General features: G+C 40.2%; 1 pseudogene; it reads right to left on the reverse strand.

Annotated features, from left to right (window-relative positions):
* Positions 1–11,424: 11,424 nt before the first annotated feature.
* LOC132405696 (uncharacterized) lies at positions 11,425–43,776 on the reverse strand (annotated as a pseudogene).
* Positions 43,777–72,089: the final 28,313 nt, after the last annotated feature.

Here is a 72,089-nt window from a genome sequence, read left to right on the forward strand (position 1 = left end):
AGATGGCCTGGAAAATCATCAGGGACACAAGTCGCCCCAACCATAAACTGTTTCATCTGCTTCCGTCTGGCAAACAGTACCGCAGCATTAAAGCCAGGACCAACAGGCTATGGGATAGCTTTTTTCTACAAGCCATTAGACTTTTAAATTCACATGTCTGTACATTGCGATGGAGTCAAAACACAAAGATTTTTACTCCTTCACATTGTGGAACGGATTTAAGATTTAAATAAATTCAATTCAATTAAGAGTCACTGCCAATTCTTGCTTTATACCTGTATCTCTATTAATAGCAAAGTGGAAGAAGAGTGGAGTGTGTTACAAACCCCGTAACTGGGTTACTTACCAGCAAAGATAGAGACGTCCGTTGGATTCTGGTGATACTATTTTTAACAGTATTTATTAGTAAAAATACACAAAAATAATATCAATGCAAATATACAGATAATATACGTCGTCAATACTAAACCTAAAAGTGCGGGTATAATAATAATCAATAAGAAATAAACTCTATCGTTGTCTAGGGGGTAATTAATTGTCCAATGGAAATATAAAGTTTGCTGCAGTTCACACAGGCTACCGCCGTTTGTTTGTCGCTGTTCTGCAATTGTTGGAGAGAGAGAGAGATAGGAGAATGGGAACAGTTACCGCTACGGGTTTTGCCAACCTTTCTTTATGATTTCGATCCATCGGTGTCTCGTTGGTGTGGCTGTTCAAGTGTGACCTCTCCTTTAGCTAAACCGTTCTTCCGTGATGAGCCTGCCACCCAGGCAAGGGAGGACGCACCGGCTTTCGCTATAAACGCTGTCACTGGATTTCTAGCGCTTCTCCTGGTGCGTCTAAAGGGGTGTTCCCCAGACCCCTCTTTTATCCTCACTCATGGGGTCTCAGATGTCAATCAGGTTGGGATGATGCAATCCCTCAACCAGACCATTCTGGTTGTCCCCTGAGGGGTTTCAATGAATAGTACGGTACTCAATACAAAATTCCTTCTACAAGAGACAATGGCAGTAATCAGTGGTTCCATTCCGCTTATGTCAAGAGACATTCCACCTGGTTGTGTATTCTGTGTGTCTCTCTCTCTCATTTCCTGGGTCTCAGACCCAAAATAATAGCGATCTTGGAGGGGGCGACTTTGCACCCTTCGGCCCCTCAGAGTTGCTCCACATTCGTAACAACCCAATCCTTCTAAGGATTTTTGCCACAGGTAAAAATTAACTAATACAGAGTCTTACAGAATTTCAGAATCTAACACAATACAAAAAGAGGTTTTTTCAATACAGAGTAATACAGTTACACAGTCAATTCAGCATCTAAAGAGTCAGCGATTACATTGTCACTTCCTTTAGTATCTTAATATCTTGTACCTTAATAAATTCCTGTAACATCAGACTCCAATTTAATAACCACCTATTTTTATTTCTTTTCTTCAGCAAAACAAAACTAAAGAGTTGTGATCATAGCTTATGTGTATATTACAAAAGTTTATGCAAATACTAATCTTTATTTTACTTTCAAAATTAACAGTCAATCTTCCATGGTGTTGTTTTTATTATTTACCTGATTTGTCGAAATCCCTTAAAACCGGGTCCTGTTAATTAAAATGGCATCCCGTCAACCCTCGTTCCTTTTCCAGTTAACTCCCATGTGGTTAGCTTGCGTACCAGTGTGAAATAAGCTTTTGCATGCTCCTTTCATAGGAGTTATTTTATCAACAATGTTTTCCAAACGTAGCCCATTTTCTGAACGTACACACAATTCTTTATTTTTAAGCAAGTCGTTAGTTTTATCTTCAGGACCCTTCATTCTATTAGTTTTCAGTTTAATATCTGCAAGCGATCCCTCTTTGTCCGAACAACATTTCAAATTCTGCCTCTTCACAGCACACCCTTGAATAACATTAGCGTGTGGGGCACCTTTACATTCCAAAGCAAACTGTAATTGATTCGCAGGCACCGTGTTAACGAGCCATTGTCCCTTCAGCCTGGTTACTGCTTCTGACACCATTCCAGACTTTAAATTTTCTTCATTCAATTTAGGAACTGCACTTTTCCCTTTCCCTTCAATAATAATATCCACATCACCACCTTTTATCTCCTCACTAACTTTTAACACACCTTTGAACACAAACAACTGGGAATTCTCACTTCCCACTAGTACCAAGGTTAACCCTGTCTTCACTGAACCAAGTCCATCTGACCCACAAGGACTACATTCCTTTTTAACTGAATCAGATACCTCAGACTTTTTCTGAGCTCCATTACTAGGTCCAGTATCACGTGCATCCACATCTTGAACACACTCAAACGGGACATCTGCCTCTTCCAGGCTTTCAATACCCATCCCCTTTTCAAATTATAAGTTCCCCTGATCCTCCCAGTTACTCTCTGGGCAACTCCCTTCCAGAGTAAACTCAACCCTGCCGACTGAAACAACCTCATCTGCCAACCCAGTAGACTCCCTCAAGGTAATGGCATCCTTTTCATCTAGGACTGCCCTCATTTCATTATCGTGAACACCTTTAAAATTTTCAACTTCTTCAAACAGTTCTGTCAAGCCAGACAGATCATCCATGTCCAACCCTGGACCTTCTAACAGCCTTATTTGTTTCTCATTTTTACTCCGTGCCTCTATAAATTCCCTCCTGGTTAAGGGTAGGTCTACCTCCTCTCCCTTACTCTCTTTCACCTCCCTATTCTCTGTTTTACCACCCCCTAACCCTTCTTGGTACAGGGTTGGTAAAAACGTCTCAGCCAAATCGATACTGGCCTGAATTAAACTGGTCTCTTTCTCAGCTGCCTTTCTCGACATGCTGCGAGTGGTCGCGCATGCGGGATAGATCTTGGAACTTAGGGGCGGATCCTCAACACTTACAGGCTTGCTCGTCAGCTTCACTGCTCCACACACGTCACCACCTGCTAAGTCGTTATCAAGGAGGACGTCCACGCCTTCTCCCGGTAATTCTGACCGTACCCCTATTTCAACTGGTCCAGATACCAGATCACAATTTATAATAATCCTATGCAAAGGCAGAGCTTCTGTCCCTCTCCAGTCTTGGGACCAAAATCTAGTACCTTACTGAGAATCAATGACTGCTCAGCTCCAGTATCTCTCCAGATCCGCACTGGAACTGGTGTTTCTCCCTCTTTCACAGACACGGTCCCTTCCGAAATAAATTTCTCACGCCCCTCTTGTATTCTATCTATCTGGGGCTTTCTCGTCGATTTGCTGATCGGCTGAATACAGCCTTTAGGGACTGCTGCTTTCCCTTTTCCTGTCTCCTTCCTCGGAGCAAAGCACTTAGATGCAATATAACCCACCTTTCCACAATTAAAACAGGTCAAGCCAGGACCCCTCTTGCCATCTTCCTTTCTTCCTCCTTATTTTTACCACTAGCTCCCAGCTGAATCTCTGCCTCAGCCGGCGGGCTTTCTCTACCGTTCCCACGGTCTCTCTGGTAACTTTTATTCAAGGAAAACTTTGTCTTGTGGGTTAGGGCATATTCATCTGCGAACCTAGCAAATTCAGATATGGACTTATTTGGCTTCTTGTTCAAATACATCTGGATATCATCCGAAACACAACCTTTAAATTCCTCAATCAGAATTAACTCCCTTAAACGTCGAAAATCCTTTTCCACCATTTCTGCTGCACACCAATGATCCAAGAGCACACCCTTCTCAGACAAACTCTGCATACGTCTGATTCCACCCTTTCTTTAAACTTCCGAACTTTTGTCTATAGGCCTCAGGTACCAATTCGTAGGCCCAAGGAATGGCCCCTTCTACTTCCTCATAATTCTCAGACTCCTCCTCCCCCACAGACAAGGCCGCATATGCCCGTTGTGCCTTCCCTTTTAACACACTTTGTAACAATGCCACCCACTGATCTCTGGGCCACTTCTGACTCACTGCCACCTTTTCAAAATGCAAGAAATAACTATCAACATCTGTCTCCTCGAACGGAGGTACTAACCTAAACTCCCTACTAACATTAAATCTCTCCTCTTGGTCTGCTCCTTGAGCTCTTTGCTCTTTCCTTAACTTCTCCAGGTCCAGCTCATGTTGCCTCTGTTTCTCCTTCTCCTCATACTCCCTCTCCTTTTCGGCTCTTTCCTTCTCCTTTTCAGCTGCTTCCAGTTGTTTTAACTTAATTTCATGCTCCCTCTTCACCTCTAAATCCTTTAGCTGGAGCTCAAGCTCCCTCTGCTTTTCGGCTCTTTCCTTTTCCTTTTCAGCTGCTTCCAGCTGTTTTAACCTAATTTCATATTCCAACCTTAATTTTTTGAACTCTAACTGAGCCGTCCCACTAGCTGGTACCTTTTCAGGGATATTTTCCAATACCTCAGCTGAAAACACATTCTTCACAATATAATACTGAGTTATGGCCCTCCGCACCTCCTGCTTTTTCATTGACAACACCTCTGCGAGATTTAGTCCTTTCGCAATATTTATCAAGTCCGAATTTGTGGCAGCCTCTAGCGCCTCCGGAGTCGGGTGTTTTATAAATTCACCTATGTCCATCTTTGCTGGTTTCCCACCTGGTTACCTGTGCAACCAGCTCAAAGTCTGGACTTAAAAGCCCGATTCACTGGCCCTCCAATTTGGTATCAAATTCCGGACGAGCCCCCAAGTTGTTACGAACCCCGTAACTGGGTACCTTACCAGCAAAGGTAGGAGTATCTGTTGGAGTCTGATGATACTATTTTTAACAGTATTTATTAGTAAAAATACACAAAAATATTATCAATGCAAATATACAGATAATATACGTCATCACTACTAAACCTAAAAGTGTGGGTATAATAATAATCAATAAGAAATAAGCTCTACCGTTGTCTAGGGGATAATGAATTGTCCGATGGAAATACAAAGTTTGCTGCAGTTCACATAGGCTGCCGCCGTTTGTTTGTCGCTGTTCTGCAATTGTTGGAGAGAGAGAGAGATAGGAGAATGGGAACAGTTACCGCTACGGGTTTTGTCAACCTTCCTTTATGATTTCGATCCATCGGTGTCTCGTTGTCGTGGCCGTTCAAGTGTGACCTCTCCTTTAGCTAAATTGTTCTTCCATGATGAGCCTGCCACCCAGGCAAGGGAGGACGCACACGAACTCTCACCGGCTTTCGCTATAAAACGCTGTCACTGGATTTCTAGCGTTTCTCCTGGTGCGTCTAAAGGGATGTTCCCCAGACCCGTCTTTTATCCTCACTCACGGGGTCTCAGCTGTCAGTCAGGTTGGGATGATGTAATCCCTCAACCAGACCACTCTGGTTGTCCCCTGAGGGGTTTCAATGAATAGTACAGTACTCAATACACAATTCCTTCTCCAAGAAACAATGGCAGTAATCAGTGGTTCCGTTCCGCTTATGTCAGGAGACATTCCACCTTGTTGTGTATTCTGTGTGTCTCTCTCTCATTTCCTGGGTCTCAGACCTGAAATAATAGTGAGCTTGCGATTCTCAAAAAGGAGGGGGCGACTTTGCACTCAGAGTTGCTTCACATTTGTAACAAGTGAAAAGACACTGAGGAAGGAATTGAGGTTTTAAAAAGAACTAAGCAAACCCAGTAGTGCTTTGAGAAAAGATATCAGAAGGTGGATGTCCTTAATCAAACCACCAACCTGATCTTAATGTTATTGAACTGCCAATGCTAATCAGAAAATTCAATGAACTACAGATCAGCGACAAATCTGAGCCAGAAGCGAAAACAACTGCTGATTATTATACAGGATGGAAACAGGCCTTTCGGCCTATCTGATCAATACCAACCGAGATTCCCGTTTAGGCCAGCCCCATTGTACAAATTTGGCCCATATCCCTCTTAAACCTTTCCTATCAGGATATTTGTAGCACAGTAGTAACTTTTAAGTGTTGTTGACGTATGTGTCTCAAAACACTTCCTCTGGCAGCCTATTATCCTGGGTGAAAAAGTTATCCCTCTAGTTCTTATTCTTCCGTCTCTCCTTAAACCTCTGCCCTCTAGTTCTCGATTACCCAACCCTTTGGCATTGAACCATTCTATGCCTCTCATGATCTTACGTACCTCTGTAAGTACACCGCTCATTCTCCTAAGGTCCAATGAAAACTATCCCAACTTGCTCAACCACCCTCCATAACTCAGTCTTTCAAGTCCCAGCAAAATCCACATAAATTTCCTCTGCAATTTTTCCAGTTTAATGACATCTTTCCTATAGCTGGGTAAACAAAACAGAACACAATATTCCAAATGTGGTTTCACCAACATCTTGTACAACTGCAACATAACATTCCAACTTCTATACTGACCGATGAAGCCCAAATGCAGCCTTCATCACACGGTTTACCTGTGACGCCACTTGTAGGGAACTATGTGCTTGTACACCCAGATTCCTCTTTTCTATGATACTCACCAGGCCCTTCTCCTGTCTGTGAGAATCAAGACCTGATTTGTCTTCTCAAAATGAAACACATCATACTCAGAATATGTGTGGCACTTCTATGAAGAAGTGAATTGCTGGGCAGGGACAAACTATCCTTCGACTATACACTTTTTTAATGAGAAAAGGAACTTACATTTATGCAGTTCCCCACACTTCCTACTCCCTATTATCATCCCAATTGGCCCTTCCTTTCTGTCTGACCTTGTGATCACAAGATCCTCAACCCCTGATTTCCATTTGACTTTTGGTACCCCACACATCAACAATTCTCTCCTGTCACTCCATCCTGATTCCAAATGGCACTACCACATTCCTCATCTTCACTCATACTTACCCTAACATTGTACACCCAGATTCCTCTTTTCTATGATACTCACCAGGCCCTGTTCATACCTGTGATCAATCCTTCTGATACAAAATTACACCCTCTGAAAATTTTTACATCCCAAGGAGGCATCAAAGATTAATGACTGTAATTTCTTACATCTAGGAAACAGAGAAGAAAGCAATACTTATTTTCCACTTTTATGAGTGTTCTGCATGAGAAATAATTGAACAAAGACATAAAAAGACTTGAATTACATCATCTTTAGGTTTTGAAGCATAATTTTAGTGTATGATGTAAAAGGTGTGGGCAGAGGGATTAATTAGCAATGACAGAGTTCACAGCTAATACAGCAGTCTTCAAATTATTCAAAACCGCTTAGTCAATAAGTTTTACTTCGGGGAAGTATGTATAGAGAAAAAAGCTGCAATATACGCAAATCTTTTCAAAGGAGTTAGGAACAGATTCATAATTTTTTCACAAGCGTCTTTGATACAAAGAGAAAGATGGTGTACAAGGTAAATGGATTAACATAGATTTATATAGTGCTCAAGAAACAGATGCAGAAATAAAAAAAACAATTCACATGTCATAGTACCAGATATAAATAAAACCAATCATCATTTCCAAATCAATTAGTAACCATTATGAAATTGGCCTGGCCACGCACTTACACAGTTCTCATTAACATTTGCATGGCATCAGTCAGCCAGCTGTTGCATAGTGTGTATTTCCTCCACTGTTGGCAGAAATTGAAGATTTTGGAGAAAACCCATGTTCTTTGCTGTGCATTCTCAAAGCAACCAAGTCCATAACGTGCAGAGCTTAGAAATGAATTATCAATTAAAGTGTCTGAGCACGCAGATTTCCTGAACTTATTATTTTCTACCCTTGCTCTTCGATGGTCTGTCTCTCATTATATAATTCACTGATCACAATTCTCTATTGCATGCAGCAATCACTACGACCTCATCAACCCACAATGGCTTGGGAACTTAAGAAGCATGGAGGAAGAGAAGGAAGAAGCATTTTCATAGTGCATGGCTGCCTCTCAATTCCCCAGCTCATTGCCCTGTTAGGGGAGCTGGGGGATTGAGAGGCAACCAGACACTATGAAAATGCTTCTTCCTTCTCTTCCTCCATGTTTTTCCTCCCTTCCATTACAGCCTCTTCTGCTGCTGTACTGTGGCTGCAATGGGTAGCGTTCTTTAAGCATGAACTCATTTCCCAGCAGTCAGCACAATGATGTTGGATCTGCATGCTTTACACAGTTCAGGTGCCTTGCTGTTCTCCCCATCCATATCGGTCCCTGACCCTCTGAATTGTATTTGTTGCCTCCCCTGTTTCTAACCATGATGTTAATCCATCTATCATTCTCATTCTCAGTCTGCCTCTGCTTCTTTTTCCTTCCAGCTTTCCAGTTTTAACTAAATGTTCCAATGTCCCTCTTCACATGATGTGCCCAAAGAATTTTGATTGCTGTTTTCTGATTTTTTTTAAAGTAATGCACGTTTTGTTTTTGTTCTCTGAAAGACTTTTGGTTATCCTGTCCGTTATCCTGTGTTGGTTATACTTTATACAGAGGTACTAAAGCAATGGTCTGCAATTTTTTCTTCCAAGGCATTCTACATAGACTTTCCATCCACAAATTGTCTTTATTATCCTGATCTGTTCTATGTTTCCAATGTGTTCTCCTTGAGTTAAAACTTCAAGAACTCTCCAATTTGCCGACCTACCCAAAGTAAAAGGTCTGGTTTCTGCCTAGTCCAGTGATAATCTTCACTGAAACTATCCTCTGCAATCAGTTAATCCTACTTTTCAGTCACAATTATTTCCTCATGAGAAGATCTGCTGATGCTGAAAATCCATGCAACACACACAAAATTGCTGAAAAACTCAACAGGCCGGGCAGAATCTGTGGAAATGAGTAAACAGTTGATGTTGTGGGCTGGACCAGTCCTGATGAAGGGTCTCAGACCAAAACGTTGATTATTTACCCTTTTTCACAGATGCTGCTTGGCCTGCTGAATTCCTGCTGCATTTTGTGTGTGTTTCTTAACAATTGTTTCTTGATTATTTTCTGGGGTTCTTTTCTCATTAGCCCATCTTAGTGTCCTTGGTAATCTTTAGTAGTGTCTGAACCTGGTCATTCCCAAATTTTGAAGTTAAAATTTGCATTGGATGATTGAATGTGCCTTCAGACTGGCTGCACCTTGATTTGTATTATTCCTTCATTATCTGATTGAATCACTGGATATAATCTAATTACTAAAATAATCGTTATTCATAGAGTTACACAGTGTGGAAATAGTTAAGACAAGTCAAGTTACTTCTTATTGTCATTTCGACCATAACTGCTGGTACAGTACATAGTAAAAATGAGACAATGTTTTTCAGGACCATGGTGTTACATGACTCAGTACAAAAACTAGACTGAACTACATAAAAAACAACACAAAAAAAACTACTCTAGATGACAGACCTACCCAGGACAGCATAAAGTGCACAAAACAGTGCAGGCATTACAATAAATAATAAACAAGACAATAGAGCAGTAAGGTGTCAGTCCAGTCTCTGGGTATTTAGGAGTCAGATAGCTTGGGGGAAGAAACTGTTACATAGTCTGGTCGTGAGAGTCCGAATGCATTGGTGCCTTTTCCCAGATGGCAGGAGGGTGTTTGTATGAGGTGTGTGTGGGGTCCTTCATAATGCTGTTTGCTTTGCGGATGCAGCATGTAGTGTAAATGTCTGTAATGGCGGGAAGAGAGATCCCGATGATCTTCTCAGCTCACCTCACTATTCTTGGCCCAAGTCATCCATGCCTCCCTAGATGCCTATCAACACTAAACCTATTTGGTTGGATTTGACCCATATCCCTCTAACCCTTTCTTATTCCTGTACCTGTCTGAATGTTTTTAAGCATTGTCATTATACCTGCCTTGACCATCTCCTGTGGCAGCTCATTCCATATACCCACCACCCTTTGTGTGGAAAAACTTGTTTCTCAGATCACCTTGAAATTATTCAACTCTCATCTTAAACCTATGTTCTCTAGTTTTAAACTCTCATACCCCATGAAAAAGACTGAAAGTTATTATCCTACCCATGTCCAGTATAAAGTTATAAACTTTGAAATGGCCACTCCTCGGCATCCTTCACTCCAGAGGAAACAGTCCAGCCTCGTCAATTTCTGCTCTTAATTCAAGCCTTGTCGTCCAGACAACAGTCCTGGGAATCTTTTCTGGACCCTCCTTAATTTAATTACATTCTTATTTGATGCTTTATATATCAGTTAATTTGATTCTTCCAACACAGAAAACAAATGTTTCAACAGATTATTATCAGAAACATTAAAGAACAAAGCAGCTACCTACTGCCACAATTTCAAGCACGTTTAAGAGAAATGGACTTGCATGTGATTAAATTTGATCTGTAAAGAGCTGAGTACAGTGTTGATAGATGAGCTCTCAATTAGACAAGTGCTTCTGGATGAATTAAAATATGTTCTACATATTGGATGTTTAGAAGGCTTCAGTACCCATAAATACATGGCATGGGAATGCAATACATAGTTACTAGATTTGACTCTTTCATGAAAGATGTTGCTGTTAATGCTTATTATTTCCACTTACAGATTCAGTTTGTACATAAGTGAAGCAATTAATGATGGTGTTTGGCTACTAAAGTGTTAAAATCAGTTAGAGCAGATTGGTCTCAGTTGCCAGTAAGAACACAGAGCTCTGTCACCTTCCACACAACCATATCAAAATGAATTATAACAGTCATTTGAACTGCCTTTCTTCATTTATGGAACCTATACCACAAAATGGGATGAGTTGAAGTATAATCAATCCTGACAAAAATGATATTCCAGAACAGAACTGAGTTGTGGTCAGCATAAGGTAACAAACAACAAAGGGTTGAATTGCCCACTAAATATCAAGTGGGCTCTGAAGAGATAATTTAAAGCATAAAATTATTAGGCTATATGCAAAGCAACTTCAGTTATTAAAGATTATCCTTTTCGTCAAGGTTCAATAAAAATTGTTCAGTCTGTGCAGTATTTCTCTTGTAGTGATGGTATGCTCTTTATTAATTTTATTAATTTAGTAATTGTTCTCAATTCTTAAAAGTCTCTTGTACTAATCTCAGTATGTGGTTTCCCCATTACAAAGGAAACAAAACTATACCTACTATTTATATAAAAACAGAGTATGGTGTTGTTGGTTAGGCAGTATCTGTGGAAAGAAAAGCACTGTTAGTGCTTAAAGATTTGTCATCAGTATTGGATATGAAAAGAAGCTACAGTAAATATAAGTTGAGAGAAGATGGAGGTGGTAATGGTTTGGACAAAAGGAATATCTCTGATAGGGTGAGGCCATGGTTTCCCAGCTCATTACAATGTTTATGGAGCTGCCTCATTACTAAGAAAGACAGTTGGAGAGACAGAAAAGTAAAGCAAATGAACTTAGTGAAGCCATCAATTGCAGGTCAGACTTGATGGTGAATCTGAAACCAAAAAGAGGGTGGTTGAAATGCACAGCAGATCAGGCAGTGTCTGTGGAGAAAGGAAGGGTGAATTCATATTAGTTATTATAGAATACACCTTCTGGTGCTACTTGGACATGTCTTCAGTGATGAACATGTCTTAGGAGTCTTAGGATGTTTCGGGTCTTTAATCATCAGACAATCTCGCCTAGGTGACCCAGCTGGGGGTGATCAGCCCCCGACTTGTGTCCAAGTGGTGCTCTAATTCACGGATCCCCCCTCCGGGTCCACAGCCACTGCAAGGCCTTTTCAGCAGCCTCCAGAATGTTCTTCATGGCTCTTCTACACCAAGGAGATTAAGAGTCCGCTGCAATGAATGGCCAGCAAAGCTCCGGCAACCAGCTTCGACTGGCTCACAGCGAGCTCTCCAGCCATTGCTCCAGCATTCTGCAACAAGATCTGTGTATTTAGCCCTCTTGCACTCGTTAGCCTCTTCAATTCGGTCTTCCCAGGGGACAGTAAGCTCCAGCAGGACCACTTGCTTTGTAGACTCTGATATTAACACCGTGTCCAGGTGGAGCAGAGTGGCTGCGATGATCTCTGAGACTTTGAGCTGCCTCCCTTGGTCGACTTCGAGTTGCCAGTCTCGTGCAGTGGCAAGAAGCCCTCCCAAGGAGCTAGGCCGATGCTGAGCCTTCTCCCTCACTCTAATAAAGGTGATGGACTGTTTGGGTGTGTACTGATTTTTGCTGTCTTGATCGCTGTGCTGATTGTGTCCGCCATAGACCTTTGGTCTTGGTCATAGCGTCTGCGGTATCACCCTTCCCCCAACACCTGCGGGCAACAACTGTGGATATACTCCAAAGTGCCCCTCTTCAGGCACAGTTGGCATGCCGGAGTGTTTGCCATGACCCACTTGCGCAGGTTGTCCGGGCTTGGGAGAACATCACAGACTGATTGGATGAGAAACTGGATGCTCAATGGTTCAGCTCTCCAGAGCTCTGTCCAGGTGAGCTTGCAAGGTTCCGCATGCTCCCATCTAGTCCAGGTGCCCTGGTTGTACATGCCGACCATCTTGCTATATCGTTCTTCCTCTACTTCTGCTCGTATCTCGTCCTCAAGCAGTTGACGCTTCTCCTTTCTGCGGGTTTTGTTGTAGTGTGGTTTGGGAAAACAGCCCAGTCCTGCCCACCCCACTGTCACAGAGCCTACTAAAATGTTGTGCACAGCCATGCCTCCACTCTGTCGACAGCTTCCCGTGCCTGCCACTTCCTTCCGGTCTTTACGCTGATTCCTGCCAAAGCGACTTTAACATCAGAGGAGTCTCAGTACATCATAACCTCCCACTCGAGTGTCTTTGAGTTCCTCTGATAGGCCACTGATGGGGAGCTGCAGCTTGGTGGAATGTCCATACAGGGCAATGCTGCTTAAGGTCCAGGGGAGCCGCAACCACCTCCGGAGAAACTGTCTGATGGTCTTCTCTAGAGCCTCCACTGTCGACATTGGCACCTCCTAGACTAGAATGTGCCAGAGTAGCCTTGGCAAGACCCTGTGTTCATAGATCCAGGCTTTGAATTTTCCTGTAAGGCCCGATTTGTCAATCGTGGTAAGCCAGGTTATCAAGTCCCTCCTGGCTTGTTGAAGTGTGGCTGTGTCCTTCAGGGAATTGTAAAAGATCTTGCCTGGGCTCTTGACTGGTTTTTCTGTCACTGTTGGAATCTGGATCCCTCCCAGGGTAAAGTGGAACCGGTTGGCCACTCTTCCCTTCTTCAGGACCAGACACCTGGACTTGGCTGGTTTAAAGCTCATCCTTGCCCATGAGATGAGCCATTTCAGGCCTTGAAGGAGCCATTTGCACCCAGGGACGGATGTTGCCATCACCGTCAGGTCATCCATGAATGCTCATATGGGGGGCTGCTGAGTGCCAGATCTAGACATGGGGCCTCTACATTCCACCTCTGCTGACTTGACAATCATGTCCATGGCCAGTGAGAAGAGTGACAACGAGATTGTGCGGCCAGTGATTATGCCCTTCTCCAGCTGATGCCAGGCAGATGTTGATGACTCTGAGGAGACTGTTAACCTGAAGTTGCTGTGACAGTCCAGAATGAGGTTTCGGATCACCTCTGGAACATGGTGTATTATCAGTGCTGTTTCAATGAGCTTGTGTGGGATGGATCCATAGGTGTTCATTAGTTCTACCCAGAGTGCTGCAAGGTCTCCTCTTCTCCGTTGCCTCCTGGATCAGGTGGGTCACCACTCCTGTGTGCCCTAGGCATCCAGGTACTCCTGGGACTTCCCCCTTCTGTACTGAGGTGTCGTTGTATCCATTCTTCAAGAGGAACTCAGGTAAACTTTGGGCCACAATCTTGAAGAAGATCAACTGGCCATTTGTGAGATAAGCAGCAAAAGAGAGTGACCTGTTTTTTGAATCTGATACTGAGTCCCAAAGGTTACAACATGCCCAGCAAAGGGTGGGGTGTTGTTCCTCAAACTTGTATTTGATCAAACAGATTTAACAGGAGTGGGACGGAGAACTGAAGCAATAGATTTACACATGTATATTAGATGTACTATTTATACGTATAATGGTGTATTGTTATCCATGAAGTGTCCACTCCAGGGTGCTTTTTGGTCTAATGGATTTGAATTCTCCTGTGGGTTAGCCACTTGGCTTCAGATTGCTTGTGCCTCCAAAACATGACCTGTCCCGTGATGGCACAAATGCTTCTATACTGCTTAAATATTTGTCCTCCACGTCACATCCTCAAGTGCTATTTTTTATGCACCAACAGATCCAGTAGATCCTTGTAATTTCTGATGCGCATCTTATCCAATAGTTCCTAACTTCCAGTAGTTCTAGAATCACTTTAGGTTCGTTTATTAGTCCGAGAAGTCAAAGTATGCTCACCATGTCCCCATTTTAAATTGTTTCTGCTGATCTTATGACCAGTTCTAATTTCTGCCACTTCCAAGGTAGACTGTGGTAAGGACAGCCATGTCCCAAATGTAAACCCATCAGAACCTCAGGAGGGTTTAATGAGGTTTGTCTTGCACCATCAGCAGAAATAATAACCACTTCGACCTCTTGTCCAATACCTCCATATTGGAAACAGACTATTGCACCCCTCCATTAGACATTTGATGATGTGGGGATTTTAAGCTTTCATTAGAGCACTGGAATTGATCCTTACAATGGGATGAGTTACAATGTAAAAGGCAGACAAAATCAAAAAGGGTGATGAATACAGGCCTGAAGGTGTTAAGTTTGAATGCACACAGTACACGGAATAAGGTAGACGAACTTGTAGCACATTTACAGGTTGGAGTGCGTGACATTGTGGGCATCACTGAATCATGGCTGAAAGAAGGTTATAGCTGGGAGTTTAATATCCAAGGATATGCATTGTATTGAGAGGATAGGCAGGTAGGCAGAGAGGGTGGGGTGGCTCTATTAGTAAAAAGTGAAATCGAATCATTAGAAATCTACAAATTGCCACAGGAGATAGAAAATGCATGTCAAAAAAGCAATGTCACAATAATCATGGGGATTTCAATATGCAGGTAGATTTGGAAAATCAGGTTGGTGCTGGATCCCAAGTGGGGGACTTTGTAGAATGCCTTTGAGATGGCTTTTTAGAGCTCACCAAGATCCCATTTAACTTGCAAAGCTCTTCCTCTGCCTGATGTTCAAAAGTGTAGGAACCAGTTTTATCCAACAATAAATGGGGCAGGCTCCTGGTGAGTATGTGAGTTCGTACCTAACAAAGCTGCTCTGTGAGTAAAACCTAAAACATGCTTAAAGGTTCTGCAGATAGATAGATGTTATCTATTGCAACCCAGTTAAAATGCAGAGACTGAGGGCAGTTCAAACAGTATCAGACATGCTATGCAATTGACTATGATTACAGGCAAATTTCTTTACAGATTTTTGTAGCAGGTTGTCAGTGTTATTTAATGAGAAACTACAAGACCTCCATAGAGTAAAACAATCTTTAAAGGCATGCCAACCTTAAAACAAGTGTTGATGATCACAATCAATATTAACATTTCCTACAGTAGATATCAAAATAACTGGAGCAAGCTGTATGGGATACTGACACATCTGGGCAGTACAATAGACCAGCTAGTAGAGTTACTGCTGGGTTCAACGCTGTCGGTGTGAAGTTTGTACAGTCTTCCTGTGAACATGTCTACTTCACCCTGGTGCTCATATTTCCTCCCACGTCCCAAAAGATGTGCAGATTGGTAGGTTAATTAACCACTGTAAATTACCCTTAATGTGTGGGTGAGAGATGAAATCTGGGGGGAAATTGATGGGTTGTGGAGAAAATAAAATGGGATTCATGTAAGAATGGGCACTTGATGGTTGAGGTGGACTTAATGAGCTGTAGGACTTGTTTATATTCTGTATGACTCAGTGACTTTATTACTCTGTGACTTCCTCATTTACACATGCACCATTGATAACATTGTTCAAAGAGCCTATATGATATGTGATCTATGCCTACAGAATACATTATTATTTCTCACTGCTCCTACACTGTTAATCTTTGTCCCACATTAACTTTGGGAATATCTTTGTTCAAACTATTTGGAGGGAAGAATTGTAAAAATACAGATGAGACTTGATGAACAATATGTGTTTGATATTTTGCATATGGATTTTCAAAGGCATTTTATGAAGTGTCGTGTATTATACCTGTTAACAAGATTGAAATGCATTAAATTAAATAACAGTCACTGCGCATATACAAAATGTATGCTGTCGAGTAAAGCTGCGTACATTCTGAGCTAGATATATGAGCTATGAGCTGTATTGTATCCCACACTTGCTCATTCAGTCCAAGTGACTTGATAATTTTCTATTCATATTTTCCAAAACTGTTTTTTAAAAAATAGGTTGTTAAACTAAACATTTTTAAAAATAGAAATCATTTATCTAAACATGTTTACTAGAAGCTACAATTCTGCAGGCAGGCATGATGGCCAAACAGTTAAATTCAAAACTTCCATTTTGCCATTCGTTGTTGGTGCTTTATTGAAGCATGCTCAACAAAACCTTCATTATTGTATGTTTCTATTTGCAGAAGCACTGTTGATGACTCATCTGAACTGAAAGTGTAAATATGGCAAGCACTGTGAACCAGTCTTTCACATATTATTGTTGATGGAATAGTCAATTGAAAAAGTGGCAAGCAGTTTGTAAAACAAAATAAAAACACTCTGTATAAATTTGGAACAATTCAATGCTTTAAGATATTTTCCATTACTAAAAAGCTGACATGGGTAGCTAGAAAATTTGGCTATAATTCTCTATTTTTCTTTTCACAGAAGCTGCCTGATCTGCTGAGTATATCCTACATTTACTGTTCTTATTTTTGAAAACTTTATTCCTGCCCATTTCTCTAAGAATACAGTGGTGAGAAGGATACTTCGTAGGTTTTAAACTGACCTAAAATTGTTTAGCTGTTGAAGAGTGCTTGCCTTGCTTAAGCACTAAAATGGAACTCCACCTTGGACAGTCCTAAGCCTGGCTGTGAAAGGAGGAAGACTGGACATAGGCAAGCAATCCTATTTCATAAAAACCCAGAGCTACAGGGATGCCAGCAGAAGCTCCAAAGACCTTATCCTTGGGAAAAGAAGGATCTTTGAAAATTGGGCTACACCTGGGGACAACTTGAAAGACTAAGTGAGTTGCTGGTGGTGGCTGATGCTACAGTAGGAGTGATGAGCACAGTAGGAAACTATAAACCTGACTTAAATGATGATCAATGTGATTTTTCATTTACTTTTGACAGAGATTTGTCTAGAATTCTTGGCCTCAATGGCTCTTACTTTGACAGCACCAGATTTTGGCAATGATTAGGTGTTTTTAACCTGGGGTCCACAGACTCCTTGCTGAATAGTATTGGTCGAATGATAAAAACATTTGTGAGCCCCTGACACAGAGTATTAATGAACCACGACATTCTAGTAATATAAAAGCCTGACTTGGCTTTGGTTTGGTGGAGGTATTCTACACTATGCCATGTCTCAATTAAGCAGCAGCTACTAATGGGTTTCATATTGGTTGTCTACCCTCTGCCTAATTAAGTTGAGCTCAAGGCAAGTTGACATCAACTATTATAGTGCAAGTTGCTTGAGAAAATTAGTTATCTATTGCAGGAATATGTTAGCAATGGCTATATACAGTAATCATGTGAATGGATAAGCAGCATAAATTTCTGTGCTGTCTGGTCCTGAAGCAATGACATGCGTCTATTCCGCATTTGTGATTTCTGAAACTACTTATGGAGTTAGCAAAATCAAGAGCGGCTACATTGCATCAACATTATCTGCAGTCTCAAAGCATTGTGTTCAATTGCATCAAATCTAAAACTGAAGCATTTCTAAATTTTAAGCAAATGCCACAAACTCCAAAAAGAATAAAATTTGAAAAATAATCTTAGTATATATTTATTGTGAGCCGAGGGAAGAACAAGGCATCAAAATGGTGCCTTGAAACAGCTGGTAAGTTGAATTAAAATAGCAATGCAGGTTGGTTACGAAGAAGCAGATGTACAGTATATCATAGATAACATGCATTGAAAGACGACGGGAAGCATGACAGAAAAATCAGCAGGCATCAAAGGGAGCCTGTGTAATGTCAATACGTTTGAATCAGCCTCCTCTGCAGGTCCTGGAACAACTGACTTGGCAATGAACGTGGAAGTGACTTCACGGTGTCTGGGTCAGCAGGAAGTCAGCTGCAGATCATTACCATCTGCTGCAAAGAGCTGCAGTGCATTATGCCCATTGGGAAAAGGCTTCCCATGGAAATCAAGGTCATCCTTCCTTCACCTAGGTTGTGTTGCAGTGATTATAACACAGGGTCACTGGCCCATGGGATTTGTGAATAGCTTACACAATCTCTCCAACATAAGGCCCAATCATTTTGGAACAAAGGGTGTGCTCTTGTCGACTTTCTCTGTGAACTCAAATCAATGGTTTGGCTGCCTTTAGGGGGAAATTTTCATTAGCTTTGTGCCTGAAGTTGGAATTCTCAGATGTCTTTGTTGTGGTGCAACAGCAGTTATGAATGTTTAGAAACCTTGGTTCTGCTGACTGCATAAATGGACATATTGAAATGCTCTTTCGGGTACTTCAACATGCAGACTGTATCATTTCCTTGGAAAAGTACATTACTGACATTCTTCACTTTTGCTATACATTTTTCTTGAATTGACAATATCAGAATTCTATAGCTCAGGGGATAATGAGGCATGCTTTTTTCAATAAAACAATTAACAGTAGACTTCAGTGAACCTGAGAAGCATTAACATTTCAGATTGAGTTTTGATGAATGGTCTTCATTTTGAAAGGTTCCCCCTTTTTAGGGAGTTTTCAGCATTTTATATTTTCATTTCAGATATCCTGCAGATAATTTTTTAAATTTTCAAACATTAATATGCCATCTGTAATGAAAAATTAAATTTGAACAGAAGCTAAAAAAACATTCCTTACCACAAAATGACCTTGCTCACACTTGTGAAGTCAATGAATTTTTTGTGAAACTTGCTTCAGTTCTGAATCTGAAGGTTATCAACTCACAGAAACTGCCATAATATTTGGAAAGCATGACATGAGCTTGGCTTTCATGGTTAATTGACAGCATTCACCAGACACCTCAATTAAAAAGTGGAACTTTAGTGACACCCTTCATAGTTGATGTATTGTCCAAACATATTATTCATGTCATATGGAGACATTAGCACTAGATCAACCACACAATTACAAAAATAATTTTGCTGTAAATTCCAGCAATTAATCAAAGCAGTTTAGGCTTTTAATACTTTAGGAACATTCAAAGAATTCTAACATTAACAAGCTTTTAAAATAATGTTTGAAATGTTTATTAAAATATCCTTTTAATAGAATTGGCTTAGGGAACTTTTTTTAACTCCATCATTTGTGTCTCTTGCTGCATTTTCAACTGGCAAAATCCAGGAGAAAGCATAACTTAATTTCCTCATACTTAGCGCAGAATATATGAGCAAGTTCCTCTGTAAGTACTGGACAATGAACCAAACTTGTTCTCCTTTGTGTTCTCAGTGCAGTGTTATACCTCTAACAGCAACTTGTAGATTTATGTCTTAGAATATAAATATATGGAATTCTCACCAGTGCTGTCAGTTTTGCCTTCATTCCCATTGGAAAATCCACTTTAGGGTAAGAATCCAACATATACTTCAGGTAATGACATTAACTTATCTCCATACACTTTTCAATTTTGATTGGCTAAAATAGCTTGGGTTATATTACTCTTAAAGCTATTAATTAGTGAACATAAAGGTTTGAAAGTATTATGATCAAGCTTTATTACACTGTGTGTTTTATCAGGTTTTATCAGCAGAATTTCTGTGAAGGATTGTAAAAAAAATCTTTTAGTTGTAAATCACATAACAACTCATTGAAAATTCATCCAAGAGTTTCATGTGCAATCAACAAAAAGTTAACGATTATATGCATCTATTGTGAATCCTTAAATTCCTGTCTAATAAAACATATGTTTAATATTGCATTTTAGGATAAGGCTGAGCTCCACTTCTTGGTGTCATTATCTTCCTACTTGCAAAGCTTCTCTTAGAGCAGGGTTATGTGCAACTTTGAAAATAAATCCATATTTCGCTTTCAACTGTGCAAGAAGAAGATTAAAAATGAGGAGCGAAACTTCCTTTTCAAAAATGAATTAGAAGCTTTTCAAAAATGAATTGAATGAGAAACTTAGGGTTGTCAATTACTTTATAATTGCTGGCCAGGATTTGCAGCTGTAATCATGGTGAAATGAATAGCATTGGGCTTCACTGTATTAGCATACTGATGAGAACTATTGGTGTGCACATGTGCTCTTAAATGCAAAAGTATTGAGAGAAAGGCAGTAATGAAGGGATTTTACTTTAAAGAACCCTAAAAATGTTGAATACCTGGCTGTGGGCTCTTGCTCCTAGATTGTTGTTATAAGGTTAAGGAATAGCCCATTATTTTCTCACTGCACAACTTGATCCTTCCAGTAACTGAATTCAATAGTTTCAGTTAACTCATTTTCCATCTTCCTCATTAACCTCTTGTTAACCAGAAGATTTCATCAAAGGCTTATAATCCCCATGGCTTCACCCTATCAGAGATATTTCCTTTGTCCTATCTAAGCCTTCCCTACTGCTTTACAACATAAAACCAACTTGTTTACTCTCTCTTTCCCAATTTTGAAGGTTCTTTAACCTGAAATGTTAATCCATTTTCTCTTAAAACAGATGCTGCCTGACCTGCTGTGCATTTCCAGAGCTTTCTGTTTCTGTTAAAAATATATTACCCTTTGGTGCATAAAATATAAGTGAGTTTTGAATAGTGTACAAAGCTATAATTGATGCTTACTAATATTTTGGTTTTAAAAACAATTTCCTTTCTGTAGTTTTTCATCCTTTTTATAATTTCTTCAAGACTCAATGTCCTTTGTTTTGATGCCCACCTTCTGTTTATTCAGATCTATAATTTGTCTCTTCAAGGAGTAGTAGAAGTAAACAAGCAAGTTGGAATGGGCTACATGAAGGATTATAAATACTTGTGTATAATGATTGGTCAATGCTATGACTTTACTATTACAAAATCATATCCTTTGCTTTATTTCTAGAACTTTCACACATGCATCAAAGACACCTATGAGGTGGATTTCTCAAAAGGCATTTAAAAAGTGCTGCTGATTCTGAAAAAAAATGTAACACACATAAGCAAGCTTCATCAGACTTAGTATCTAGATAAAAATTAGATGACATCTTAAATGAACAAAGTCTAACTAAGATGAAAAACTTGAACATGTTGATATTCATAGTAACTATAACTTCATATGTGGTTACAAGAAAGATCACATTCTAAAATCCCACCAAATCCATACTAGAGAATAAAATTGGAGCTAAGGAAGTTATAATATGAACATTTTCTTTTAATATTGTAAAGCTGTCAATTACACAATTAAACCTTCACTTTCCAGTAATAATTAAATTATCAACTTTGATGATTTGGTTCCCACATATGCATTAGAGATGGACTGTTGTCAGGAATAAAGTATTAATACTTTGAATCTTTGGTTCACTTATTCTTCAGGATTAAATTTCTCCTCATAGTTTGAGGTTAAAATCAGAATGTATGTAGGTAATAACAGAAAAAATGTGCTTGGATGAGTAATTAATCTTTATTAATGACATATTAAAGACAGGTGATTAACGATAGAGATGGTGGACAGGGGGCAGGGGACAGGAGAATGGGAATGTGAAAAGATGTAGGAATGTATATGTCATAAATCGGAACCTAGAAAAAGTAGAGTAGGAGCCATTACTTCTCTATTTCCAACGTGGGTGTGATTGAAAGTGAAACAATATTTTGAGTCCAAGAAGCCAGCCTGAGACAAGAAAGGATATTGAGGGAATGTAAAACAGGGGAGGCCCTTAAGCAGTATTGAGAGTTTAGTAGGTAATTAAAAAAGAAATTAGAAGGGCAAGGAGGTGTCACAGACAAGGTTAAGGAAACTCTTAAATCATGTTATATTAAGGAAAAAGTATTACCTATTTTGAATCAAGTTGGCAATCTGCATGTGTGGGCTCAGGGGTTTAGGTGAAGGCTTTAAAAAAAAAAACAAATCTCATCTGTATTCACCAAGGAGATAGACTATAGTTAGAAAATTCATCAAGGGTGACAGTGAAATTTTAGAGCACGTTTGCATTAAAAATTTTCAGATGAAGCCAAGATTAGGATCATAGTGGACAGCAAAGGCTATCAAATCTTGTAGCATGATCTTGACCAGCTGGGAAAATGGGCTGAAAAATGGCAAATGGAATTTAATGAAGAATTATGTGAGGTGTGGCACTTTGGGAAAATAAACCCAGGTATGTTAGGGAATTGATGTATTCAGTAGAACAAAGGAGCCTGGGTATGCAGGTTCATAATTCCTTGTAAGTGGCATCATAGGTAGAGCAATTAAGAGAGCTTTTGGCACACTAGAGTTCTTAAACCAGGGTACTGAGTACAGAATTTGGAATATTATATTGAAGTCATATAAGACATTGGTGGGCACCTGATTTGGAATATTGTGCACAGCTTTGGTCATCTATCTACAGGGAAGATATCAATAAGATTGGAAGCGAACAGAGAAATTATACAAGGATGTTTCTGGGCCTTGAGGACCTGAGTTAGAGGAAAAGGTTGAATAGGTTAGGACTTTATTCACTGAAGTATAGGAAGATTAGGGGAGATATTACAGAAGTATATAAAATAATGAGGAGTATAGATAGGTTGAATGAATGGAGTTTGGTAGGATTAGTTTAGTACATACAAGTTAGTACTGAAGCTTAGAGCCCTTGAGGATCCAGGGCAACTAGGCAAATCCGATCCAAAGTTTCTTGGTAAAAGGAAACAGGGAGTAATAGTAAGGGTTAATATTGTTGTTGATAGTATGTGACCAGTGTTGCACCAGAGAGTGCTGCCTATTATCTTTGTACACATTAACAATTCAGATATGAAGATCAGAGGTGACTAGGTGACATGAACATTAGTGATGTTGTTGAAAGTGAGAACGAATGTCATTACCAAGACGATCAATTAGACCAGTAGGCAAGATGGGCAGACTTACAACAAATGGAATTTAATCTTGATAATTAAAAGCTGATTACACCATGGAAAGACTAATTTAGGGTAGGACAAATAATGGTGGAGCCCTAGGGAGTATGAGGAACAGAGAGAGCTTGATATCAGTTCAAACATTTCATAAAGTAGCAGCACAGATGGCTAAATAGGATGAAGGCATATGGGAAACTTGCTTTCAGTAGTGCCGCACAATATGTAAGAACAGGAGGTTATGGAACAAATTTATAAAATATATGTTAGGCCACAACTGGAGTAAGCCTTACACAGTAAACAGTAGGGCACTGAGAGATCCAGGAATACAGATCTATAATTCCTTGGAAGTGGCATCACAGTTTTCTGGCACATTGGTCTTTATAAGTCAAAGTATTGAGTACAGGATTTGGAATGTTATGTTAAAGTTGTATAAGACATTGGTGGGGCCTAATTTGGAGTGTTGTGTGCAGTTCTGGTCACCTTTCCTCAGGGAAGATATCAATGAAATTGTAAGAGTACAGAAAAAATTTACAAGGATGTTGCTGGGACTGAAGAATCTGAGTTATAACGGAAGGTTGATCTGGTTAGGAATTTTCTTCTTGGAGTGTAGGAGAATGAGGGGAGATTTGACAGAGGTATACAAAGTTATGACGGGTAGAGAAAGGATAAATGTAATCAGGCTTTTTCTACTGAGGATGGGCAAGACTCGAACAAGAGGTCAGATGTAAGGGTGAAAGATGAAATGTTTAAGGGGAATGTGAGTGGGAGCTACTTCACTCAGAAAGTGGTGATAGTGTGGAATGAACTGCCAGTGGAGATGGTGGAGGCAAACAAGAGAAAATCTGCAGATGCTGGAAATCCAAGCAACACACAAAATGCTGGAGGAACTCAGAAAATCAGGCAGCATCTATGGGCCAAAACCCTTCGGCAGGACTGGAGAAAAAAAATCAGAGGCATACGTTTGAAAGGTGGGGGGAGGGAGGGGAGGGAGAAATGCCCGATGATAAGTGAAATTTGGAGGGTGAGGGATGAACTCACCAATCAACTTCTCAGCTCTTTGCTTCATCCCTCTCCCTCCAAAAATGGAATAAAACATGAGAAGAGGTTAATTGGAGAATGACAATACAAAGAAATGCAAAATGGTGTGAAATGTAGGGATGTAGTGTGCTAATGGAGAAATTAAACAGAGGCAATGTTATAGATTGATGACAGCAGAATTGGTCCTTTCTGACACCAACAGAGAAAGTAAGTTACTTGAAGGTGTACTTGAAGGAGGCCATTCAGCACTGTCCCTGAATGTAAAAGAGCATAATCAAGCTGATGACATGCAAGAATGGTCTTTCCCTCCTACTCTGTGATATTCAACCACATTGAGGAGAAGTGACCATGAAAAATATAGAAAATTTGCTTTAGTGAAAAAGGCTACAGTCAGCATTTCAGGATTTTTAACCAGTGTGTTCAATGAATGTTCTTGATATCATTCTTTCAGCAAGCTTTTATTTTCTAGTGTCTTTGGGACTTATAAAATTGCACTGATTACTAGCTTGCAAAACTGTAACTCAACTATTATTTCCAACTTAAATTGGTAAAACAATTTCCCAATTTAAGATTTTTCAGTCTTGACATTCTCACTTTTGTAGTCCTTGGCTGTGTGTTTTAATGCTACTATAAATACAGTGAATTCTCTAAGAACAGCAATCAATCCTTCACTAGTTGTCCATATTTGGAGAAATAGTCGAACAACATTTTAGTAGAATTTAACAAAGAGCTGAATGAGTTTAACCTTTGTATCTTTTATGAAATCATTGTGAGACATAAAATGATTAAATTTATTTCTTTGCTGCATCGTGACTTCTAAGGTGCTAGGAGGCCTTGTGATAATTCATGTCTCTTTTATGAGAACAAGTTCTGCCACAAAGCTATGAAAACTATTAAATACATCACGTTCTGTTATTAATTTTGTGAACTGTTTGAAAAGTGTGAAACTAAACTTGCATCCAGCTTGATTTCCATTTTGATGACCTTCGAGAATACTTACAAAAATGTAAGAAAGCCTTCAACGAGATCTAGAATTATAGCTCCTCTTTTATCATTGCTTAAATAATTCAATGGGTTATCTCTATTTTATCTGGTAATCCTTTTATTGGTTGTTGTACAATGGAAAACATGTATTTATGTTTTTCTGTTCCACTGTGAAATCTCTTCAAGTGATGCTGACCCTGAAGAAGCTTAAATCATCTCTTTCAAGGGAGATCGGTGAGACCCTCTCTCACTACTCCCCCTCTGTGATCACTGCTGCCCTCCAACTCTTCAACCATGTACTCACTCTGACCTGATGTTCCTACCCACCTCACTTCACGTATCAGCTTCTAGCTCCTTCGCCTCCATCCACCTTTTCTATTCTGGCATCTTCCCCCTTCATATCAGAACCAGGTTTATTACTACTGGCATGTGTCATGAAATTTGTTAACTTAGCAGCAGCAGTTCAATGCAATACATAATATAGAAGAAAAAAAGTAAACATATTAAATCAGTTACAGTATACGTATATTGAATAGATTAAAAATCATACAAAAACAGAAATAATATATATTTAAAAAGTGAGCTAGTGCCCAAGGGTTCAATGTCCATTTAGAAATGGAATGGCAGAGGGGAAGAAGCTGTTCATGAATTGCTGAGTATGTGCCTTCAGGCTTCTGTACCTCCTACCTGATGGTAACAGTGAGAAAAGGGCATGCCCTGGATGCTGGGGGTCCTTAATAATGGACACTGCCTTTCTGAGATACTGCTGCTTGAAGATGTCCTGGGTACTTTGTAGACTAGTACCCAAGATGGAGCCGAGTAAATTTTTAACTCTCTGCAGCTTCTTTCAGTCCTGTGCAGTAGACCTCACCCCAACCCCCCATACCAGACAGTGATGAAGCCTCTCAGAGTGCTCTCCATTGTACTGAAGTCCTGCAGAAAGCCCTTTGCCAGTAACATTGACTATTTGTTCATTTCCATGGATGCTACCTAAGTTCCTCCAGCATTTTGTGCATGTTACTAGAGGGTATAGCTTTAAGGTGAGATGGAAAATATTTAAAAGGGACCTGAAGGGCATCTTCTTCATACAGGGTGGTTTGAATATGGAATGCATTGCCGGAGGCAGTGGTTAAGGTATGCACAATAACAACATTTAAAGTATAACTGCAGATAGAGCTAACTGCCTAGTGGATGTTGATTCTGAAAATCAGCTATCAAAACCATAAGCTGAAAGTTTTGCTCAAACCTTGGCTGAAGGTATAGGGATTTCATGTTGCAGAACCAGTGGAAAAGAAAACAGTATGGATTTGTTGTCATACAAGTGTATGTGCAAGGAAGAGTTGCACACTGTTACAATATCAGTTTTCTGCTTTATATATCAGTCACATAAATAACATGCTTGTTCGCCACTCTCATTTATTCTTGGACTCTTAGTGGCAGCTTCCTTCTGGGGCTATATCAGCTCTATGGCAAAATACAGAAGCCCTTTCATATATAATTTCATTAGTACTTTAACCATCACACATGTAGTTGCTGACATCTTGCATCCCCTGCGAGAACAGGCATAATGTTGTGCAACTGTTGTTTACTGTCTCCAAACATTTACTACTTACTTCTCCAAAGGTGCTGCCTGACTCTCTGGATATTTCCTACATTCTCTGTTCTTATTTCAGATTTTCTGCAGCAACCATGCTTGGCTTTTCATTTTCATTATGACTGTCTTCTTTGTAAGTAAGTTGCTGGCCCCTTGGAAGTGAACTGTAGTCTCGCTAGTGTATCTTGCACTGCCAATGCAACATATGTACATCTTTTTACACAAAGATTGGTATGTCTATGGAAAGAGTTACCAGATGAAGTGGTTGAGGTAGGAACAACAACAATATTTTAAAGGCAGTTGGGGAGGTACATGGAGAGAAAGGTTTAGAAGGCTATGGTTGAAACATGGCAAATGGGACTAGCTTTGATGGACATCTTTGTCAGCATGGACCACTTGGACTGCTTGGGTCGATTACTGTGCTGTATGAGCCTGTGATCCTCTCTGTCAATAATACATGGAAGTATCCTGAAATGAAGAATTTGAAGAAGAATGTGACTTGACAGTTGTTGGGAAGGCACATGCACCAGGCACTGACATCAGCCAGTGCAATTACAGAAGGCTGAAAATATTAATCTCTACTTGTTGTGAGATCTTAAGCTCCTAAAGTATTGGGGTTCTGATAACTTGAGCAAGCTTAATGGTTGTCCATAGGTTTTTCGATGGTGGGTATAGCATTTGTCTGCTTACCTCTCTGATGATCTTCTCTAGCTGCAGCTCTGAGCATCAGGTTTTGATTGTGCAGGTCCTGACACCCAATGTGACAGAACAAGTTCTAATATGGTAGTTTAGAGCTACCAAAGGCAAATCTGGTCTCCGAGATATAGAGGATGCTTGCAGGGCGCACAAAGTAATCTTTAGCACAAACATTGAATTTCAACTCTGTTTTACTTTCAGGAGCAGTGAACCCCTATATACAGTATATTATTACATTTTCTTGATCAGGATACAGCCCCTTCCATGGCTCATTTATTCTAGCCTCACTTTCACTGGACACTCCAGAATGTCTGAGAAGTCCATGAAAAAAGACATCAAGACGCACATTGCATCACTTTAATTAACCATTAATATGCAGAAATTGACCATCAGGCCTCTTTTGTTAAGTAAATTGCATGCAGCCTTACAAGCTGCAATTAAGCATGACATTCCATGGATGACTTTCCTAAGCTCTCATATTGTGATGAGATTTCTTCCTCTACTGCTGCACATCTACTTTAAAATTCTCCCATGGCTTCTTATATCCCAGTACGGAAATAGCAACTTGCTTTTCGTACTGTTGCATTCAGTGAAAAAATATGTGAAAAGCCAGAGAAGGAGTTGGATCAAGCAATGACTGAAATGTTACAGCATGAGGAAAGCACTACTGTGCAGATGAGTTAAAACTGGCTGTGGTTGTAGAGTTAGATAGCAACAAGAGATAGAAGAGCTTTAAAGGGAACAAGATTTTAGACTGCGTAAGTAGCGGTAGGAGCAATCTGTGATCTGCTGATTTGAAAAGCTTCTGAACCCTGTTCAGTTCTTCTTTCTAGAAAAGTGATAAAACACTCTCCCTAGCCAAATATAACATCAGGTTGTTATTCAGTAGAAATTGAAACTGCAGATTGGATCTTTTTTTGTGATTTGTGAATATCCTTTGGCAGAGAGGTTGAATATGTTTGTCATCTTTGCAGCAATGAGCAGACCTGCCTAATCTTTAATGAAGCCAGCAGCAGATGGCATAGGTCAATAGCAGGCAGTGTGAACATTACTGCATTTGCAGTGAACCTGAGATGTCGGGAACAAGTCATGTCTGATATCAAAGTGACATGATCTGTACCAAAGGGTGAAGTGCTTTTGAACTTGCACATATTTTTCTAGTAAGTGTAAGTGTTAATGTCAGGACATTATAAAGTCATGATATTTTATGTGAGGTCTGAGACTTCTGTTCTGCGATTTATCATGTATTTCAAAAGCACTTAGAGGAACACTTGATTGTGTCTCAACTTTGGAATATGTGTTGATAAGTGGGATGAGATATAATAGATCTGTTTTGGTCAGCATTAATGTGATGGATTTTATGCCATGAAAGTTCTGTGATCATCACTTTGTGTACAAAGATCAATAAACTAGGATACAAAGATCAATAAACTAGGATAAAACGTGTCTCACAGATCAGGTGCAAAGCTCTTCCATAGGGATTCTATTGCTTAGTGGACATTCTGCTTGCATCTAAATTGCAATATGAAATTTTACAAGATCTCCCTGTGGGCATGTCATACCAAAGCATGAAGGCTCCCGATCATACAGATATGATGTTAGTTGGTACACAATGCACTTTTTATGTAACTCTTGCAACTTTTGTATGCAGTTGTAGCCCTCAAAAGCCAAAAAGATTATGCTTGCCAGGGGGGGGGGGGGCGGGGGGAATAGGCCTAATTGAACAGAAGTTACATGATCAAATTTACTTGAGAGACATTCTAGGTAAATTTGCTATTGAGGGTTGCCATGAAATAGAACATAGAATATAGAACAGTACAGCTTGGGAACAGACCCTCCAACCCAAAATGTTGTGCAAAACTAATTAAATTAGTCATCAAGTGCTCAACTAAACTAATTCCTACTCACAATGTCTATATCCTTCCATTCCCTGCACATCCACGTGCCTAGTTGATGCAACATCAATAACTCTCTGAGATGTGAGGCGAGATATAGGCTTTTATTGACTGGAAGAAAGAACAAACAGCAATTGACCACCATGCTACATCCTGGAGACTGAGGGCAGGGCTCAGGCCCCAATCGCCTTTATACTGGGGTCTGTGGGAGGAGCCACAGGAGCAGTCAGCAGGGGGGGCATGTTCAGACAGGTATATGTAGTTCACCACACTTGTTAAGAGCCCCCTTGTATGCCTCTATTGTATTTGCCTCTACTACTATCCCAGACGCTACATTCTAGCACCCAGCACTCTCAGTATGAAGAGATCTTAGCCAGCACATCTGCTTTAGAAGTTGATATTTTGCAATGGGTTAGCCATCTTTGATGCTTAATGCAAGGCCAATAGTTTTCTTTACGTAGGGTAATCTAAGCAATCATCTCCACAGCTGTACATCTACAGATGTGTGGTACCTCTCTTCATTCATGCAAGGCCAATAGTTTTCTTTATGTAGGGGAATCTAAACAATAATATCCTGAGGTGTACATCTACAGATGTGCAGCACCTCTCCCCTCACTCTAAGTAAGAGTTGAACTGAATCTGACCAATCTGGCACAGTTGTTCTAATTGGGAGCATATGCCATAGTGAGATATAATGCTTCCAAGTTTGCACTTTTTGCATGACTTTTGACTTTTGAGATAACCCATAGTTACTATTCATGAGTATGCTGAAGACAGCAAATTCATAATATTAAAACACATTACTCCTGGCACATCTTGTGCATCAAAAGTTACACCTCTTCCATGATGTCCCCTTTGTAACTGGTACAGGTTTCTAGTTTGGTGCTGTTTGCACATAGATCTATGTAATTAAAGAAAAAATAGGACCTGGTGGCTTTTTGTGTCCTCTGCATGTGAGTGGCTGGGCATCATGAAAATTATGCTTGGTTTTTTAGTGCTTTGTATCCAACTCATTGCAGATACACTGTTATAAACAGAATAATCTAAATGTGAAACAGCAGCAAAAAAGATGACATTTAATGTTCAGATGAGATCTGCTGATTATGTGGAATTTGTTGCCTTCCATCCACACCAGTCCCAACAGTTATGCATAAATGATGCGTGCCTCCAATGAAAACAGTATACAGCTTCTGTGCTGTAAATATGTAATCCCAGTTCCAGGTGCAGGCTTCAACACGTTATCTTGTAACAATCATTAAAACATATTCTTCACGGTTAGACGCATGAAAAACAAACACACAGCTATACTTGGTCTTGACTTGAGAGGCCTGTTGCAGAGTGTGTAGGGGAACGGATCCAATGAGTGATTTCTGTATTTGTTACCCAAACCTATCTTTCTGCAGCTCCTCTGTTTTCAAGATGGCGTGTGCAATTTGAAAACACGAAGTCATTTGCAATGACCTTAACCAAGTTGTTAATACTGAAGGAAAGAAAATAATTTAATTTGTCAAACATTAAAATAGATGTAACAATAATGAAGATAACTTGCAGTGGTAATTCTTTTCAATTTGACTAAATCCCTTTAAGACATATTCCAATGAAAAAATCTCATTCTTTCATGTTTAGTTCATTGAAATGCAAACTGTATTATAGAACATTTGAGGCTATCAAAATTTAGTGATGTTATAAGAACTGAAGCACAGTTTGTCATTTGCCTGAACTGTGTTATTATTATCAGGAGAACATTCAGCTATTGCAATAAAAACAGAAATATCTGGAAAACCACAGAACGTTTTGAACACCTTAAAAGAGAAAACAGCGTACAGAGTCATGGAATGGTTATTGCACAGAAGGTGGTAATTTGGGCCGTCATGGGAGCATTGCTCATCAGATGTATCTTTGTGAGAACCAACACAATATAGGATTCTTGTGCAGTGTTCTTCAAAGGAAAATCTAAGGTGAGCCAGAGCTTTGACAATTACATCACACGGTTAAAAGAAATGGCAATGTTATTTTCAGATAAGTTTTGAATAATAATTTTCTTGGATATGATCCAAACCCAACCAGAAGTGAAACAAATACTGGTTATAAAATAAAATCTGACCATGAAAGCATAAGAATTAAATTTAGCTCATTGTTCTGGTGAATTCAGCAGTTCATCTATTATACAACTCAATCACTCTTAAATCTCTCCACCTTATCTGGACAATAATTTCAAATAACTCTCTCTTGAGTAAGGTAGTGAGGTTTGAAATTTCTGAAATTTCCTGAGGAAAATCTTGACAAGGAGTAGCTGGACGGCATCTGCATTCAAACTCTGAATTTAAATCTATTGCATAAAGGGAGCAGGACAGTGAGCAGTCATATTATTTTCATGGGGGCACGTACCAGCTGTTCATCGGTCTGAAAGATCGTGAAGTCCCATTGTCATAACTGGGTGGCAGCAGCATCAAGTTCTTGACTAACTTCCTGGGGAGCTGCCGGACTGTTCCTCAGCTTGCAATGTGAACTAAATAAGAATGTAGTGACCAATTTTGCAGGAGCTCTTCATACTTGATGGCAACATCCACCAGTGGGCACAGGTTTAGAGTAAAAGAATGGATCAGAGGAGAAAGATTTTCACTCAGAGAGTTGTGGAGACTGATTCTCACCACATTCTGTGAACATCTGAGTCATCAAGATAAAGATATAATCCAACATCTGGTACATGGAATTACTTTAGATGGCTACATGATGATCTACATGGACACAGTGAGTCAAATTGTTTTCCTTTCTGGTTTCTTTAAATTCACTTTAGTACTGTATTGCAATAATAACATGTTACATAATGATGTCCTGTTGTACAATTTCACCAAGTTCATGAGTGTTAAATCTTTAGCCGTTCTCCTAGCTCATCCACTCTATTGGAATTACTCATTTCCCTTTCTATCCTTCCTCAGTGTGTCTATGACCCTTGTAAGGTATGGTGAACAGCAGGGCCTACAGCCCTTTCACTGTGCCTTCAAAAGTAAGTAAAACCCTCAGTGTAACTTCTTTTGATAACTGGAACACTTTTCTGTTCATGAAATAAACCACAGAGGTGCATTCATTTGTTTGCACCTGCGATAATGTTGACTTTTACTGCCAACAAAACAAACAGCTAAATGTAAAAAAAAATTGATAGCTTGATCAATCATTACTTCTAATCGTAATATAGGTCTAAGTTACTATTGTGTTACATTAAACTCAAGAACAGAACCAGTTGGAAATTCATATGTTACAGTTAAATTATCATCTGTTCTTTTACTATTGGAGAATATCAATAAATTTTAACAATGATAAATCCAGGTTGTAGGTAAAATAATTTTAACACAGATTATGAATGAAAGTTACTTCACCAACTCGTGCTCTACCTGACTGGAATCCACATTCACATGTCATCAGGGTTTCCATTATATAAATATTAATGGTCTGGAACTCCTCACAAACGTTGGCTGTATTTATTGTTTGTTCTCTGTGTACTGTAACAATATTGATATTTTAAGGATAATAATGGAGTAAGATCTCAAGATCTTTAATCTGTGAAATTCATTAATTAGGTAATACATGACCTGCTGTCCAATTCTCTTCATCTGTGGTCTATATATTCCTGAAGTCCCATGAACTAGACTTCCTATTTGCATGACAATTTCCTGACTGAGGAAATAATACAGGATGCTATCTTTTGGAAGCAGACTCCATCCAGCAGGCAATGTGCAAGTGAAAAAGTCTATAAATAATCCCTTATTATAGTGCATTTGAAATCAGGAGGATGCCTGTGGGCCAGACCCATAATCTATTACTATAATTTAGAAAACAGCAAAATTAACTTTAAGAAAGTTGTTTTTATTAATGCCAATGTTGTTCCATAGGGCTTTGCTTTCCTTTATTAGTATAACTTCCATATTACTTCTACGTGCCAAAGGTCATAATAGGCATCATGCTATGGAAACATATGGTACAAGCAAATTAACAACTATTGTCTTTTGCTGTTGGTGAACATCAATAATTGGTGTTTCCTCCTCTACAAATAGGGTTTGAAGGGGATTTAATTCATTTGATGAATGATGACTAGAGATTTTCTATCTGTTTCACCCTGAGTTTCAAGTGCAAATTGGATGAAGCGGAGTAGAAAAGCAGGCAGAGATCTACCATAAATCCTAGATGTGTCCTAGATTCAAAAAAAAATATTCATGGGACATGTTCATCTGAAAGTAGCAGAAGCTTCAATTAAATATTAATTAGAGGCAGGGGAACCTGAACATCATTTCCCAGTGTTCTGGTGTGCGGAACATCCAGAAATAATTATACCAATGTGAATTTAGCATCGAGATAGGCTTGGCAATTAAATGCATACAGGTACTTTCAAAGGTCAGAGAAACATTGAGGGAAAAGCATTGCAGTCACGTCCTGACTGTTTCAATTCCTTTAAATCCACTGATACGTGAGTTTTAGTGAATTTTTGCAACATTTATTTACTTTGTCCCAAAACCATTTTGGCAACTAAGTCTAAAAATGAGGGAAAGGAAATAGAGGTTTAGTAGAAAGCTGAAGATGGCACATGAGGTGCTCTGTTCCTTCAGTGCACTCTCTGCAGGTGAAGGAAGACAGACCTTGCAATGTCAAGAAGTTCATGGAGATAAAGACTCTTTCAGCAGAACAGCAGACCTGAATCTTCTGCTAAAATATTTGTATGATTACTATAATTCTGACTGATTTTCCAACAGAACTCCAAAGGAAAGTAAAATGAAATCAAGAGAAAAAATTATGGCAGTTAATATCTGTTGGGTGAAAAAGAAAGAGAATGCTGGCAATATCCAAAGGTAGATGATGCTATTTTGGATATACTCTTGAGAACTCAAGACTGCGTGACCAACAAATATTTTAACAAGGTTGTAAAAATAGAGAGATCAAAGAAAGGTGTGATAGAACTGACAGACATACTAATGCAGGGGGGAATTATGAGGCCAGATTCTTGCCTGCATCCATCCCTTATGTTTTCTCATGTGACATTTGTGGTTCTGCCCTCCATTTCAACCTTTTGATGAGACAATGATCCTGAGGCTTTGACTTCAGAATAACTAGATCATCTATTGACAAACTGTTGCTTTCACAAGAATTTTAAAACTATTTTGAAATAAAACAATCATCAGACAATAAATAGAATGTTCTAGACAGCTTTGGTCACCACATTACAGGAGGGTTCAAATAGATTTTACAAGGGTAGTGGAGAAACTAATAAAGTTTTAGTTATGAGGATAAATTTTACATGTTGGTGTTATATCAACTGGAATATGAGAGACAAAGGAAAGGCTTAACTAAGAGGTCTCAAGTTATGTGATAGAAAATATCCAATTCCCTTCATACAGTAGTTAATAACTAGATTTGAAGAAATTGATAGAGGATTAGAGAAGAGATGAGATTTTTTTTCATCTGGTACACTTGAGGTTCTGGCTGAGCACAAGATTTGGAACTTAGATCTAAAAAGAAGTATGCTGGTTAACTCTTTTTCGGTGGGCATAGACATGATATGCTTAATGGCTATTTTATATGTCATAAATGAACTATGGTTCTATAATTTTATCCCATTCCAGACTTAAACATATGTCTTAAGGATTGTCTATAAGAGAGAAAAGCACTAATGCCAAATCATATTATAATGGCTGTTTCTCTGCTATATGCATCTATTTTCAGAATATCTGGCGGCGCACTATACTATTACCAGATGTCCATGTAAATAAATGAACCTGCATGGTAATATTGACCTGCAGCTACTTTGGTACAATTTACATTCTCCTGTTGAGCACTAATGAAGAATTTATCCTGCAGGGAGGAATTCATGTGATAAAGCAAACAAAAAAAATCTAACTTACCAGGTCAATATTTGAAAATGTCAGCCTTTGCCACAATAAATTACTATAAGCAGGATCTTTTATCAAAGAATACTTTCAGCATAAAGTACAACAACATTAAGACAACGATTTCAATTTTTGGCATTGGACATTCTGCATTTCCACCTTATTAGGATAGGTATGTCAATTATTTCTAGTACACTGCTATGACCATTCAGTAACCTTCAGCTAGGAACAACACACAAATAAAAATATTCATTTACATTTTTTCCATCCATAATGATAGTCTTCCAGCTATTCTCACCAAATCAGGAAGTTCATGTGTAAAATCTTTATCTAATCTCATATAGTTTAGCTCATTATGCCAAAAACTTGAAGCTAGGCTGTGGCCTTTGCACTTGAAATCCTGAGGCACCTCATGTTATCAGGTAAAGTTTGACATCAAGCCATGAAAAGTGATATTAAGACTGAAGGTTAAAAGGTTGGCCAGAATGTTAGTTTTCCAAGAGGATCCGAGAGGCAGCTGATTTACATATATTCAGACATGTAAGGTTTCAAAAAAGTGAAAGCTGTCATATTGAGGAAATGATAGCAGTGAAGGTATCAGTCAGTATTGCACTTAGCTGGTGTCATGACCCAATTGCTCGTCTTAGTTCTGGTAGCTCGGCGCAATAACACTTTCACAAGATTTTACAAGATTTGCTACAGAAGTGTCAGCTGCCATTCATAACTGTGTGTCACAGTGCTACATCATAACGAAATGAACTTATTTCTACTTTCCCCATTTGCCATGAAAAGTCTCAGCCTGCCTTGCATCTAATGATCTGAAGCTACTTTTCTTGGCTATTGATTTCCCACCAACACACTTTGCTTAGACAAAGATACAAGCACAGCGGGGTGCAAAAATCATAATAGATTTTCTTTCTTTTTCTAACTGATGCACTTCAGAATAAATTATGGATTCACCAATCCCCATAGTGCAGTGTGCTTGAAGGATGGGATAATTGAAGATCATTTAATTCTGAAGCCATATTTTTCTACGTTGTATTTTCTTCAAATACAGCTGTCTCAGGAGCATTGAAGCTCTGCAAATTTATCCTTGGGTGTTTTCTGTCATGTACAACTGTAATTGAATAAGTTTAGGGGGTTTCCACACACTTCCTATTAAATATGGAGCAATGTCCAATCTGCTGAGATAACTAAAGTGGTCGAGTTTGAGGGAAGAAATTGTTGACATTTCAGGCCAAGGGTTTTGGCCCAAAACATTGACAATTTCTTTCCTCCCATCAATGCTGCTCAACTCATTGAGTTCTTCCAGCAGATTGCAAATCCTGGAGTTTGGAGCAACACAATCTCTTCTGTCTCCTATCTAACATGTATCCACAGTAAAAATACACACAATTCAACATTATCACAACTGTTTGAGAAAAATCAAGTGCAGGCATAGAGTCATGAAGTTGTATCAGGTCTTTTGGCCCAAATCATCCAGACTGACAAAGGTCCCTACCTAAATTAATCCCATCTGGCTCTTTTGGACCATATCCTTCTGAACCTATAAACATATTCATCCAAATTTCTTTCAAGCATTATGATTTCACCTGCAACTGCCACTTTCTCTGGCAGCTTATTCCACATACCCACCACCCTCTGAATGAAAAAATTCCCTTATCCCTCCTAACTCACCTTAAATTTTTAGATTCAGACTCCGCTACTCTGGGAAAAAGACTGTGATTATCTATCCTATTTATGCAGTTCATAATTTTATAAATCTCTATAAGGCAACCCATCAGCTTTGCTATTTCTAGGGAAAACTGCCTCAGCCTAACTATTTGACGGGCCAAATAGCCTAATTCTGCACCTATATCTGGTCTAATTTCTCATATAACTCAAGCCCTGCACTCCTGGCAACATTGTTATGAACTTTCTCTGTGTCTGCTCTTGTTTAAGCATATCTTTCTTTGATTGTAGTGGCCAGAACTTCACACAGTACTCCAAGTGTGGTCTTATTAATGTCTTGCTGCTACTGTCCACCAGGACGAACAGAAAACTGAAGTCCCACACCAACAGATTTGGGAACAGCCACTTGCCTACAAGTATTAGGTTCTTGAACCAACCACAACCTTACCTCAGCAATGGAGTACTACGACTACCTCTGGAACCACCATGAATTTGTCTTTTTTTGCACTAAGGTACTGTTTTTTTTCTCTCACCCATTACTCTTGTATAACTTATGTATAATTTATATTCTGTGTGTTATCTGTATGCACATGCCTGTGATATCACTACAAGTAAGTTTTTCACTGTACATATGGCAATAAACTCAGTTTGACTTGACTTCTAAAGCTGAACATGATGTCCCACCTCCTGTATTCAATGCACTGTGAGATGAAGGCAAATATGCTATAGAACTTATTCACCACCCTAATTCTGTTGACCCTTTCAAGGAGCCATGTACATGTACCTTATTTCAACAATCCACCCATGGTTCTGTCATTCATCGTGAATGTCCAATGCTGCTTTAACTTCCCAAATTACCATCAATTTACATTATCTGAGTTACATTTCATTGGCTATTCCTTTTTTCCCACTTTCCCAGTTGATCCTGATACTGTTTTACCCTTCTTTGCTTTTCACTTTACCACCAATTTTGACATCATTCACAATCCTTCTTATTGAGGAAAGTTCAAGAAGGGACCAGTCTTAAGTATGAATGTTAATATTTAATTTATAATTTAATTAGCTTAAAAGTATATCTCTTGGCCTGTTTTACATGAAATCTCTCTCTTTATCTTTTGTTTAGTTGAATCCTTTTATTGCTTTAAAATGGAGAAGATGTTAATTTCTCCTGACAAACTGGCTGCTAAAATGGCCCAGGTACTAAGCCAATATATGCTACCTGGATCCCACTATTTTAATTTATTTTCCTGAAGAACAGAATGTTTGCTCAAACCTGGAAAGATAGGCATGCTGAATTTCATCATGTTAGCAAGAGACAGATAGCTCAGACCCAATTTTATTAGTTATCTTATAATCAGACCTTCTATTCTTTATGATCATGAGATTTATTTATCAGGCATAGGTTATGTTCTTATGTGGTCTACACATTGTAGCAATATGTTTCCTTGCACTGAGAATGAGTACAATATTAGCCAATGAATTTCAAACATCCGTGCTACTTTTTCCTGAGATCAATTTAAAATAATTTTCCTGCCCTTCTCGACTGATCAACATGCAGCCAATTTAGAACCACAGTTTTAATTTTCCCTTTATATTTAATGTCCCTAAAATAGATAAGAAAAGCATATGATGCAATGGGCACATAGAAAGGTTGTAAAGTGGTCATAGATAGGTCAGATGCATTGGCAAAATGAGGTATAACATGGGTAGTATAACATGGGTAAATGAGAAAATAATTATTGGCAGAAATATAAAGGCTAAGCATGTTATCTAAATCATGAATGATTTCTTAGTTCAGATGTGCATGGGTATCCTAGTGCTTCATTCATTAAAGGCTGCTCTATAGGTACAGTAACTAACTGAGAAAGGAAACAGAATATTATTGCTTTTATGCTTGGGGATTGAATTCAGAAGTAGAGATGCTACACCACAAATGCTAATACTCTGATGAGAGCACATCATGTACAGTATTGCTCTTCTTATTTAAAGGTGTTAATGCATTAGAAGCAGTTCAGAGTGGGTTCATTAGACTAATACCTGGAGTAAGCATGTTGTCTTATGAGGTAACAGTGGACAGGTTAAGCTTGTATCCTCTAGGGTGTTAAGAGGGCGAGGCGACTTGATTAAAAGATCTAAAATCCTGAGAGTCTTGACATGGTGGAAGTGGAAAGGAAATTTCTTCTTGTAGGATAATTTGGACTAGGGGCCACTGTATATAAAAAATGGTTGTCCATTTAAGACAGAGATGAGGAAATTGTTTCCCCTCAGTAGTTTGTGAACTTCTGAACTCTGTTCCTCAAATGGAAGTGAAGGCAGAGTTTTGATAAACAAAGTGATAAAAGGCTATGCTGGGCAGTGTTGAAATTGGAATTGAATCAGCCATCACTTTATTCAATTGCGGCGAGGCTTAATGAGCCGAGGGGCCCATTCCAGCTCTCATTTTACCTATTCCCATGTTCATCTATTTTAATCAGCTTTCTCTTCAAGCCAATTTATGAGGTACATCATTGATTCATTTTAAAAAGCTAGACACCCCATATCTTCTGCTCACCCTTTTCTATCTAAAAAATGTTCAAGAAATTCTACTATATTGTTAAATCCAAATTAACTTGAACAAATCGTGCCATGTTCCAGTCACTTTTACACAAACACTGAATTTGTTTAACAGTTCTCATAACTGCAAGATGACCCAAATATTTTATAGTTACCTACGTAAGTACTTCTTAAAATATACTATGTATGCAGCAATTGAATTAATGTGTGCATCAGTTAAAATTTCTCAGTGGCTTGATTGGCTCTGTGTTTATCTTCAAAGTAGTACCATGGAACCTGTGTCCATCTGAGAGACTTGAGATTTGCTTGTGTGAACTCTTCAAAAAGATGGCATCTCCAACAATACATTCCTTCTCAGTACTCCAATGGGATCAAACTCATGCTTTTGTTTTCAGGTTTAGTAAATGTATAAATTGTTGTAAGAATTGTCTGCAGCTGGAACATTTAGGATCTTCATTTTGCTCTTCTGCTATGGAAAGATGTAATACTGTATAACCATGAGCTTCAGAAAAATAAAACTTTTGAAAACTATTTTTAGCGAAGCTTGAAGCTGGTTCTACTGAAATGTAGCATCTCCAGCAGGATAGGGCAGTTGTGCAGGCAGCTCTGATCTGGCCAGCAGCATTGGAACACCTGTAAATTACTTGAAACCTACTAATTAATGGAGCAATTCATGGCCAAATGCAGGAAAACATTACAACATTCCGCTTTGGGTTATCAGTAACAATGTAATTAAGGGAACACTAAAATAGCTCTGTAGCAGTACAATAAAGAGCAGGGGGATGGTCTTGTAATAGAGAGATAAAGAGGGAGTCTGCGGGGTTAGTACCAGACAAAGCTAATCCAAATCACATAGGGAGGCTAACATGAACTATAGTAAATCAGTATCTGGTTACAAGCCTAACAACTATACCATGAACTCCAGGATGGAACCTTTCCATTGTACACATTAGATAAGGATGTAACTGTACACAGTTCAAGTAGCACACAGGGTAATGATGTTTAATGGCTCACATAGCACAGAGGTGCTGAAGCTTGACACCCCTAACAGCTTACCTTGCCTATTTTGCATATGGGGCAGAGATAAATGTGTTTTGAGGGAGATGGGTTAAGTAGGGAAGAAATAATATGTGAGTAATGGAAACTTTGGACTGAGAAGTGTTCATTCCAGGATAAGTGACCCTGTTGATGTTAGTGTGTAATCTAGGGAGACCCCAGACTCCATGTGAATTCTTTCTATGTACAACAAGTACACACATCACTACCTATTGATTGTCTCTGTTCTGAGAAGAGGCAATCCAAATACCTGCCTTTGATATCTAGTGGCATATCAGCATTGAAACTATCTTCATCATGAGCCTGGATTCACCATTGATCAGAATGCTAACTGGAATAAGCACTGTGGTTGCAAGAATATTTCAGAGGCTGGTGTTTTGTGAAGTGAAGGGTTCACCTCACATATCCCTAAAATCCTGAGCAACACACAAAATGCTCCAGGGACTCAGCAAGTCATGCAGCACGTATTGAGGTGAATAAACAGTCCATTTTTTGGGCTGAAGAACTTCATCAGAGGAATCATTTTAATTGGGACAATTAATAGAAAAGCAGCAATGATCCCTGTTCCCTTTAAGCTTGCATCAAAGGAGCTCAGCTGATCGTTATTCCCTCAATCTCCTTCAGCACTTGCTGGAATACCATGGCTGCAGAATGCACCACCTAAAAGTTAACTGCATTTACTTGCTAAGACTTCTTTGACAGCATCCCCTGACCTTCTGAACTCTACTATATGAAAGGAAAAACAGAGCAATAACGTGGGTTCTCCTACAAAGCTCCCCTCCAAATCTCACTGGATTTTGGAGATGTATTACTTTTTTATTTTCACTGGCTCCAAACCCTGGAAATCTCTACTTAATAATACTGTGAGAGTAATTCGATCTCAACGAACATCTTCTCAACTACTATCCAGGCTTGTGAAACTTTGCTTGTTGAAATCCATAATTTTACCATTACAAATAAAACTGAACCATTTCCTTCTTTAAAAATCTTAATTGCTAGTAGAATGACAGAAAGTACACATGGTGTTACATCTGTTTGCTATTGACATTTACAAAGTACACATTGTGCATTTGACATTTTAGCTGTAGGTTTCCCCAATATTGAGGCCAACATTACTAAAAGGACAAAACTTCGGGTTAAAAGGCTACTTATAGATTTTGATTGTCATTTTTTCCTATAGCAGTCACTGTGCCTCTGATCTACTTCAGTAATTGTAAAAGGAACTCTGGGAAATCTGAAGACCCTAAAAAGTGCAATATAAATGAATTAATTCCTTCAGTGCTGTGCAGAAGTCAGACACCCGAGATTTTTCATATGGTTCCATATGGTATGGCTTCCACAAGCCCTTGATCAAGGCTCTCTAGGATTACCTGGAGGGACAAAAGCAAACGAGACAGCCAAAGTCTGAGAAAGAATCGTGGCAAGTTCTCCAAGACATTTGGAACAAACTGCCAGCCAATTTTGTTATAAAACTGCACTACAGTGTACCTTAGAGAACTGATGCGAATTTAATGACAATGAGCGGTCTCGCCAAATATTGATATGTTGCTTTATTGTTTATTGCTCTTTAAACACTTTTCATTTCATTATTTTTGAAAGCATCATAGCATTACCGAATTTTTTTACATGTGCCTAATACTTTTGCACAGTACTATACAGGAGTAGTGTGAAGCTGTCCCTGTGACTCTAAAGGGACATTTATTATATGTTGGTCTTTTGTCCATCGACTGACATGAGAAGCAGTGTTTATTAATAGGATGAATTAGACCTGTGGTTTTAGATACTTCACCACATCATGTCATCATAGCGGTGTTGAAATACAAACAAATTCACATCCATTCTATTGAATTTAGGCAGTATTCCAAGATTATTTATAAGATAACGTGATTATTGCTGAAAGCAATTTCTCCTTTATAGCTACATGCAGAGTTGAATGATAACATACTTAATAAACAAATGCTTAAAGACAGTGAAGGTGTCTAATTTCAGCATAGAGGGCACATAATTTAAAAAATAGCTTCAAAGATATAATCCCTAGAGATGGAAGCCTAAGCCAAAGTAATTTTTATAATTGCAAAAACTACTGAATCACAAAATTCAGACCAGAACTTTCAAAACAAATATAATGAAATGAAAGTAAATGCACAAGGTTATGAAGTCTATATTATTTTTAGTAGTCTAGACTAAATCAATATTTCTGGTGAATGAACATCATTTATTTTCTAAACTTTATAATGCATGTACAATAATTCTGCAGAATTTCAGTTAAGGTATCTAGAGAGGAAAGCTCATCTCGATAATATGGTGCAATTATTAACTACTAACAAGATTCCTAATCATTATGTGCAAGATAAATTTACTTTGTTTTTATTAGTAGTTGCAGCATTTGAGTAAAAGATTTGTATTTTATATTTGTGACACATTGCTTTTGGCTCATTGGCCTTCATTAAACAAAATATTAAGTACAGGAGGTGGGATGTTATGTCAAAGTTGTATAAAACATTTGTGAGGCCTAATTTGGAGTATTGTGTGCAGTTTTGGCCACCTACTGAAAAGAAAGATGTAAATAAGGTTGAAAGAGTACAGAGAAAATTTACAAGGTTGTTGTTGGGACTGAAGGACCTGAGTTATAAGGAAAGATTGAATAAGTCAGGATCTTATTCCTTGGAACGTAGAAGATTGAGATGAAATTTAACAGAAGTGTACAAAATTATGAAGTGTATAGATTGGAAAAATCCAAGATGGCCTTTGCCTCTGAGGTTGGGTGGGACTACAACTAGAGTTCATAGGTTAAGGGGAACATGAAGGGAAACCTCTTCATTCAGAGGGCTGTGAGAGTGTGAAACGAGCTGCCAGTGGAAGTGGTGCATGCGAGTTTGATTTCAATATTTAAGAGAAGCTGAGATAGGTACATGGGTGGTAGAGGTATGGAGTGTTATGGTTCTGGTGCAGATTGATGAGAGTAGGCAGCTTAAATGATTTCAGCCTGGACCAGATGGCCCAAAGTGCCTGTTTCTGTGCTGTATTTTTCTCTGTCTCTATGGTGACATTGGTAGGAATAGCCTTGGGAATGTTTTCTTCAGCTACATTCAGGATGGTCTCAGAGCAGATCATTATAGAACCAAACAGGAAGCTGTCTGTTTGAGATCTGGTATTGTAATCTGACAGGCTCAGTCCTGTACAGAGAAGGTTGAGGCGAAGTAAGAATGTTAAGGATCATAGTAAATTGAAAGAAAAGGCAGAGGTAGATCATAAGATTTGGGAACAATAAACTATTTGGCCCTTCAGGTTTTTTCTGCCATTCAATAGGTTCATGGCTGACCTGTCATTCCTTAAATCTATTTTTCTACCTTACCTTGTTTGCTTGTACTGATTAGAAACCTCAACCTTGTTAATAAGCAAATACTTCACCCCCTCAATTCCTGTGGCAAGGAGTTCCAAACACTCACAGCTCTCTGAGAGAAGAAATTCTTCCCGATCACAGTCAAACTTTGTACTGTTATGTAACTCCATTTCTCTGCCAAGGACACTCATGTTGGAGGAGAAAGACCTTATTTTTTCTCTAGGTAGACTCCAACTTGATGGCATGAACATAGATTTCTCTAACTTCTGGTGGTTTCTCCCCCTCCGCCTTCTCTCTTTTCTTATTGTCCTTTGTAGTTCCCTCGCTAGCTAATTATTTGAAATGTTCAGGTTAGAATGCTTACGAGGAATATTTTGGGAACTTCAGACGATATAGAATAATGATGGGGAAAAGGCTACAAGTTATCCTTTTTTTTGCTTTCAAGGTTCTGAGTAGTCAATTTCTGAATAGATCTTTAGCTAAAATTTTCCTCCATGCAGAGGGACAGTGTTACAAAGAGTGGGAATAATTGGAGCCTTTTCTCATTAGCTGCTGGTGGCTAGTGGTGTTCCAAAGAAGTCAGTTTTGGGATGGTTTCTTTTCACATCGTATGTCAATAATTTGTATGATGGAATTGATGGTTTTGTGACCATGTTCACAGATTATATGAAGATTGGTGGAGAGGCAGGTAGTGTTTAGGAAGCAGGGAGTCGACAGAAGGATTTAGAGAGATTAGGAGATTGGACGAAGAAGTGGCAGATGGTATATAATGTAGGAAAGTCTATGGTCATGCACTTTGGTAGAATGTATAAAGGCCTAGACTATTTCCTAAATTTAAAGAATTTAAAGAAAATTTAAAAATCAGGTACAAAGAGACGTCGTGTCGGATTCCCTAAAGGTTAACTTGCAGGTTGAGTCTGTGATAAAGACGGCAAATGCAATATTAGCATTTATTTTGACAAGGATAGAATATAAAAGCAATGATGTAATGCTGGCACTTTATAAGGCATTGGTCAGATCACAATGTGAGCATTGTGAGCAGTTTTGCATCCCTTACCTATGAAAAGTTGAACTGGCATTAGAGAGGGTCCAGAGGTGGTTAACGAGAATTATTCTGGGAATGAAAGGGTTAACATATGAGGAGCATTTGATGGCCATGGAACTGTTTTGCTGGAGTTTAAAAGAATGAGGTGGGATCTCACTGAAACCAATCAAATATTGAATGGCTTTGATTGAATGGATGTGGGAGGATATTTCCTATGGTGAGTGAGTCTAGGACCAAAGGACACATCCTCAGAATAGAGGAATGTCTGTTTAGAACAGAGATGAAGAAATTTCTTTCGCCAGAGTGTTGTGAATTTGTGGAATTCATTACCACAGATGTCTGTGGAGGCCAAGTTAGTGGGTATATCTGAAATGGAAATTGATAGGTTCTTGATTAGTCAGGCCATCAAAGGTTACAGGGAGAAGAGAGGAAAATGGGATTGAGAGGGATTGTAAATCAGCAGAGATGCAATGGTGGAGCAGACTCAGTGGATTGAATAGCCTAATTTGAGTAGAATGGCCTAATTACTATCTCTTGTGGTCTTATGGTCTTATTGACCAAGATCAGCTTTTAAACATATTATAAATGAAAATCAGGTTTTTATATATATTCCAATGTTTATATGCTATTATATGCTATTAATTACTTTCCTGATTTTATGCTAAATTGTAAATGTCAAGAGTATGAAAAGTCTTTCTCTGGATGCCCACAAGTTTACTCCCCTCTGCTAACATTGAACATGTATGTTTGTATTCCCCTGAAATTTATTCTGTTGCCTTCAGTGGAACAACCTTGTGTAAAACACACTGCAATAATCACAAAGCACATTTAGCCTACCAACTGAAGAGGAATTTAGAGTCATAAAGACATAAAGTTGGGCAATTTGTCCCATATATCCACGCCAACCAGTGGTCACCCATCCATATTTATCACATTTTCCAGTACTTGGCTTGTAGCCTTCTCTGACTAAGCAATTTAAATGTTCATCTACACTTACGCGCTGTCAGCAGCTCTGCTTCCAACCCTCTTGTCAGCAGCGTATTCTAGATATTTATCACTATCTGAGTACAAAAGGTACAAATCCCCTCTAAATCTCATAGCCTTTACACTAGTCTATGTCATCTGGTTTTATTCACCCCTGATAAGAAGGAAAGATTCCTGCAGTCTACACACTTCATAATTTCATATACCTCAGTTATCTCTCTGTTTAACCTTCTCCTCTTCAGGGAAAACAAGCCTAGTCTCTCAAGTCTTTCTGAGTAAGTGAACCACTCTATCCTATGTGATACGCTGCTGAATCTCCATTGCACACTCTCCAGCACCATAGCTCTCCAGAAGTGCATGCAGTACTCCAGCTGAGGTCTGATCAAATTGGACCATAATATCCCTGCTCTTGTGTTCAATACCCTGTGTGGCAGCTGCAATTACCACCTTTACCTACTCTCCCAGTTTTATGCTTACCCTGGTCCTTCACACCCTGACTAAGGAAGATCAGCATCCCTTATGCCTTCATAACTATGTTATCGGTGCTGCTGACTTGAAGGATATTTCAAAGTTTCTCTGATCATCAGTAGTTTCTTGAACCTTATAATTCACAATCTATGTCCCAGTTTCATCTCTACTCCCAAATGTATCACCTTATATTTATCAGGATTAAGCACTACCTGCCATTTCTTATCCTATTTCTCTGTAACACCATAAGGCATAGGAGCCATTTAGCCCATGGAGTCTGCTCCTCCATTCTATCATGCTGATTTATTATCCCTCTCAACTCCATTCTCCTGTCTTTTCCACATAACCTTGGTTGCCCTTACCAATCAAGAGTCAATCAACATCCACTTTAAATATGCCTCCAGAGCTATCAATGGCAGTGAATTCCACAGACTCACCACCCTCTGCCCTCTCCTTCTAAAGGGCATCCCTTTATTCTGAGACTGTGTCCTCCAGTTCTAGACTCTCCCACTAGTGGAAACTTCCTCACAATGTCCACACTATCTGAACCTTTCAATATTTAATAGATTTCAATGAGATACCTCCTCATTCTTCTAAGTTCCAGTGAGTACAAACCCAGAGCTGTCAAATGCTCCATATGCATTTACCCTTTCATTCCAGGAATCATCGATACATTGATCTACACCAATAGATTGATAACATCCCGTCAACAGCAATCTTTGAGTCAGCCGTGAACTTATGAATCATGCCACCAACATACATATCCAGATCTCAGGCATGTTACAACAGCATGGGCCCCAATATTATCCCAGTGGAACACCACCAGTCACTAGCCTTCAATCACAAAATCATCTACTACCATCTCCTATTGTCACGACAAACTTGGAACTAATGTAGCAGTAATCATTTGGAACAGTTTCCCATATGGTAGAAGGGACTGGGGGTAGAAACAGATAGTCCCCTGAAAATAGTGTTGCAGGTAGACAGGGAGGTGAAGAAGGATTTTATCACAATGGCACTTATTAATCAGAATACTGAGTAAGGAAGATGGTATGGTATTCTGTAGTTGCTGAGGCCACATTTGGAATATTGTCTTTAGCAAGGCATTTGACAAAGTACCCCCATGCAAGGCTTATTGAGAAAGTAAAGAGTCTTGGGATCCAAGGGGACATTGCTTCGTGGATCCAGAACTGGCTTGCCCACAGAAGGCAAAGAGTGGTTGTAGATGGGTCATATTCTGCTTGGGGGTCGGTGACCAGTGGTGCGCGTCAGCGATCTGTTCTGGGACTCTTGCTCTTCGTGATTTTTATAAATGACCTGGATGAAGAAATAGAGGGATAGGTTAGTAAATTTGCTGATGACACAGAGGTTGAGGGTGTTGTGGGTAGTGTGGAGGGCTGTCAGGGCTGAGAAGTGGCAGATGGAGTTTAACCCAGGTAAGTGTGAGGTGATTCATTTTGGTAGGTCAAATATGATGGCAGAATATGGCACTAATGGCAAGACTCTTGGCAGTATGGAGGATCAGAGGGATCTTGGGGTCCGAGTCCATAGGACACTCAGAGCTGCTATGCAGGTTGACTCTGTGGTTAAGGAGGCATACGATGCATTGGCCTTCATCAATAATGGGATAGAGTTTAAGAGCTGAGAGGTAATGTTGCAGCTAAATAGGACCCTGGTCAGACTCAACTTGGAGTACTGTGTTCAATTCGGGTCGCCTCAGTACAGGAAGGATGTGGACACCATAGAAAGGATGCAGAGGAGATTTACAAGGATTTTGCCTGGATTGGGGAGCATGCCTTATGAGAATAGGTTGAGTGAACTCGGCCTTTTCTCCTTGGAGCGATGGAGGATGAGAGGTGACCTGATAGAGGTGTATAAGATAATGAGAGTCATTGGTTATGTGGATAGTCAGAGGCTTTTCCACAAGGCTGAAGTGGCTAGCATGAGAGGGCATAGTTTTAAGGTGCTTGGAAGCAGGTACAGAGGAGATGTCAGGGGTATGTTTTTTTTACACAGAGAGTGGTCAGTCCATGGATTGGGCTGCTGGCGCAGAAACGATAGGGTCTTCTAAGAAACTCCTGGATGGATACTTAGAGCATAGAAAAATAGAGGGCTATGGGTAAGTCTAGGTAGTTTTAAGGCAAGTACGTGTTCAGCACAGATTTGTGGGCCAAAGGGCCTCTATTTTGCTGTAGGTTTTCTATGTCTCTATCTGGTCACCTTGCCGTTAAGCTGGGGAAAAGTGTGTAACACCCTGATAAAGGTTTTACTGCTAACGTAATGGTCTTTATGTAGAAACACTGTTTGGGTTTGGGTAGAGATAACGGGCGCTTTGGAATGTGAGCCATCCAATCAGGGGAGTGGGTTTTTTTGTTTGCCTGACACCGGTGTGAGCTAGGGTCTTTGTTCGGTGGGAAATAGAAACATAGAAAACATGTGGCGCAATACAGGCCCTTTGGCCCACATAGCTGTGCCGAACACATCCCTACCTTACTGGACAGGACCTACAGTGAGGTCGTTACACTGAGGATACCAGAAGAGAGAAAGGGGGCGACGAATAAGGAAGGAAAGGATGCTTGAAGTATAGGAGACCTCAGGGGATGTACCTCTCGTAAACAGGTTCACCCTCTTGGAAGCTGTCAGGACAGAAGATACTGCCAGTCTCAGAGGCAGACAGGTCTGCGAGCCGAAAATTGGTGCAGAAGCAGAGCCGAGGAGTCAGACATCAGGAAGAGCCGTGGTAGTAGGGGGACTCCATAGTAAGAGGTACAGAAAGTGATTTCTGCGGCAAAAGGCGAGATTTAAGGATGGTGTGTTGCCTCCCTGGTGCGAGGATCCAGGACATCATGGACCGATTGCAGGGAATCTTCAAAGGTGAAGGTGAATAGCCGGAAGTGGTAGTGCATGTCGGCACAAATGACATCCGGAAGAAGAGGAAGGACATTCTGCAACTGGACTTCAGAGAACTTGGAAGAAGGCTGAAAAGCAGGACTTCCAGGTTTGCTTCCAGTTCCTCGTGCTGGAGAGGGCAGGAATGGATCTGAACGTGTGGCTGAGGAACTGGTGCAGGAAGCAAGGATTTACATTCTTGGACCACTGGGATCTGTTTTGGGGTAGCGATGAATTGTACAAAAGGGACGGGTTGCACCTTAATAGGCGAGGGACCAGCATTCTGGCAGACAGGTTTGCCACTGCAACACGGACGTGTTTAAACTAAGTAGTGGGGGGGAGGAGATGAACTGGAAATATAAGGATGGAGTTAAAGGGAAAGTGAAAATAAGAAAAGTTAAAAAGGGCAACAGAATCAATGAAGTAGAAAGCTCAAGAAGAAATCATACAGTATGGCCAAGTGAAATAGGAATTGATATGAAAGGAGAGGGGAGTAACGAATTAAAAGTATTATATATGAATACACGAAATATAAGGAATAAAGTAGATGAGCTTGAGGCTCAGTTGGAAATTGGCGAGTACGAGGTTGTGGGAATAACAGAGACATGACTTCAAGCAGACAGGGCCTGGGAAATGAATATTCAAGGTATACATCTTATCGAAAGGACAGACTGACTGGCAGAGAGGGTGGGGTGGCTCTGTTGGTGAGGAATGATATTCAGTCCCTTGCGAGGGGGGGCATAGAATCAGGGGATGTAGAGTCAGTATGGATAGAACTGAAAAACTCTAAGGGTAGAAAGACCCTAATGGGAGTTATCTAAAGGCCCCCAAACAACAGTCTGGATGTAGGGTGAAAGTTGAATGAAGAGTTAAAATTGGCGTGTCGTAAAGGTAATGATACAGTTGTCATGGGGGATTTCAACATGCAGGTAGACTGGGAGAATCAGAATGGTACTGGACCCCAAGAAAGGGAGTTTGCGGAGTGCCTCCGAGATGGATTCTTAGAACAGCTGGTACTGGAGCCTACCAGGGAGAAGGCAATTCTAGATTTAGTGTTGTGCAATGAACCGGATTTGATCAGGGACCTGGAGGTAAAGGAGCCATTAGGAGGCACTGAGCATAATATCATATGTTTTAACCTAGAATTTGAGAAGGAGAAGGGAAAATCGGATGTGTCAGTATTACAGTTGAACAAAGGGAACTATGGAGCTGTGAAGGAGGAGCTGGCCAAAGTTCAATGGAACAATACCCTAGCAGGGAAGACAGTGGAACAACAATGGCAGGTATTTCTGGAAATAATGCAGAAGGTGCAGGATCGGTTCATTCCAAAGAGGAAGAAAGATCCTAAGGGGAGTAAGGGGCGGCCATGGCTGATGAGGGAAGGGCAGTACAAAAATAAAAGAGAAGAAGTATAACATAGCAAAGATGAGTGGGAAACCAGAACACTGGGAAGCTTTTAAAGAGCAACAGAAAATAACAAAAAAAGGCAATACACCAAAAAAAAATTAGGTACGAAGGTAAAGTAGCCAAGAATATAAAGGAGGATAGTAAAAGCTTCTTTAGATATGTGAATAGCAAAAAAATAGTTAAGACCAAAATTGGGCCATTGAAGACAGAAACTGGTGAATTTATTATGGGGAACAAGAAAATGGCAGACGAGTTGAACAGGTACTTTGGATCTGTCTTCACTAGGGAAGACACAATCTCCCAGATGTAATAGTGGCCATAGGAACTAGGGTAAAGGATGAACTGAAGGAAATTTATATTAGGCAAGAAACGGTGTTGGATAGACTGTTGAGTCTGAAGGCTGATAAGTCCCCGGGACCTGATTGTCTGCATCCCAGGGTACTTAAAAAGGTGGCTCTAGAAATCGTGGACACATTGGTAATCATTTTCCAATGTTCTACAGATTCAGGAACAGTTCCTGCTGATTGGAGGGTGGCTAATGTTGTCCCACTTTTCAAGAAAGGAGGGAGAGAGAAAACAGGGAATTATAGACCAGTTAGCCTGACGTCAGGGGTGGGAAGCATACTGGAGTCAATTATAAAAGAGGAAATTACAACACATATGGATAGCAGTAGAAGGATCAGTCCGAGTCAGCTTGGATCTATGAAGGGAAGATCATGCTTGACTAATCTTCTGGAGTTTTTTGAGGATGTAACTATGAAAATGGACAAGGGATGTAGTGTACCTGGACTTCCAGAAAGCTTTTGATAAAGTCCCACATAGGAGATTAGTGGGCAAAATTAGGGCACATGGTATTGGGGGCAAAGTACTGACGTGGATTGAAAATTGGCTGGCTGACAGGAAACAAAGAGTAGCGATTAACGGGTCCCTTTTGGAATGGCAGGCTGTGACCAGTAGGGTACCACAAGGTTTGGTGCTGGGACCACAGCTGTTTACAATATACATTAATGATTTAGATGAAGGGATTAAAAGTAACATTAGCAAATTTGCTGATGACACAAAGCTGGGTGGCAGTGTGAAATGTCAGGAGGATGTTATAAGAATGCAGGGTGACTTGGACAGGTTGGGTGAGTGGGCAAATGTATGGCAGATGCAGTTTAATGTGGATAAATGTGAGGATATCCACTTTGGTGGCAAGAACAGGAAGGCAGATTACTATCTAAATGAAGTCAAGTTAGGAAAAGGGGAAATACAACCAGATATAGGTGTTCATGTACATCAGTCAATGAAAGCAAGCAAGCAGGTACAGCAGGCAGTGAAGAAAGCTAATGGCATGCTGGCCTTTATAACAAGAGGAATTGAGTATAGGAGTAAAGAGGTCCTTCTGCAGCTGTACAAGGCCCTGGTGAGACCCCACCTGGAGTATTGTGTGCAGTTTTGGTCTCCAAATTTGAGGAAGGACATTCTTGCTATTGAGGGAGTGCAGCGTAGGTTCACAAGATTAATTCCCGGAATGGCGGGACTGTTATATGTTGAAAGATTGGAGTGACTGGGCTTGTATACACTGGAATTTAGAAGGATGAGAGGGGATCTGATTGAAACATATAAGATTATTAAGGGATTGGACACGCTGGAGGCAGGAAACATGTTCCCGCTGATAGGTGAGTCCAGAACTAGAGGCCACAGTTTAAGAATAAGGGGTAGGCCATTTAGAACAGAGATGCAGAAAAACTTTTTCACCCAGAGAGTGGTGGATATGTGGAATGCTCTGCCCCAGAAGGCAGTGGAGGCCAAGTCTCTGGATGCATTCAAGAGTGAGTTAGATAGAGCTCTTATAGATAGCGGGGTCAAGGGATATGGGGAGAGGGCAGGAACGGGGTACTGATTGTGTATGATCAGCCATGATCACAGTGAATGGCGGTGCTGGCTAGAAGGGCTGAATGGCCTACTCCTGCACCTACTATCTATTGTCTTAGAACTACCTAGAATTTACCCATAGCCCTCTATTTTTCTAAGCTCCATGTGGCCATCCAGGAGTCTCCATGTAGTAATCCAGGCGACCCTATCATTTCTGTCTTCATGAAGATGAAGAGAGAAGACATTTTCACCTAGAGGGTGGACAGTTTATGGACGTGAGCTGCCAGAGGAACTAGTTGAGGCAATTGCATGAATAACTTTTAAAACCTACTTGGATAGGTACATGGATTAGAAAGGTTTAGAGAGATATGGGTTTAACCTGGGCAATTGGGACTAGCTTAACTGGGAATTGTGGTTGGCATGGACCAGTTGGGCTAAAGGGCAATTTTTGTGTCCTGTATGACTCTAGGGTTCAATATGGAAACTTGCTGAAGGTCTTATTGTAGTGAAGTCCATATAGACTTCATCTACTGCACTAGCCTCATCCATGCATCTTGTTATCTCCTCAAAAATTCAATCAGATTATTCAGACAAGACCTGCTATTGACAAATTCATGCTGGGTGTCTATGCTCTGTTCTTGCATTTCCAAGTGATCATTAATCCTGCCCCTCTGAAAGTTTTCCATTAACTTTCCAACTACTGATGTTATACTTGCAGATCTGTAACTGACAGTCTTTTCTCTCCTGCCTGTGGTAGAAGGCACAGCTCATTTGCTGTGCTTCAGGTGTCTGATACCTCACTTGTGGTGAGCAATGATTTAAAAATCTCAGCCAAAGCTCCAATGATCTCTTCCCAATAGCAGCCTGGGCTAAATATCATTCAGCTATGGGGATTTATCCACCTTTAAACCCACCTAATGCATCTCTATCTGGTCTTTATTTATGGAGAGTTGCACAGAGTTCACCAACTTCAAAGCTCATTTCTCTTGTGAATACTAATGAGGAACATTTATTTAGGATCTCATGTGTAACTTCTGAATCTACACACACATTGTTCCTCTGGTTTTTAATGAGCCATACTCGTTTCCCTAATGAATTTACAACACAACTTTGGATTTACTTTATTCCTGATCATCCTTCTTTACCTACCTAATTTCCCTTTAAAGTGTCACCATTCACTATTGAAAGAGCTTGCTTGCAAATTCTCAAAAATTTCTAGAGAAGGAAGCTAACTTATAACATGTTCAAAGATTGACTACTTCATTAGAACCGGTGGGCCAAACATATCCCTGAAGTGGCATCTTTGGCCTCATTTGCATCAAATTAGTGAACTGTAAACTGCTATCAAGCTGAAAAACAATAGATTGCTTTCTGATAAAGAACTCTTGAATCTGTTATTTATCATCATTATGCTAGGCAGCTCTGAAAAGAAGTGACAATTGACCTAAAAGAAGACAACTTCTGGTAAGATGACAGCACGTTTGATTGCCACATTTTCTTCAGAGTCAACAAAAAGGGTTGCTGTTCTTCACAACTTTTATGATCGCAAGATCCCGCTAGACATTAAAGTATCGCAGGTCTAGCCCATCAGTGAGTTGCTGAAAGAGCTGGGCTTGGTGTAGAACGTGTTGCTGCTTGCTTCAGAGAACCTTCGGAGGAGCAGGTGCACATAGGAGGCATGCAGTCTAATAGTGAGTGACCATCTTAGTCAGTTTTCCTGGGATCGCAAGACATTGGACATTGTTAATGTGGAATGCTGCAAGTTCCGATTCACTGGCAGACAGCAGGGGAGCGTGTACCCTCAGTCATAGTGAAAACAAGGCCTCGAGCTATTGCCTGATTATAGCCACCAGGAGAGAGGTGTTGAAGCCGATGTGCTCCACTGGGGGAGGTGTGGTTAGTGCCGTCTCCCAGTTGTTGATCGGCAGGAGACAAGCTATGTGATGTTCGACTGCAGATTTCTGTGGCATTCATGGACTCAGGATCTGGACTCTTTATTTTTTGCATGGCTGTGTTTTACTGGTATCTTACACATGCTTGCTCTCTTGTATGTGCTCCGTGTGCTTTGTGTTGCATGCGACTGCTGGTACTGTGTTTTGCACTTTGGCTGTCCTGCATGTCTGTACTCAAGGGTATTCATGTATGGTTGAATGACAATTAAACTTAAATCAGCAGCTGACTATAATCAAGCACTGGAGATAATGCATGATGCCGTCACCAAACAAGAAACAGTCCATTCTGTTGGATTTCAAATGATAGTCAATGACTTCAACCAGGCTTGTTTGAAGAAATCCTTGCCCAATTACCATTAGCATATAACCTTTAGTCCCAAAACACTAGACCACTGTAGACACACTATACTAAGATATGGAATGCCGACTGTTCCATGCCCAGACAGCATTTCACTTTTTAAGCTTTGACCATCAGAACATGGAGGCTTTATCTCAAGCTCTGACAGGCCTCAAAGACCCTGTGATTTCAGTCTCTGAGGCGGCAAACATGCAAGCTTCCTTTAGGTTGGTGCCTAAGAACACGGTGTTCTGCCTCAAAGTGACCGTCGTCAAGTTGTCAAGTCGTCACTTTTTATTGTTGTTTCGACCATAACTGCTGGTACAGTACACAGTAAAAACAAGACAACGTTTTTCAGGACCATGGTGCTACATGAAACAGTACAAAAACTAGACTGAACTATGTGAAAAACAACACAGAAAATAAACTACTCTAGACTACAGACCTACCCAGGACTGCATAAAATGCACAAAACAGTGCAGGCTTTACAATAAATAATAAACAAGCCAATAGGAGCAGTAGAGGGCAGTAAGTTGGTGTCAGTCCAGGCTCTGGGTATTGAGGAGTCTGATGGCTTGGGGGAAGAAACAGTTATATAGTCTGGTCGTGAGAGCCCAATGCTCCGGTGCCTTTTCCCAGATGGCAGAAGAGATTGTATGAGGGGTGCGTGGGGTCCTTCATAATGCTGTTTGTCTTGCAGATGCAGCGTGTAGTGTAAATGTCCATAATGGTGGGAAGAGTGACCCTGATGATCTTCTCAGCTGACCTCACTATCCGCTGCAGGGTCTTGCGATCTGAGATGGTGCAATTTCCGAACCAGGCAGTAATGCAGCTGCTCAGGATGCTCTCAATACAACCTCTGTAGAATGTGATGAGTATGGGGGGGTGGGAGATGGACTTTCCTCAGCCTTCGCAGAAAGTAGAGATGCTGCAGGGCTTTCTTTGCTATGGAGCTGGTGTTGAGGGACCAGGTGAGATTCTCTGCCAGGTGAACAGCAAGAAATTTGGTGCTCTTAATGATCTCTACCGAGGAGCCATCGTTGTTCAGCAAGGAGTGGTCGCTCCATGCCCTCCTGAAGTCAACAACCATCTCTTTTGTTTTGTTCACATTCAGAGACAGGTTGTTGGCTCTGCACCAGTCCATTAGCTGCTGCACCTCCTCCCTGTATGCTGACTCGTCATTCCTGCTGATGAGACCCACCATGGTCGTGTCATTGACGAACTTGATGATGTGGTTCGAGCTGTTGTTGCAGCAGAGTCATGGGTCAGCAGAGTGAACAGCAGTGGACTGAGCACACAGCCCTGGGGGGCCCCCGTGCTCAGTGTGATGGTGTTGGAGATTCTGCCATCCACAGAGATAAAGTGCTTTGAGAGGCTGGCGATTAAATATATCAACTCCTGCCTGAGAAGCAACTTGGATCCACTCCAATGTTCTGACTTGTGCAACAGGTTCACAGAAGATCCCATCTCATTGGCTCTTCGTTCAGTCCTGGAACATCTGGACAATAAAGATCCATACATCAGGATGTTCTTTATGGACTATAGTTTAGCATTAGATATTACCATTCCCTTAAAACTAATTAACAAGATTCATGACCTTGGCTTCAATACATCCTTGTGCAATTGGGTCCTCGATTTCCTCACTTGCAGACTTCAGTAAATTCGGATTGGTGACAACATCTCCTCCACAATCTCCATCAGCATAAGGCCATGTGCTTAGCCCCCTGCTCTACTCACTTTACACTCAAGGTCAACAAGTCCAAGGAGCTGATTATTGCCTTTTGGAGGAAGAAACCAAAAGCCCAGCAGCCAGTCCTCATTGGAGGATCAGAGGTGCAGAGTGACAGCAACTTTAAATTCCTTTGAGTTATTATTTCAGGGGATATGTTCTGGACCCTGGACATAAGTGCAATTATGAAGAAAGCACGGTAGCACCTCTACTTCCTTAGGGGTTTGTGAAGATTCAGCATCACATCTAAAACTTTGACAAACTTCTGTAGTTGTGTGGTGAAGGGTATATTGACTTGCTACATCACAGCCTAGTATGGAAACACCAGTGCCCTTGAACAGAAAATCCTACAAAAAGTAGTGGATACAGCCCAGTCTGTCTTGGGTAAAGCCCTCCCCACCATTGAGCATATCTACACGGAACGTTATCACAGGAAAGCAGCATCCATCATCTGGGATCCCCATCACCCAGGTCTTGCTCTCTTGTCACTGTTGCCATCAGGAAGAAGGTGCGGGACCCTCAGCACTCGCACTACTAGGTGCAGGAACAGTTATTACCCCTCCATCATCAGGCTCCTGAACCAAAAGGAGATAACTTTACTCAAGTTCTGATGAAGAGTCTCGGCCTGAAATGTTGACCATTTATTCCCATCAGTTGATGTTACCTGACCTGCTGAGCCCCTCCAGCACATTGTGTCTTGCTCTACATTTCCAGCACTGCAGTGCCCCTTGTATCTATAACTTCACTTACCCCATTACTGAAATTTTCTCACAACCCATGGACTCGCTTTCAAGGACTCTTCATCTTATGTTCTCGTCATATACTTATTATTATTATTTATTTCATTTTTGTATTTTCAGTCTGTTGTCTTTTGTGTATTTATTCCATGTTAACTTGCTTTTTGCAGCAATAGCACAGTACATTACAAATATGACAAGCAGAGTACATAAGCTTAAAGTAAAATATTTTACATTACTTAGACATCATAAGGATATTAGGTGTAAAGAGAATAGGTTGAGTGAACTCGGCCTTTTCTCCTTGAAGCGGTGGAGAATGAGAGGTGACCTGATAGAGCTGTATAAAATGATGAGAGGCATTGATTGCGTGGATAGTCAGAGGCTTTTTCCCAGGGCTGAAATGGCTAACACAAGAAGGCACAGTTTTAAGGTGCTTGGAAGTAGGTGCAGAGGAGATGTTGGGGGCTAGGTCTTTTTTACTCAGAGAGTGGTGAGTGCGTGGAATGGGCTGCCTGCGACGATGGTGGAGGCGGATACAACAGGGTCTTTTAAGAGACTCCTGGATGAGTACATGGATCTTAGAAAAATAGAGGGTTATGGGTAACCCTAGGTAATTTCTGTTGCGGTGAGCGACTGAAGTGATCCCAAGTGCAGGACACAGGCATGGAGATTGAATTTGGAACTTTACATAGGCATAAACACCAAACAGCAAGCAGGAGGGATCTTGACACAGAGCCCTGATATGGAACATTGACACAGAGCCTTGACTCAGAGAAACAGAGTCTCATAAGTGACCCTTGAAACTGGAGCTAAACTTAGAACAAACGGTTCTAAGCAGTCAGCAACCATAGTTTACAAGGAGGAGGAGGAGGTTTTGTCTGATTTGAATTAACGTCTGCTATATTCACATAAATTCGTAATTCCTGAATCCCTAATAGAACTAGCTGAGTCCACCACTTCCTGCAACCTCTTGCACTCCTGTTCATAGAAATTCCCATTCCAGTCAGAATGCTTTCCACTGTACATCTGCGGAAATTTGTCAGAGTCTTCAATGTCATGCCAAGTCACTTTAAACTTCTAAGAAAGATGAAATGCTGGTGTGCCTTCCTCATGGTCGCATTAATGTGCTGGGACCAGGATAAATGCTCTGAGATTTCTTCACTCATTCTTGTGTTAAACCTTAGCCCTCTGCTGGCAACTTGTAAATGCCTCATTTTAAATTTTTTATGCCTGCTTAAAATTTGTCCTTGGTCTTGTTCCTCCATATCTCTGCAAACATTATAAACCCTTTTTTCCAGCCCCTGGGTATGCCCTCAGAGTTAACTAACATATTCTGCAGAGAAAGTGGTGAATACTGGGGAAAAGGAAATGGACAGTCTGTACTAGGCTGAGGGACTGAGGGACAGATTGGCACAAATGGTGATGATTTAGCTCATAGAGAGTGGCAAAATGTAATAAGCATCAGTACATATATATTTGCTAGAAGTAAATGAAAAAGTTGAACTAAATCTGAAATGTTAGACAAGGATTGAGAAAGAAAGTGTTTGACTGCTGGAAATGTGCCAATACCTGACTCTAATGGATCTTTGAATTCACTATTGAGGGCCAAAATCAGAAAGGTTAGAGGGGAGTAAAATGGGAAGTTAAATTGACAATTGAAATTCAAGGTCACTTATGTAAACTGAATTAAGATCATCACAAAAATGGTCCCACAGCCTGGATTTGATTTTCCCAATGTGAGCTTTACAAATATATTGTGGTACTTCAAGGAGTGTTGGGCTCCTAGCTGATGGTTGTTCTGAGTCATAAAGAGACCTTACTGTGAGCATTATACAAGCTACTCCTTTAAGTTTTCAAGTTCCCTGCTGATCCCTCGTCCTCACTGGCTACAGAGAATGCTGTTATAATTTTGTAAACTACCTCTGGGTCTTCTTGTAAAGGCCACTGAGCAGTAAAAACATTTGAAACATTGCCTTAAGCTGCCTGAAAGTCTGTTCCATGATTCATCTAGTGCCTCCATATGCCTTTCAGTAACTTTGTTCTGCTTGAGATGGAGCTTGCATCACACTGACGCAGAATTAATATCTGTCCTATTTTCATCTTAAAAATATTAATGAGTAGATTTTATGCATTAAATTGACTGAAAATCACAGAAGAACAGTGAACTGACCCGTCTAACTTCTACAAGTGACCTGCTGGGCTTCCTTCTGTGCCAATGCATGAATCAATTCATTAAAATCTGCTCTTATGCTCCTTCATATATGTCTTTGTGAACCAAAATTAGCAAATGTAAATTGGGTTCTGTTAACTGCTGCTTCTGTATATTTCTTTGATTAACAGAACATTCAGTAACATTAGGGAAAAGGATGTTTGATTTACAGCTAGATCTGCCTCTAGTTGTTCATATTTTAAAGGCACTAAACTCGAGTCCATTCCTTTAGTTGGGGGATATGTTCCGAAGTATACTGTGGATACCTTGTCAGTTTCAGTTGTGTCAGACGCTCTGATCATTCTGAAGGAAATGCAAGAAAACTTTGATGTGAAAACATAAAGCTGCCTTATTCCAATGGCAAACAAGCATGAGAAATCTTGTTCATGTCACTACTACTCCTGTTCAAAAGCAAAACCCATATTGTGCGCTAACGGCGTCACTTTCTTCAGCACTAGTCAAGCCACACTGCCTACTCATGTGCAGCCTTTAGCTGTTTGGCCACTAATGATATCAGTGTTCTTGATTTCAGAATCCCCTCTCACCTCTCAATACAAATGAATGAGGGTTTGCCAACTTCACACAATTTGCACACACTGCTGAGTTTCCCATTGCTTGGTCTCCAAGAAAAACAGCTATCCAGCTTATTAATTATAATTCATTTGCCTGGAGACAGACAGGCTTTCATTCAAAGCAGCCTTTAATATTTTTTATGTGCAAGTCCCTTGGGCAAGAAATGAAACACGCTGGACACAATATTTGTTAAATATATTATGTTGTTGCAATAACATTTTATTGCCTTCAGTCTTTCTTTCTTCGCTAAAAATTTTAAACATTCCAAGTCTGGATTCCAACCCATATATGAAAAAAAGTAATCTGCCCTGTTGAGAAATTTCTTGATTGTTAGTAATTCTCACGTTAAAGTTAATTTTATTCATTACATTTTGCAGTCTAGATTTAACTACACCAATAGGTCATATTTAACTTATAAGATAAATAAATGCTCTTGATAAACTGACAATATGAAGAATGTTTATTGATAATAAAAGCTCCTGATCAATAAGTGCTCTTGATAAACTGAGTTCGTAGTTTCTCTGCTGTGTAAATTTTGTGGCCAAAATTTTATGTTAGGGTAGGCTGGTATTTTCATATTTCATTTAAACATGGGGGGGCTATTTTGGCCCATTGAATATGTGCTGGCTCGCAGATCAATCCCATTCCCCACTAATGTTTTCTATAACTCAATTTCCCTCAGATTCTGTCACTCAGTTGCACGCTGAGGGCAAATCACAGTGACCTAATAACCTACTACTCCATGGGTCCTTGGGATGTTGTTGCTCAGAAATTAAGATATGTAATGTATAATGATTTTGATTAACCTGAACTGTTAAGATTCTTCTTTCTTGTTCCTACAAAATAGTGTCAGTTGTAAATGCCTTCATTTGGAAGAACTGAGCACAGGTTAAGGGGGGAAAAGTTAAAATGCTACTTTTTACTGCTTTTCTACCCATAGCCTTAATATGTTCCTTTGAGGACAAGCCTAGATGCAGGGAGAAGGCAGCTGGACACTTTAAACATGCAAACTAAACCCAGCGATGATACCAGTGGCTAATCCATCAGGAAGTGTGAGAGGAAACACATACAAAATGCTGGAGGAACTCAGCAGGCCAGGCACATCAATAGAAAAGAATACAGTCGACATTTTGGCCCAAAACTGCGACTGTACTCTTTTCCATAGATGCCGCCTGGCCTGCTGAGTTCCTCCAGCAGTTTGTGTGTGTTGCTCAGATTTTTAGCATCTGCAGATTTTCTCTTGTTTATGATAGGAAGGGTGAGGGCATGCCTGGCAGTCAAAACCCCCCTATATGTGGATGATGCTGCTGAATTTTGCAAAAAAACTATTGGCATAGCAGAATTTTTGATAATTATTTTTGAATATACAGTAGATGGAATCAAGGGATAAGGCATTACTTTAGGTAACTCACTCACAGATAAAAGATCAGGCATAATCTTATTGAATGATGGGGGAGGTGCAAATAACCAAATGATTTTTTCTTGATTATACTTGTTAGAGTCCAATTTAGGACTATCAGTCTGGCTACCAGCTGCATCCTGGAATCCATTAACCTGGACTGACTGGTGATAGAGACTTCCCACTATTCAAAGAGTTGACTCCAGCCTTTGGCCTTCAGGCAAAATCCCAAGGTCCAATATTGCTGGCTGTAAAAGCTGTAAGTGATTTTATTTTGTAGTTCTAAAATGTCCCTGAAATTAAATTTGTTCAATGGTGAAGGCAATTGTTTCTTTAAAATTTATATTGATGACGTAGAATTGACATTACAAGGCACACTTTCTAAATCTGTGGGGGATATAAAACTTAAGTGTTATGAAATGCAAATTGGCTGTAAGGGCAGATTTATGGTATAGCAGATGAAATTTAATCCAGAAAATAAGTGAAATGTTGCATTTTGGAAGGAAGAATGAAGAGTAGCAATATTGAGTATCAGACACTGTTTCAAAAGGGATGAACAAGCCCAGGAATCTGGGAGGGTTTGTGCACAAATTATTGGAAGTGTCAATTTGAGAAATTAGTTAATAAAGCAAACATAAGCTTGTGCTTTATCAGTAGGGTACACTATCAAAGCAGCTGATGCCAAAACTTTATAAAACTGGTATTAAACAGCCACTGGAATATTATGTTCAATTATGGTTATATCATTATAAGAAGAATGCAAACACATTGGAGGGTCCAGTGGTAATTTATAAGAAGGTTTCCTGGATGAGGAAATCTAGCTTAATTAGACTGGGACTGTTTTCTTTGGGTAGGGGGGAAGTGGGGTGTAGCGTGGAATGATGATCTGATTGAGGAATATAGAGTAATGAGGGTCTGAACAGAATGGGTCTGGGATGCTGTTCCCATTGGTGGAGGACTTGAGGACTAAACTCAGTTACAAAATAATGGGAAAGAGAATTCATGCAGTGTGCCTTTGGTATTTGTAGATGTAACAGAAGCATGTTCCATTATGCTACTCAAAGGAGAAATTGATAGATATAAATTAAGCATCCATCATCAGGGACATCCATCACCCAGGACATGCTTTCTCCTCACTTCTGCATTCAGGAAGAAGGTACAGGAACCTCAGGACTCACACTGCTAGGTTCAGGAACAGTTAATCATCAATCATCAGGCTCTTGAACCAAAGGAGATAACTTCAATCAATTTCACTTGCCTCATTATTGAAATGTTCCCACAACCATTGGGCTCACTTTCAAGTTCTCTTCATCTCGTGTTTCTGATATTTATTTAATTTTTCCTTTTGTATTTGGACAGTTTGTTGTCTTTTGCACATTGGTTGAATGTCCAAGTTGGAGCAGTCTTTCATTGATTCTATTATGGTTATCATTCTATAGATTTATTGAGTATGCCCACAAGAAAAAAAATCTCAGGGTGACATATGGTGACATATCTGTACTTTGGGAAATAAATTTACTTTGAACTTTGAAAAATATGTAGAAAGGGGAGAGAAACCAGAGGGTTTGGAAGAAGCTGGCATTGACACAATGAACAAGTGGCTTTTTTCTATGTTGTGATCTATGACTTTATGAATGTAATAATTAACTAAGTTAATTGTAAATAATTAAAATGTCAACATAAGGTAGAATAATTAAAGCAGTACAGCTTACCTCCCCTTTTAACTCTTAACCTTTTGCTTCACAACCTCATTGAAATCATCGGCATTTTTGGACCTAGCATCTACAAAGTTACTGATAATTAGTTTATCTAACAAAGGATCCAAGAGCCAAGTTCCAAGTGAAATGCTGGAAGATCCCAGCAACAACGTGGAACATAAATCAGCATAGGCCCTTTGGCCCAAAAATATGTGCCAATCTTTCAACCTACTCCAATATCAGTCTACTACTTCCCTGCCAAATAACCCTCTATTTTCCTTTCATCTAAATGCATATCTAAGAGTTTCTTAAATGACCTTAATGTATCTGCCTTTACCACCATCCCCGGCAGCACAACTTCCTGTGTAGTAAAAAAAAAAGCCCCACAGAGATAGATACGTTCTTGATTAGCCAGAGCACCGAACGGTATGGGGAAAAGGCAGGGGAGTAGGGATGACTGGTAAAATTGGATCAGCTCATGATTGAATGGTGGAGCGACTCAATGGGCTGAATGGTAGGCTTCTGTTCCTATAGTCTTACGGTACTTTCCTCCAATCAACTGAAAATTACCTCTCCCTTTAGCCATTTTGCTTGGGGAAAATTTGTAATGGCTTTTCCTTTTGGGGTGAAGGAGCATAAAAACTGACTTGATAGAAGTGTATAAGATGATAAGAGCCATTGATAGAGTGGGCAGCCTGCAACAATCTTACTTCATAAGACATGCTCTTGAATTCAGGCATTATCCTGGTGAATCTCCTCTGTACCCTCTCTAAAGTTGTCAGATACTTCCTATAATAAGGCAACCAGAAATGACCATAGTCCTCCAATTGTGATCTAACCAGATTTGCATAGCGCTGTAACTAATGAAGGCCAACACACCATACAGCTTCTTAACCACCCTATCAACTTGTATGGCAACTTTGGGAAATCTATGAACATAGACCTCAAGATCTCTGTTCCTTCACACTGCTGAGAATCCTACCATTCACTCCATTTACTACTTTCATGTTCAACCTTCATACTTTTCTGGATTGAAATCCATCTGCCACTTCTTAGCCCAGCTTTGCATTCTATCAATGTCCTCTTGTACCCATGACAACCTTCTACACTATCCACAGTACCACCAAACTTTGTGTCATCTGCAAGCTTACTAACCCACCCTTCCCATTCCTCATCCAAGTAATTTATGACAATCACAAATAGTAGGGATCCCAGAACATTTCCCCCACAGAACACCAATAGTTGCTGACCTCCAGGCAGAATACACTCCACCTAATATCACCCTCTGGATTTAATTCCTAATCTACACAGTCAGTTGTCCCTGGATCCCATGTCTCCTGACTCCACGCCTACTGCACAGGACCGAAAGAAGCTGCAGAAGGTTGTAAATCTAGTCAGCTCCATCTTGGGCACTAGTCTACAAAGTACCCAGGACATCTTTAGGGAGCAGTGTCTCAGAAAGGCAGTGTCCATTATTAAAGACCTCCAGCACCCAGGGCATGCCCTTTTCAAACTGTTACCATCAAGTAAGAGATACAGAAGCTTGAAGGCACACATTCAGCGATTCAGGAACAGCTTCTTCCCCTCTGCCATCCGATTCCTAAGTGGACTTTGAAGCTTTGGATACTACCTCACTTTTTTTAATGACAATATTTCTGTTTTTGCACATTTTAATAATCTATTCAATGTGTGTAATTGATTTGTTTACTTATTATTATGTTTTACTTTATTATTTTTTTTCTCTCTCTCTGCTAGATTATGTATTCCTTTGAAATGCTGCTGCTAAGTTAACAAATTTCACGTCACGTGCTGGTGATAATAAACCTGATTTTGATTCTGAGTCTATCAGGGGAACTTTATCAAATGTCTTGCTAAAGTTCATATATGACACATCCACTGCTCTACCTTCAATTTATTTTGTCATTTCCTCAAACAATTCAATCAGGCTTACGGAGCACAACTTGCCTTTCACAAAGCTGTTTCGACTAACTCTAATCAGACTATGCTACCCCAATGTATGTAAATCCTATCCCTAAGAAATTTCTCTAATAGTTTGCCTACTACTGGTGTAAGGCTAACTGGTCTATGATTTTCCAAGGTTATCCCTATTATCTTTCTTGAATAAAAGAATAATATTTGCTACCCTCCAGTTTTAGACCATGGAACCATTAGATATAGGAGCAAAATTAGGACATTTGCCCAATCAAGTCTGCTCCGCCATTTCATCATGGCTGAGCCATTTTCCCCTCAGCCCCAATATCCTGTCCTCTCCCCTTAACCCTTCATGCCCGGAATAATCAAGAATCTGTTAACCTCTGCCTTAAATATACCCAATGACTTGGTCTCTACAGTTGCCTGTGGCAATGAATTCCACAAACTCGCCGCTCTCTGGCAAAAGAAATTCTTCCTTATTTCCACTCTAAGTGGACATCCCTCTATTCAGAGGCTTTGTCCTCTGGTCCTAGACTCCCCTACAACAAGAAACATCCTTTCTACATCCTCTCTATCAAAGCCTTTCAACATTTGATAGGTTTCAATGAGATCACCCCTCATTCTTCTGAATTCCAGTGAGTACAGGCACAGAGCCATCAAACACTTCTGATACGACAAGTCTTTCAATCCCAGAATCATTTTCATGAACCAACCCTCCCCAATGTCAGGACATTGTTTATTTGATAAGGGGCCCAGAACTGCTCATAATACTCTGTGAGACCTCACCAATGCTTATAAAGCCTCAACATTACATCCTTGTTATTATATTGTTCTTCGTGGGGCCTCAGCTCCCAGTGGAGAATAAGCCATTGATTTAGACAGTTGGACAATTCACACCAGAGGTACGTGAAAAGAGTCGCTTTTTAATGAGAGTGGCGATCAAAATTTTGAAGGAAGCGTTTTGCAGCAGTTTTTCTGTTTTGAGGAGTGACCGATCAGCAAACGGCAGTGCATGAAAAGAGCTACCTTTCAGTCAGGTCCATGTTCAAAATTTAAAAAGCAGAGCTTCAAGACCCTTTTCTCTGAATTGGACAATCCACACCAGAAGTGTGTGAAACCAGCAACGTTTTAATCAGGGAGGCGATCAAGATTTTCAAGGCAGAATTTTGCAGCAGTTTTTCTGATTTGAGGAGTGAGCAATCAGCAAAAAGGATTCATTAGAAAGGCCCATTAAGAATAATTCAAGTGCAAGCGGAGTGGCCACTGTTGTGAGTGTGCCAGTCTTTAGAGTGGCTTCAGGTCATCAGGCTTATGTTAGGTAGGTTGTCCTGTCTCTCATGATGAGGTGGATAGACAGGAGCTACAGGTAGGTATACCTAGGTTGCAGGAGACAGGTAACTGGCTGACGGTCAAGGAGAAGGTGGGGAAATGCACAGCCAGTGCACAGTAAACCTGTGGCTGTTCTCAACAATAATAAGCATACAACTTTAGATACTATTGAGGGGGACAACCATCGGGAGGGGAGCCACAGTGACCGGTCTCTGAAACTGAGTTTGATGCTGTGGCTCAGAAGACCACAGATTTGAAGAGGACTGCAGTGTTGATAGGAGATTGCTTAGTCAGAGGAGCAGAGGGATTAATGGATTTGTGGTTAAGTTTGCTGATGATACAAAGATAGGTGTTAGAACGGGTAGTGTTCAGGAAACAGAGCCTGCAGGAAGACTTAGATAGTTTAGGGGAATGGGCAAAGAAGAAGCAAATGAAATACAATGTTTGAAAGTGTATGGTCATGCACTTTGGTGGAAGAAATAAATGGGCAGACTATTATTTATATGGGGAGAGAATTCAAAATGCAGAGATGTAAAGGGACTTGGGAGTCTTTGTGCAGGATACCCTAAAGGTTAACCTCCAGGTTGATTCAGTGGTGAAGAAGGCAAATGCAATGTTGGCATTCATTTCTAGAGGTATAGAATTTTGATGGGGGGAGGGTTGGGTGGGTGGTGTGATTGATAAGTTTGTGGCCTAAGGTTGAAGGAGATAAGTTATTAACTTCAAACTTTCTGCATAATCAGTCAAAGAGTTGAACTGCACATGCATGTAATGAGAAAGTCTTGGACCTCCAGGTGGTCCACAGCAGGGGTGATTGATAAGTTTATGGCCTAAGGAAGAGGAGATGAGTTATACAGCTTTTGTTACATGCACGTGCAGTTCAACTCTTAGAGTGAAAATGCAGAACGTTTGAAGTTAATAAATCATCTCCTTCCATCTTAGGCCACAAACTTATCAATCACTCTGGTATAAGAGAAAGGATGTGATGTTGAGGCTCTATAAGGCACTTGTGAGACTACATGGAGAATTGTGTGCAATTTTCAGCTCCTTATTTTAGAAAAGATATACTGACATTGGAAAGGGTTCAGAGAATGATTCCAGGAATGAGAGTTACCGTATGAGGAACATTTGGCAGCTCTTGGGCTGTATTCCCTGGAGTTCAGGACAATGAGGGGGCTCTCATAGAAACATTCCGAATGTTAAAAGGCCTGAACAGATTAGATATGGCAAAGTTATTTCCCATGGTAGGGGAGTCCAGGACAAGAGGGCACAAATTCAGGATTGAAGGACGTCCATTTAGAACAAGGATGCAGAGTTGCCACGAGTGGCTGGGGAGGCCAAGTCATTGGGTGCATTTATGACAGAGATAGATTCTTGATTAGCCAGGGCATCAAAGAGTATAGGGAGAAGGCAGGGGAGTGGGGATGACTGGAGGAATTGGATCAGCCCATGATTGAATGGTGGAGCAGACTCAATGGGCTGAATGGCCTACTTCTGCTCTTATATCTTATGCAACAGGGATGAGGTTCTGTGGACTCTATAGTGACGGACACCTGGAAGGTGTGTGTCCTCCCTGGTGTCAGGATTAGGGTTTTCTCAGATCACATCCATGGCATTCTCAAGGGTGAGGTGAGTAGCCTTGGTATATATTGGAACCAATGACATAGGTAGACAAAGTGTGGAGGTCCTAAAGAGAGATTTTAGGGAGCTATGTAGAAAGCTGAGAAACAGGACCTCTAGGGAAGTAATCTCAGGGTTTCTGCCTGTGCTATAGTGAGGGCAAGAATAGGGTAATTTGGCAGGTGAATGCATGGCTGAAGAACTGGTGCAGTGGACAGGGCGTCAGATTTATGGATCATTCAGATCTCTTCTGGGAAAGGTATAACCTGCACTAAAGGGATGGCTTGCACCTGAACTGGAGGAAGTCCAATATCCTTGCAAGTAGGTTGGCTAGAGTAGTTCAGGTGGGTTTAAACTAATTTGTCAGGGGGATGGGAACTAGAGTGTTAGTACTGAATCTGAGGTATCAGAATCAGGTTTATTATCAATGGCATGTGACGTGAAATCTGTTAACTTAGCAGCAGCAGTTCAATGCAATACATAATCTAGCAGAGAAAGAAAAAAATAATAATTATTATAATAAATAAAATAAAACAATAATAAGTAAATCAATTATGTATATTGAATAGATTATTAAAAATATGCAAAAACTGAAATACTGTATTTTAAAAAAAGTGAGGTAGTGTCTAAAGCTTCAAAGTCCATTTAGGAATTGAATGGCAGAGGGGAAGAAGCTGTTCCTGAATAACTGACTGTGTACCTTCAAGCTTCTGTACCTCTTGTCCAATGGTAACAGTTTGAAAATGGGCATGATGCCCTGGATGCTGGAGGTCTTTAATAATGGATGCTGTCTTTCTGAGACATTACTCCCTAAAGATGTCCTGGGCACTTTATAGGCTAGTGCCTAAGATGGGGCTGACTAGATTTACAACCTTCTGCAGCTTCTTTTGGTCCTGTGCAGTAGCCCCTCTGTACCAGATGGTGATGCAGCTTGTCAGAATGCTCTCCATAGCACAACTATAGAAGTTTTTGAGTGTATTTGTGGTCATGACAAATCTTTTCAAACTCCTAATAAAGTATAGCCACTGTCTTGCCTTCTTTATGACTACATCGATATGTTGGGACCCCGTTAGATCCTCTGAGATCTTGACAACCAGGAGCTTGAAGCTGCTCACTCTCTGCACTTCTGATCCCTCTGTGAGGATTGATATGTGTTTCTTTGTCTTACCCTTCCTGAAGTCTACAATCAGCTCTTTCGTCTTACTGATGTTGAGTGCCAGGTTGTTGCTGTGACACCACTCCACTGGTTGGCATATCTCACACCTGTATGCCCTCTCTTCACCACCTGAGATTCTACCAAAAATGGTTGTATTGTCAACAAATTTGTAGATGGTATTTGAGCTATGCCTAGCCACACAGTCATGTGTATATCGAGAGTAGAGCAGTGGGCTAAACACACAACCCTGAGGTGTGCCAGTGTTGATCATCATCGAAGAGGATATATTATCACCAATCCACACAGACTGTGGTCTTCCATTTAGGAAGTTGAGGATCCAGTTACAGAGGGAAGTACAGAGGCCCAGGTTCTGCAACATCTCAATCAGGATTGTGGGAATGATGGTATTAAACTTAAAGAATTTTAACATCTTTGGACTATATTTACTCTGCCCATGGTCTGTTTTTTTATCAATTATACTACTGTTTGCACTGTTGTAACTATATGTTGTAACTGTCTGGTTTTGGGCAGGTCTTTTAGCTTTAGTCTTTGATCTTGTTTTGTCTGGGAGATTTGGAGCTCCTTTCCAGGGAACACGCTAAAATGGTAGCGCGATATTAATACGCAGCAGCCTCTCCGGACTCTGGATTGGGGATTGCCAAACGTTATGTGGATTTTCTGGTGTAGTCTGTTTTGTCATGTGCTTTTGTGATATCATTCTGGAGGAACGTTGTCTCATTTTTTAACTGCATTGCATTTGTGGTTTCTAAATGACAATAAACTGAATCTGAACCTGAAATGCTGAGTTATAGTTGATGGACAGCATCCTGACATAGGTATTTGCTTGTCCAGGTGGTCTAAAGCCATGTGAAGAGCCACGGAGATTGCGTCTGCCATTGACCTATTGTGATGATAGGTAAAATGCAATGGATCCCGGTCCTTGCTGAGGCAGAAGTTCAGTCCAGTCATAACCAACCTCTCAAAGCATTTCATCACTGTCGATGTGAGTGCTACTGGGTGATGGTCATTAAGGCAGCCCACATTATTCTTCTTTGGCACTGGTATAATTGTTGCCTTTTTGAAGTAAGTGGGAACTTCTGCCCATAGCAGTGAGAGGTTGAAAATGTCCTTGAATACTCCTACAAGCTGGTTGGCACAGGTTTTCAGAGCCTTACCAGGTACTCCATCGGGACCTTCTGCCTTGCGAAGGTTCACTCTCTTTAAAGACAGTCTAACATCAGCCTCTGAGACAGAGATCACAGGGTCATCAGGTGCAGCAGGGATCTTCACAGCTGTAATTATGTTCTCTCTTTCAAAGTGTGCGTAGAGAAGCATCGCTGCCATTCATGCTATTGGGTTTCGCTTTGTAGGAAGTAATGTCTTGCAGTCCCTGCCAGAGTTGCTGTGCATCTGATATCACCTCCAACCTCGTTCATAATTGTGCCTTCACCCTTGAAATAGTCCTATGCATATCATACCTGGTTTTCTATTACAGGCCTGGGTTGCCAGACTTAAATGCCACAGATCTAGCCTTCAGCAGATGACATATCTCTTGGTTCATCCATGGCTTTTGGTTTGGGAATGTATAGTAAGTCTTTGTAGGCACACACTCATCCACAGGTTTTAATGAAGTTGGTAACAACTGCAGCATACACATCCAGATTCAAAGATAAATCCCTGAATACAGTCCAGTCCACTGACTCAAAATAGTCCTGTAGACGCTCCTGTGCTTCCCTTGTCCAAACCTTCTTGGTCCTCACTAATGGTGCTGCAATCTTCAGTCTCTGCCTATACTCAGAGAATAGAAGATCAGACTTCCCGAAATGAGGGGGTAGAATAGCATGGTAGGAAGTCTTGATGGTGGTGTAACAATGGTCCAGTGTGTTGTTTCCTCTTGTATTGTTTGTTTACAAACAGAGGCACTGTGTAGGGAGACTCCTAGCAAGGAGAGGCTGATGATAGGGCAAAATTGCAGTCAACAGATTGAGTTGCAATGTAAAAGGTGGACAAAACTGAGAAAGGTCTAAAGCTGTTGTATTTGAATATGCATAGTATATGGAATAAGGTTTATGAACTTATAGCACAGTTACAGATTGGCAAGTATGATGTTGTAGGTGTAACTCAATCATGGCTGAAAGATTATAGCTGGGAGATTAATGTCCAAGGATACACATTGTATCAAAAGGACAGGCAGGAAGGCAGAGGGGGTGGCTTGGCTCTGTTGGTAAAAAAAAATTGAATTAAATCATTAGAAAGTGGTGACATAGAGTCGGAAGGTATTGAATTATTGTGGATGGAGCAAAGGAACTGCAAGGGTAAAGAGACCCTAATGGAAGTTATATACAGACCCCAACAGTGTTAAAGATGTGGTCTAAGGTTACATTGGGAGATAGAAAATGTATGCCAAAAGGGCAACATTATGGGGGATTTGAATATGCGGTTCGATCGGGAAAAATAGGTTGATAAGAGATTTTTAGAGGAAATTTCTTGATTGCCTATGAGACAGGTTTTTAGAGCACCTCGTAGTTGAGTCCACTAAGAGGTCAACTATTCTGGACTGGGTGTTGACCAATGAACCTAAATTGATTAGAAACCTTACAGTAAAAGCATCCTTAGGGGAAAGTCACCATAATATGAACAAATTCACCCTGAAATGTGAGAAAGAGAAGCTAAAGTCAGATGTATCAGTATTATAGTAGAGTAAAGCAAATTACAGAGGCATGAGAGAGGAGTTGGTCAGAGTTGATTGGAAAAGAACACCGGCAGCAGTGATGATACAGAAACTGTAATTTCTTGAAGCAATTCAGAAGGCACAGGATATATACATCCCAAAGAGGAAGGAACATCCCAAAGGCAACTTGAAACAACCAAGGTTAACAAGGGTAGTTGAAGTCAACATACAAGAGGGCATATACAAGGGGAGATTAATAAGTTCATGGCCTACAGTAGATGGAATTAATTCTGGAAAACCTAACACATTTATCTTCAACATAGCCCCCTCCTACATTTATACAGTTAGTCCAGCGGTGGTGGAACTTATGGATCTTGGACCTCCAGAAAGTGTCCACAGCAGAGTTGATTAAGTTCGTGGCCTAAAGTAGAAGGAGATGAGTTACACAGCTCTCGATACATGCACATGCAGTTCAACTCTTTGAGTGATTATGCAGAAAGTTTGAAGTTAATA

The sequence above is a fragment of the Hypanus sabinus genome, chromosome 1, assembly GCF_030144855.1.
Source record: "Hypanus sabinus isolate sHypSab1 chromosome 1, sHypSab1.hap1, whole genome shotgun sequence".
In the NCBI taxonomy this organism is placed as follows: domain Eukaryota; kingdom Metazoa; phylum Chordata; class Chondrichthyes; order Myliobatiformes; family Dasyatidae; genus Hypanus; species Hypanus sabinus.